The 69,519-nt window shown below is 45.6% G+C and overlaps 1 protein-coding gene across 1 annotated transcript; it reads left to right on the top strand.

Moving 5' to 3' along the window:
- Positions 1-40,477: 40,477 nt before the first annotated feature.
- On the top strand, positions 40,478-68,713 carry LOC122920181 (cathepsin D-like). The gene is made up of 9 exons (XM_044269447.1): positions 40,478-40,634; positions 50,793-50,949; positions 51,084-51,207; positions 51,660-51,778; positions 53,304-53,503; positions 57,778-57,900; positions 61,502-61,646; positions 63,773-63,871; positions 64,375-68,713. Exons 1-9 carry the CDS (start codon positions 40,531-40,533, stop codon positions 64,534-64,536), a joined length of 1,233 nt encoding a protein of 410 aa, XP_044125382.1. The 5' UTR covers positions 40,478-40,530; the 3' UTR covers positions 64,537-68,713.
- Positions 68,714-69,519: the final 806 nt, after the last annotated feature.

Raw genomic sequence — 69,519 nt, 5'->3', positions numbered from 1 at the left:
ACATATTCCACAGCGCCTTACAGGCATTTTACAGACTCTTACAGACACACAAGGGTATGTCTTTGGAGTATGGGAGGAAACTCACACAAATGCTGGGAGAACATACAAACTCTATGCAGATGTCGTCCTTGGTCGGATTCGAACCTAGGGGGTGCTAACCACTGGACTGACTGTGGGCATAACTATTAGGGTGGCAGGCATGGCAGCTGCTATGGGACTCAACAACTAAAGGGATAAAGAATATTGAGGGTGATGTGTAAAACTGTGTTACTGTGCACAATATACTACTGTGACATCATTCTGAGCATTATTCCCATACTGCCACATCACCATCAGTATTATCCTGTACACAGTGATGTCACTATGGGCATTATTCCTGTACTATGATATCACTGTGTGCATTATTCCTGCACAATAATATCACTGTGTGCATTATTCCTGTACTATGATATCACTGTGTGCGTTATTCCTGTACTATGATATCACTGTGTGCGTTATTCCTATACTATGATATCACTGTGTGCGTTATTCCTGTACTATGATATCACTGTGTGCTTTATTCCTGTACTATGATATCACTGTGTGCTTTATTCCTGTACTATGATATCACTGTGTGCATTATTCCTGTACTATGATATCACTGTGTGCATTATTCCTGTACTATGATATCACTGTGTGCGTTATTCCTGTACTATGATATCACTGTGTGCGTTATTCCTGTTCTATAATATCACCGTGTGCATTATTCCTGTACTATGGCATGAATGTGCGCATTATTCCTGTACAATGATATCACTGTGTGCGTTATTCCTGTACTATGATATCACTGTGTGCGTTATCCTATACTGTGACATCACAGTGTGCATTATTCCTGTACCATGATATCACTGTGGGCATTATTCATGCACTATGATATTACTGTGCGCATTATTCCTGTACTATGATATTACTGTGTGCATTATTCCTGTACCATGATATCACTGTGCGCATTATTCCTTTACTATGATATCACTGTGCGCATTATTCCTTTACTATGATATCACTGTGCGCATTGTTCCTTTACTATGATATCACTGTGTGCATCATTCCTGTACTATGATATTACTGTGTGAATTATTCCTGTACTATGATATCACTGTGTGCATTATTCCTGTACTATGATATCACTGTGGGCATTATTCCTGTACTATGATATCACTGTGCACATTATTCCTGTTCTATGATATTACTGTGTGCATCATTCCTGTACTATGATATCACTGTGTGCATCATTCCTGTACTATGATATTACTGTGTGCATTATTCCTGTACTATGATATCACTGTGTGCATTATTCCTGTACTATGATATCACGATGTGCGTTATTCCTGTACAATATTATCACTGTGTGCATTATTCCTGTTCTATGATATCACTGTGTGCGTTATTCCTGTACTATGATATCACTGTGTGCATTATTCCTGTACTATGGCATCAATGTGCGCATTATTCCTGTACAATGATATCACTGTGTGCATTATTCCTGTACTATGATATCACTGTGCACATTATTCCTTTACTATGATATCACTGTGTGCATCATTCCTGTACTATGATATTACTGTGTGCATTACCCTGTACTGTGACATCACAGTGTGCATTATTCCTGTACCATGATATCACTGTGGGCATTATTCATGTACTATGATATTACTGTGCACATTATTCCTGTACTATGATATTACTGTGTGCATTATTCCTGTACCATGATATCACTGTGCGCATTATTCCTTTACTATGATATTACTGTGCGCATTATTCCTTTACTATGATATCACTGTGTGCATTATTCCTGTACTATGATATCACTGTGGGCATTATTCCTGTACTATGATATCACTGTGGGGATTATTCCTGTACTATGACATCACTGAGCACATTATTCCTGTACTATGATATTACTGTGTGCATCATTCCTGTACTATGATATCACTGTGTGCGTTATTCCTGTACTATGACATCACTGTGTGCATTATTCCTGTACTATGATATCATTGTGTGCATTATTCCTGTACTATGATATCACTGTGTGCATTATTCCTGTTCTATGATATCACTGTGTGCGTTATTCCTGTACTATGGCATCAATGTGCGCATTATTCCTGTACAATGATATCACTGTGTGCGTTATTCCTGTACTATGATATCACTGTGTGCATTACCCTGTACTGTGACATCACAGTGTGCATTATTCCTGTACCATGATATCACTGTGGGCATTATTCATGTACTATGATATTACTGTGCACATTATTCCTGTACTATGATATTACTGTGTGCATTATTCCTGTACCATGATATCACTGTGCGCATTATTCCTTTACTATGATATTACTGTGCGCATTATTCCTTTACTATGATATCACTGTGTGCATCATTCCTGTACTATGATATTACTGTGTGCATTATTGCTGTACTATGATATCACTGTGCACATTATTCCTGTACTATGATATTACTGTGTGCATTATTCCTGTACTATGATATTACTGTGTGCATCATTCCTGTACTATGATATTACTGTGTGCATGATTCCTGTACTATGATATCATTGTGTGCATTATTTCTGTACTATGATATTACTGTGTGCATTATTCCTGTACTATGATATCATTGTGTGCATTATTCCTGTACTATGATATCACGGCGTGCGTTATTCCTGTACTATGATATCACTGTGTGCATTATTCCTGTACTATGATATCACTGTGGGCGTTATTCCTGTACTATGATATCACTGTGTGCATTATTCCTGTACTATGATGTCACTGTGGGCGTTATTCCTGTACTATGATTTCACTGTGCACGTTATTCCTGTACTATGATATCACTGTGTGCGTTATTCCTGTACTATGATATCACTGTGTGCATTATTCCTGTACTATGATATCACTGTGGGCGTTATTCCTGTACTATGATATCACTGTGTGCATTATTCCTGTACTATGATGTCACTGTGGGCGTTATTCCTGTACTATGATTTCACTGTGCACGTTATTCCTGTACTATGATGTCACTGTGGGCGTTATTCCTGTACTATGATATCACTGTGTGCATTATCTCTGTGCATTAGGAATGTCAAAATAATCATTAAACTTTCCATATTTTGAAGTTGCTGACAAGGTGGCCATGGTGGAATGGGCTCCATTCATCGTTCTATGGAACACCATGGTTACTTGTTATGCCCTCCTACGTGACCAATAAATGTGATATCACTGGCCTAGGAAGAGCACTGCTGCCCCTTCAAACAGCTGATGAGTGGGGGGTACCGGGAGTCGGACCCCCACCGATCAGATATTGATAACCTGCCCTGAGGATAGATCATCAACATTGAGCTCCTGGAAAACCAAGGATACACTGCCCATCTGTCCACAATGGGATTGCAGGGACACATCTGGTTAACCACTTCAGGGTCCACAACCTGGAGAATATAACATATTGTCTGGTTTAACCTTTGAAGAACAGAAACAATTAAAGGGATTAAAACAAAAGAGATCCATTTGGAACCAACGTTCCAGTTCCAGAGCATGCTTCCTTCTCTTCCGCTTGTGGACCCTGCTGGATCAAAAGTGAGAAGTGCCGGCTACACGCACGTCATTGGCTGCCAGCCGATCAATGGCCTCAAGTTTGCAAGTCCCCGTCAGAGACAACACTGTCACACTTCAGAGGGGACCGGAGGCAGAGGAAAAGGGTGCTTGATGCTGGAACCTGAGCACCGGTAACAGGCGAGTCTTTAGACTTCTCCCTGCAACCTGCCTGGCCACATGAAAAAGGGTCTCGTCTTGGAGAACGCTTTTCAGTTTTTCAAATACAGTTGACTGCAGTGTGTCCTCGGCCAACACATAAGGTATTATGTATTCCGCCTGTGACTATAGCCTCATGCCCACGACCGTTGTTGTGTTCCGTTCCGCAAAATGGGGTTCCGCTGTTCCGTGATCAGTTTCAGTTTTTGTTTCCGTGTGTCTTCCTTTATTTTTGGAGGATCACCAGACATAAAGGAATGTAAAAAAAAAAGTCTAAGACAGGTTTGCCATGCAAATGATAGGAAAAAAACGGACGCGGAGACACGGATGACAAATCTTGTGTGCCTCCACGTTTTTTCACAGACCCATTGACTTGAATGGGTCCACAAACCGTTTTCCGTGAAAAAAATAGGACAGGTTATATTTTTTGGACGGACTGAAACCACGGATCACTGACGCGGATGACAAACGTTGCATTAGCCGAGTTTTCAACGGACCCATTGAAAGTCAATGGGTCCGCAGAAAATCACGAAAAACGGAACAACAGACACGGAACACAAAAACAGTCGTGTGCATGAGGCCTTAGTCTGATCAGCACGGTATTCTCTTTTATAGTCTGTAGTCCACCTGCGTAGAACTGGTATCTGACGTCACTGTATGGCGGTATTATTGGTCATATTAGACCCTGTATCGCTGAGCCTACACCTGTGTATCCGCCTGCTGTTATTTGGCGATGTGGGCAGATGACATTTGATGTGGGCTGGTGGGGTTTGTTTGTTTGTTAGGGCTGCTTTTTCATCCCGGTCTGGCCCTGATCAGGATCATGATGTAAAGCGAGCGTTGCTGTTACATACATCATTTACCTTGTCAGACCAAACCCAAAATGTATATTTGAACAGCTCAGCTCGCTATAAAAATAGTAAAGGTGCGTCAATTTACCCTTTCTCACCAGGGGATTATTCTCGTTCCCTTTCATCTCCTATAGACACGCTCAGCTGTGTTCGACGCAACCATAATTAGAACATTATCAATCATTCCCTTTATCCAGGGGTCAGAATTTGCTCTTGGTCACTACGGCATTATTCTAAACAGGGCCAGATGAAGGGTTCCAGGAGTGCAGAGCAGTCCATTCATAATGCAGTGTCCCCACTGTAAGGGTCCATTCACATATCACAAATTGCGGATCCGCAAAACACGGACACCTGCAATGTGCGATCCGCAATTTGCGGACCGCACATCACAGACACTATAAGGGTCCATTCACACTTCCGTAATTTTGGTCCGCATTCGTTCCGCAATTTGCCGACCCATTCACTTTCAATGGGGCTGGAACGGATGCAAATCCACATTTCCTGGATCCGCATCCGCATTTTCTGGATCCGCATCCGTTTTTTCAGGATCCGTTTTTTCGGGATCCGCAATTTCGTTCCTGAAAAAAATAGAACATGTCCTATTCTTGTCCGCAAATGCGGACCAGAAAAGGCATTTTCTATTAGGGTCCATTCACACGTCCGTTGTTTCTTTCCTGATCTGTTCCGTTTTTTGCGGAACAGATCTGGACCAGATCTGGACCCATTCATTTTCAATGGGTCCTGAAAAAAAAATCTGACTTACGGACATGTGAATGGACCCTAATAGAAAATGCCTTTTCTGGTCCGCATTTGCGGACAAGAATAGGACATGTTCTATTTTTTTCAGGAACGAAATTGCGGATCCCGAAAAAACGGATCCTGAAAAAACGGATGCGGACCCAAATTACGGACGTGTGAATGGACCCTTAGGCCCAGTTCACACAGGGTTTTTTGGTACTGATTTTGGTGCCTCAAAATAGTCTTCCATTCATTTCAATGGGAATCAGCACTTGCATTTAACTTCCACATGGAAAAAAGGAGCAGCGTCTTAGGGCGGAATCCGTACTGAATCTCCCATTAAAATGAATGGGTGTCCGTGTGTCTCTAGTTTTTTTGCATGTTTTCTGTGCGGTTTGTTTTTTCACACCAAAAACCATGAGCTGAAATTGCAGTTTTGTGCTGAAGTGAACACTCATTGGGGGACATTTACTAAGCATGTTGCGCCAAAACGGATCAGTTTGCCTTCGTTCTGTCTCCATTCCGCTTTGGAGGAAAACACCAAAACGCTGCCTGCAGCGTTTTGGTGTCCGTCTGACGAAACTGAGCTAAACGGATCCGTTCTGACACACAATGTAAGTCAATAGGGACGGCTCAGTTTTCTATGACACAATCTGGCACAATAGAAAACGGAACCGTCCTCTATTGACTTTCAATGGTGTTCAAGACGGATCCGTCTTGGCTATGTTAAAGATAATACAAACGGATCCGTTCTGAACAGATGCAGACGGTTGTATTATCTGAACGGATACGTCTGTGCAGATCCATGACGGATCTGCACCAAATGCGAGTGTGAAAGTAGCCTAATATAAATTAGCTAAATAGTTCAAAGCAGATCTTGCAACGCTCAGAGTAGTCGACTTGTGGCGGATCCTGCATCCAGGTGTCAAGGACTACAGTTTCAATTCCCTGGCCCACAATAGCTATGGGCCAGTATCTCCCATAGCCTCTTAGACCTAAACCCACGATGCTCGATGGACACCATGATTTGGTCAGACCATGCTCCAGTATATGGCCTAATATCCCCTAAGGCTACTTTCACACTAGCGTTCGGCTAGCGTTCGATCGGATCCGTTCTGAACGGATCCGATCATAATAATGCAGACGGAGGCTCCGTTCAGTACGGATCCGTCTGCATTATTTTAGCAAAAAAAAGCTAAGTGTGAAAATAGCCTAGTACGGATCCGTCCAGACTTTCAATGTAAAGTCAATGGGGGACGGATCCGCTTGAAGATTGAGCCACATTGTGGCATCTTCAAACGGATCCGTCCCCATTGACTTACATTGAAAGTCTGGACGGATCCGCACGGATCCGCACGCCTCCGAACGGCCAGGCGGACACCCGAACGCTGCAAGCAGCGTTCAGCTGTCCGCCTGTCCGTGCGGAGGCGAGCGGAGCGGAGGCTGAACGCCGCCAGACTGATGCAGTCTGAGCGGATCCGCCTCCATTCAGACTGCATCAGGGCTGGACGGCTGCGTTCGGGTCCGCTCGTGAGCTCCTTCAAACGGAGCTCACGAACGGAAACCCGAACGCTAGTGTGAAAGTAGCCTAACTCAGTGAATTCCCGCTCATTCTCCTGGAGATTGAATGACAATCTCTTAAACGACTTAGGCCTCTTTCACACTTGCGTTGTCCGGATCCGGCGTGTACTCCACTTGCCGGAGGTACACGCCAGATTCGGAAAAACGCAAGTGTACTGAAAGCATTTGAAGACGGATCCGTCTTCAAAATGCTTTCAGTGTTACTATGGCAGCCAGGACGCTATTAAAGTCCTGGTTGCCATAGTAGGAGCGGGGAGCGGGGGAGCGGCATACTTACCATCCATGCGGCTCCCGGGGCGCTCCAGAGTGACGTCAGAGCGCCCCATGCGCCTGGATGACGTGCCATGCGATCACGTCATCCATGCGCCTGGGGCGCCCTGACGTCACTCTGGAGCGCCCCGGGAGCCGCACGGACGGTAAGTATGCTGCTCCCCCGCTCCCCACTACACTTTACCATGGCTGCCAGGACTTTAGCGTCCCGACAGCCATGGTAACCATTGAGAAATAGCTAAACGTCGGATCCGGCAATGCGCCGGAACGACGTTTAGCTTAAGGCCGGATCCGGATCAATGCCTTTCAATGGGCATTAATTCCGGATCCGGCCTTGCGGCAAGTGTTCAGGATTTTTGGCAGGAGCAAAAAGCGCAGCATGCTGCGGTATTTTCTCCGGCCAAAAAACGTTCCGTTCCGGAACTGAAGACATCCTGATGCATCCTGAACGGATTTCACTCCATTCAGAATGCATTAGGATAAAACTGATCAGGATTCTTCCGGCATAGAGCCCCGACGACGGAACTCTATGCCGGAAGACAAGAACGCAAGTGTGAAAGAGCCCTTAGCTTGCACCACAGACATAAGAACTGCCATTAATGACTTTGTTACCATCCACAGAACAGACACAACGGCACTCCCCTGTGAAATGGGAAGCCCTCAAATGTGTACTTAGAGGCATATTTCTGTCACATGGAACTCGAAGGACCGTGCACATAAACTTTCCACTCTCCAGAGGGACCTTGACCGCTTGGAGGTCTTAAACAAGACTTTCCCTTCAGATCAACTCAAAGCTGATCTCTCTTCTTTACGTCAACAAATCCTAAAAATACTAGCTCAAAGGTCTCTACGCGTCAGGGATAAAATCAAACACGGATTCTTTGGGTATGGAGATAAAAGTGGCAAATGGCTCGCAAGAGCCCTTCATCCTCGTATCCCACAAACCCATATACCATCCCTTAACACAGTCTCGAAAGGTTTAGTCCACGCCCCTTCGGAGATCACTCATGAATTCCAGTCCTATTATGCAGACTTATATGACCGTGATAAAAGACATACCGCCACTCCTAAACCATCGGTTGCTGACATACAAATCTACCTATCCCAACATTGCCCCACCGGCCTCCCAACCGACTCCTCTGCTAGTTTGGAGACTGACTTCTCTGCCCCAGAACTCTCAGCCATCATTAAGGAACTTAAGAATGGGAAGAGTTCTGGACCAGATGGACTGACATTCCACTTCTATAAGTTTTTCGGTGAGGAATTGGCTCCTACACTCTTAGAGGCATTCAATTCTATTTCCAGGGATTGCCCCTTCCCCGGTCAGTTCTTGCAGGCACACATCACGGTTATCCCCAAACCTGGCAAAGACTGTGTTCAAATTATCGGCCCATTTCACTCCTTAATGTGGACCTAAAGATTTTTGCTAAACTCCTGGACCTAAGACTGCACCCCCATATTCCCAGCTGTATACATAGAGAACTAGTAGGCTTCATTCCCGGGAGAGACGCTCTGAGAGCTAATAAGTCAATTAAAGTAATCCAAATATGTAATTCTGAACATAAATTGTCGTTATTCGCTTATGATCTCCTCCCATACTTATCTTCACAGAGAATAGGGTTACCTTCGGTCCTAAAGGAATTTGGGATCTTTGGTGGCCTATCTAACGTCAAAGTAAACGTTCAGAAGTCTGAAATCCTGAATATTACCCTCCCCCTTGGGGAAGTCTCACATCTTAAAGACACCTTCTCATTTAGGTGGATCCTGCCACTTATTTGTACTTAACTACCTACCCATGGTAAAATCTATTGAGCGCAATCTCCAGAAATGGTCGTCTCTCCAAATCTCGTGGTTTGGTAAGATTAATATCTTAAAGATGGATGTCCTGCCTAGACTTCTTTACTTGTTTCAGACCATTCCCTGTCATGTACCCCTAACATATTTTGCTTGTCTCAGGAGACTTGCCATTCAATTTGTGTGGAAAAGAGCAAGAGCTAGACTGAGCTACAACTTGCTGTCTGAAGCAAATAATTTGGGAGGAGCGGGATTACCCAATTTCCTCAATTACTATAAAGCAGCAATAACAAACTGTCAATCCTTGACCTTATACATAATACGGCCACGAAAATCTGGGTAAAGATAGAACATGACTTGGTTCCTACCCTAATTCCAGGCATTTTCTGACTTCCAAAAGAAATGTTAAACCAGTTACTCCAACCTCAGCTTTCCCCAATTTTGTCCTCTCTAGCAAAAATCTGGAGTGGGTTCGCAGCTAAACTTAAATTGTTCACAGTACCTGGTCCCCTCATGGTCCTGTCGGGGCACTCTAAGCTACCCTCTTCTCTCAAAACTCTCACAGCCCTTGGGCCTCTGGCTAATCCACCGATTAAAGTCAAAGACATATATAATGAGAGGGAGCTGCTAGCCCTTAACGACCTAGCCCACCTTTTTCCCCCGATACCCCAGGTCGTTGGTTTCTGTATTTCCAACTACGCAATTTCCTTAAGTCCTTGGCACCTGGATTGCAGATAAGCACACCCTTGGCAGTCTTTGAGAAACTTTGTGTGGTGGCCTCAGCCCCAGGACATGCTATATCTCTTATATACAACATGTTGAATGATGGCGAGACCGAGGACAAGGATGATGAGATATCCACACAGGCTAGGAAACTCACACACATATGAATTGGGGAGCACTCTCACGTTAGCACAATGGAAGAAGTCCCTACTATTCAACCATAAGTCTTCTATATCTTGTAGGATAGAAGAGCTCAACTACAAAATATGGACCAGGTGGTATAGAACTCCGGTAAAATTGCACAAATTTTATCCTTCAGTGCCCGATACCTGTTGGCGTTGTCAAGCTGCAGTAGGCACTATGCTACACATATGGTGGAATTGCTCTGGAGTGGCCACCTTATGGTGTGACATATTCTGACTTTATGGGCACCTTTACCGGTCCACTATACCCCCTTCACCCTTAATAGGACTTTTGTCCGTCTTCCCTGGAAGGATTCAGCAGATTAAGAAACGTACTCTCAGATTTTTCATACGAGCCATGAGACAAATAAATCCACGCAACTGGCGTTCAACTAAGAGTCTTCAGAGAATTACCTGGGTGACAGCTCTAGATCAGCTGGTTCGCATGGAAGAACTAGGCGCGGAGGACCACGGTACAGGATCTATTCACACAAAAATATGGGAGCCTTGGCGGCGGTTCCGCACATCCTCTAATTTCTCAGATTGGTTATCCAATGGAGTGGTCACGTGATTTTATAATCTACCGGTCAAGTCTTTTGGTCCACAGATGGGCTCCCCATGCCTTCCCTATTCTTACACTCCCTCATCCTCTCCCACAAGCCTATTGGGTCTGTCTTGTCTCTCATGTACAGTATGTCCACCAGCTTATTGATTATTAGGATAATATATCATCAATCATTCATCTCACTGAATCTTAATGATAAAACATGAAACTTTTCAAGCTATGTTGTAAAACTTTAATATGCAATTGTTTCAATAAACAAAGATTGAACCATAAATGAGCTAAATTACAGGGTTTTGTCAGTAAATTGACATTCAACAAAAACAATAACGTCCAGAGTCTGACAAAAGTCACAATTTACCAGTGGAAATGTCGCAAATATGCTCCAAAAGTCACAAATATGTTTTAAAAGTCTCAAGTGTGATCGGGCAGGGGTCGCTGAAATGGCGCATTAAAATGTCGCAAATAGAGAGAAATAGGCAGATAAAGTTAATATTTTTAAAAATTCACCTTTTAAAAGTGCTTAATGTTAGTATTTTTTGGCTCACATTAGGCCATTATGAATTATTAGAATTTGTAGATGGATTTTCAAAATCCGTTGTGTGAACATACCCTTAATGTGATTGTATTTTATGCACTGTGCGTCTCGTAGGCTGTATATGAGGGAGCAGTGAGTCCCTAGCTAATGTTGCTAGGCAAGACTGGCACCACCTCTTCCTCTCTAGAAGGAAGTGCCTTAGTCTAGTTTGAGCTTTGGATGGGTAAACAGCTAAGGAGCTGACCTGTGCAAAGTGATAGAATATGTGCCAGCCCCCAGGTAAAGAGAGTTACTGGATTCGTAAGAGAGTATAAGGGTGCTGGCACACGTCGCAGCTGTTCTGCGTTTGTGGTGTGATGAAAAAACACACCCGTTTTTGCAACAATGCACCTGCATTTATGTTAGCGCTCTATGTTAAAAATGCCTATTCTTGTCCGTTTTGTTCTATTTTTTTTGTGGGGCCACGGAACGGACATGCAGATGTGGACAACACATGATGTACTGTCCACAACTTTTGCAGCCCTATTAAATAAAAGGGTCTGCATCTCATCCTCAAAATGCGTATTGGATGCGGACCAAAAATACGATTGTGCAAATGGACCCTGAGGCCCCTTTCACGCGAGCGAGTTTTCCGCGCGGGTGCAATGTGTGACGTGAACGCATAGCACCCGCACTGAATCCTGACCCATTTATTTCAATGGGTCGTGTACATAAGCGTTTGTTTTTTTGACACATCAGTTCTGCATTGTGTGGAAATCGCAGCATGTTCTCGATTCAGCGTTTTTCACGCAGCCCTGGCCCCATAGAAGTGAATGGGGCTTCAGTGAAAAACCCATAGCATCCAGAAACAAGTGCGGATGCAATGCATTTTTCACTGATGGTTGCTAAGAGATGTTGTTTGTAAACCTTCCGTTTTTTAAAAATGCATCAAAACGCATTGCACCCGTGCGTAAAAAACTGAACAACTGAACGCAATCACAGACAAAACTGACTAAACTTGCTTGCAAAATGGTGCAAGTTTCACTGAACGCATCCGCATCACTCGTGTGAAAGAGGCCTAAGGGGCTCATTTATTAACACCAGCGATTTACACGCCGGACTTAATTGTCTCTGTGCTGGAGGAAGCGCCAAAGTTATGTGGAGGAGCAGGCCTTTACAGGACGTGCGACATTCTTAAATCTACACTAGTCACCTTGCTGCCGTAGATTTAAGTAATATTGTACGCCAAAATCTGGTGTAAAAATTATGACTGAGACAGGCCTGCCAGCCTTCTACGCCGTGCCCCCTTTCTAGACCTGTCAGAAAAGTGAAGTGAGCGTTAAAAAGTCGTTGAAAAAATGGCTTGCGACAAAATCTGCGACTGATATATGCCACAAAAGTGGGCCCCTAAGTCTTCAAACTCCTGACAGTAAAATGCGATGAAGTATTTGCCCCTCTATTATAAATATTCTAAAATGTAATGTTACATAGGGAAGGGAACACACATTTTAACTTCTTTCTCACGCAAATAATCAGGCAACTAATAGGGTCCCCATGTCATTACCCATTTATTTGCTGCATTTGTGGGCACTGTGGGTACCTCCGGCAATGCCACCATCAGGATCAGGCTGTCACACTGACAGCTTGTCCCTATACTATGAGAGGGAACTGAAGTACAGTAATCATTTCCTGCACTAAAAAAACTGGATTTCTCCACTAAAATCCAGGAACACAGGGCTTGTTTTGAGCACTTTATCTTCAAAAGCCAGGGGCGTTGCTAGGGTCTTAAAAGATAAATGGCTAAAACCACAAATCTTGTGCCTGGCCTCTCATAAACAAAAATGACGTATACAGAATACACACTTCAACATTAAAACTGCAACACTAAGAAGGAGTCGTAAGCCGTAAGGTTATACAAATCGAGAAAGTAGCAGATGTCCCTAAGATCTGCAGATGATCAAATTTTCAAGCACCTAGCTCCAATCTGTGGCCTGTGGGAGGGGAAGATTAAAAGCCAGATTGGAAGCAAAGACTTTTAACCACATGAAGCCTCAAAATTCAGATCAAGTTGTGAGGGATGATTGTGCGATGCCTCCTGTTCGTCGACGTCGCAATTATCGCCGCTTGTTGCAGACTAAGAGGGACATAATCCTTGAGCTAAGAGACCTTGGTTTATCACTCCGGTAGATCGATACGCTCCTAGGCCACGATGTCAGCGCTGTTCAATGTTGTCCCGGTGGTTGGGAGAACAACGATAAACTAGAATGACAACAAGAGCTGCACAGAGGCGAACTTCTGTGTAGACAAATCATCTTATTAGAAGAGTGTCGCAAAGGGATCCATTCTGTACTGCAAGTGAAATTGAACATGACTTCCCAAGCCTAGGGCGGCAAACAGTATCTACACAAACCATCAGAAGGCCTTTGCATGACATTGCAGTACATGCCAGACATCCAGCTACAGTTGATTGTCCTTATACCACCGCTCCCAAAGGCTATCATGGTGCACAACAAGATGGCAATGGAGGTCTATCCTCTTCAGCTATGAGCCTCACATTTGTCTCGAATACAATGATAGCCAGAGATAGGCCTGGAGACAATGTGGGCAACACTATGAAGAGGCTTTCACAAGGGAATGTCACACCTGTCCTACTCCTGGAATTACGCTGTTGAGTAAGAGTAATAGTGAATAGTCTTCCTTTCAGGTACACCAACCACTCACGATTACATTGATTTGGTCTGACGAAGAAGGAGGTCCACCTTCTAATCGCATTACACAAGAATTTTAATTTGCTTTAACTCCTAAGAGACAGCATCCCGATCCACCCAGCTTTTCTAGTGTATTACTGCATGTGGGGATCTCATCTGGATCACCAGCGGGAAGGGAGTACTGATTCATGTCGGACTGTACAGAGATTATACTTTCCTACATGCCCATGTTATTTTATATCTGGTAAGCAGCTATTCATCTTGCTCCAGGGCCTTTTCAGAAACGGTTTTACACTATGGAGCGCCTTGTGGTTTTCTTATCATTATTTATATATACACTCACCTAAAGAATTATTAGGAACACCATACTAATACGGTGTTGGACCCCCTTTTGCCTTCAGAACTGCCTTAATTCTATGTGGCATTGATTCAACAAGGTGCTGATAGCATTCTTAAGAAAATGTTGGCCCATATTGATAGGATAGCATCTTGCAGTTGATGGAGATTTCAGGGATGCAAATCCAGGGCACGAAGCTCCCGTTCCACCATATCCCAAAGATGCTCTATTGGGTTGAGATCTGGTGACTGTGGGGGCCATTTTAGTACAGTGAACTCATTGTCATGTTCAAGAAACCAATTTGAAATGATTCGAGCTTTGTAACATGGTGCATTATCCTGCTGGAAGTAGCCATCAGAGGATGGGTACATGGTGGTCATGAAGGGATAGACATTGTCAGAAACAATGCACGATGGCCAATTGGCACTAAGGGGCCTAAAGTGTGCCCAGAAAACATCCCCCACACCATTACATCACCACCACCAGCCTGCACAGTGGTAACAAGGCATGATGGATACATGTTCTCATTCTGTTTACGCCAAATTCGGACTCTACCATTTGAATGTTTCAACAGAAATCGAGACTCATCAGACCAGGCAACATTTTTTCAGTCTTCAACAGTCCAATTTTGGTGAGCTTGTGCAAATTGTAGCCTCTTTTTCCTATTTGTAGTGGAGATGAGTGGTACCCGGTGGGGTCTTCTGCTGTTGTAGCCCATTGTGGCTTCACAAATGCTTTGCTGCATACCTCGGTTGTAACGAGTGGTTATTTCAGTCAACGTTGCTCCTCTATCAGCTTGAATCAGTCGGCCCATTCTCCTCTGACCTCTAGCATCAACAAGGCATTTTCGCCCACAGGACTGCCGCATACTGGATGTTTTTCCCTTTTCACACCATTCTTTGTAAACCCTAGAAATGGTTGTGCGTGAAAATCCCAGTAACTGAGCAGATTGAGAAATACTCAGACCGGCCCGTCTGGCACCAACAACCATGACACGCTCATAATTGCTTAAATCACCTTTCTTTCCCATTCTGACATTCAGTTTGGAGTTCAGGAGATTGTCTTGACCAGGACCACAACCCTACATGCATTGAAGCAACTGCCATGTGATTGGTTGACTAGATAATCGCATTAATGAGAAATAGAACAGGTGTTCCTAATAATTCTTTAGGTGAGTGTATATGTGATATCTGTCACTGTAATCCTGCCTGTTATGATAATGAGATGACCTCAGAAAAGTGATCTGTACAGAACAAGAAATGGCAACAATTATTAGGGCTAGTGTCCGGTGCGAAAACGGAAGGATTTGAGGATTTATTAACAATATGCAGTGTGCTGGACTGCAGGGGAGGCACGGTGAATGCTTGACACTGGAGAGGATGTGACAGTGGCCATGATGGTGGTTGTAGCGCTCATGGTGGCTAATCCCTCTCCCTCTAGAACTTTCTGGGCCATGTGTGCAGTAACTCACGAAGTGCAACCATTCTTTCCCTCAGGGCACTCCCTGGTATTGGTAGCTCCTGTCTGATGTTGGCTGGGGTGCCCTCGGTGTTAGATCTGTGTGGTGATGGGGTGTAAGGCAGGAGGCATGGGCCAGAAGACAGCTGATGGTGGAGCGAGACAGTAAACAGGCGGTATTTGGGGGGTAACAAGTCCAAGGCACTTTACTGAGGTAGTTTTGGCAGTTCATAAAACAAAGTCACTGGTAGCAATAAGTCCAGTTTTTCTACACGGTGCATACATAATCTCTCCAAGGCTGAATATTGGATGGCAGGCTGTAAAATGGCTGACTCTGAGTCTCTTACATCCAAATAACTTCCTAAATTGACCAAAGGGGTTCAAAATGTCTCTCACAACATGTACTGTAGCACGGTACAGATTTTTACATGGATGGTCAATCCGTTAAAGAATTGTGGTGGGCGCTGAAGCAATATACCCTCTCAACAAGCAGTAAGGTTTATTGCTATAAACGAGCGATTACCTTTACTTGTTTCTGTCCTTGTCCCAGTCCTTTACGATGGTCCTCTAGAGTCTGTCAATTCTTTATTTCTATCTTTCTCAGAGGTTTGGCACTTGTCCTCATGTTTAGCTCTTGGAATCACATAAATGTCCTAGAAAAGTACATTAACCCAGTGAATTAACTCTTTAGCAGTGATCCACCGGGTTACTGGCACTGCAAATACAGAGAGTGACATGGAAACTTAAAAATAACATTACATAAAGGTATTTTAAAATGTTAAGTATATAAAAACTTGATTTAAACAATAGTTAATTTTCTGATGACACATTACATTTAAGAGGGGGGGGGGGAGGTGATATATATAACATAACTAATATCTTAGATCTGATGAGTTTTCCCGAGCAGTAATTCTAATCAAACACTGACATTTTGAACAAGAGGAAGTCTGATTTGACAAAAAATGCACTTTCTATGTGTGAATGTAATAATGATATATGCAAGTGATTACAATATTAGAGCAAAAGGAGACGTTTATTGGGGAAAACTGTAAATTGGAAAGGAAGCTGTAGGCCCCTGTTAGACCACCTCTATCCTGGATACAAGATGAGAGGCATACAGGTTACATGTGGTCAGTGATGGTCAGTTCGCAGTGTTCGCCAGCGAACACATGCGGGCTGCCATCTTTAGTAAGGTTAGACTCACCCGTCCGGCGATGCACAGGTAAGCCCTTACCTGTGCCTGTGCTGCGAGCCGGTCTGAAATGAAATGCGCTCACCAGGAGCAGGCAGTTCCGAGAACAGCCGCCGGGGGCCTTCATCGGGCTGTTCTCGGAACTGCCTGCTCCCGGTGAGCGCACTTGATTTCAGATTGGCTCGCAGCACAGGCACAGGTAAGGGCTTACCTGTGCATCGCCGGACGGGTGAGTCTAACCTTACTAAATATGGCAGCCCGCATGTGTTCGCTGGCGAACACTGCGAACTGACCAATACTGCATGTGGTGTCCTGTGGCAATTTACCCACAGATGTTGCAGCTGGGCCTGTAGATCCTGCACACTCGTAGGTTGCGGAAGCTGGAGTCCCATCTGGTCCCATAAATGCTTGATTGATGATCAATCTGGCGACCAGGCAGCCAACAAAGTGTTGTAATCTGGCGGACACATTCCTGGGAAACCCTTGCTGTGTTGGCGAGCATTATCCTTCTGAAAAATGCCAGTTGGAAGCCCTGCCATGAGAGGAGCACATGTGGCCTGCAGATATCTCTGAGCTGTTAGTGTCCCTCATATCACTACTAGGGGTGACATACTGTCGTATGCGATGGCTCCCCAGATCGTCACACCAGCAGTTGGAGCAGTGTGTAGCTCCACAGCAAAAGCAGGAATGATAGAGTCACCATGAGGCCTCCATACTTGAATCCAACCATCGTCTGATCCTAAACAGAACCTGGATTTGCCACTAAAGATGATACAATTCCAGTCCGTGAAAGTCCAGTTTTCTCTTGCAAATAAAAGTGACGGTGGCCGTCTGTCAATAGCATGAATGTCAGGAAATGTAATGGGCACCATGACACCAAATTTCCTTCTGCTAAGCACCTGGAAATGTTTCGAGCAAAGACTGGGGTGTGTAATGAAGGTGCCACCTGTGTCTGGATGGTGGACAACAAAATTGTGCGAGCTGCATGTGTTAGTCAAAGATCAAACAATTGTTTATACTGGTGGTCTATATGGGCTGTGCAGAGCCTGTAGCAGTGTGTGCGTGTCCCCATGTAACCCCTACTCCCAACACCTCTGAACAGCTAAGTCAGAAGGGCCTAGATGGTGGGCAGTTCATCGAAATGACCATCCTGCTTCTCTCAGCGTAATGATGCTCCCCCGCTCAAAGGCTGTTAACCGGGCAAAATGTCTTAGAGGCATGTTTAGTAGTCAGCAATCATTCACCAAGAGGTACACTACCCCAAAGTAGCCTCTGAAAGTGTTGTTATAAGGCAACGGAGGAAGCCCTTCTTGTGGCAGGACGTAGTAGTTTTTCATCAGACCACTCCTATAATCATTTACATATCCAATATTTCTATCTGGGTGCATTCTTAAAAAGTGTTTATGGTCTTAATGCTTAGCTGTCTGCGAGTGTGGTCACCTTAGCAACTTTAGCCCTTCAGCCCTTTAGCTAAAAGACAATGAAAGAAAATAGCTTTGCAAATGAGCAAATTGTAGCGTAACTGGCTTTTCAGGCTATGTACTATTGTAAGTTCCATGGGATATAGTAACGCTATATAAGTGCATAAAATAAATAAATAAATATCTAAAAAATCTGGTCGGGCTATGATTTAACAAACTAAGAGACTGGAAAACACTAATTAAATCATAGACCTATTTCAGATTCAGTTTTGAAATGGAATACATTGGGTTAACCAGAGAAAATTGTCCTTAACTTCCACCACCCAGCCAGTGGTGTAAGAGTTAAAGATTACAATATGCCCTTTTTTCTGTAATTCACATATAGATACTATATGTTCTATATATTTAACTTAAATATACTTGTATTACACTGATCCTGAGATACAGTCTGTTTTATAGCCCAGAGCTGTATTCGCAGTTCTGCTGATTAATAATCATGCTTTCAGGTAAATTCTTGAAATAGTTTAGGGATTTTTCATGTGTTGTAGACCCCCCGCCAATGAGCTGATTGCACTTTGCTGAGGTGGTCGCACATGCTCAAGCTAAATCCTTCAACTCCCACCTGGGGGTATCTACAATTGTTCTTTGTAATATAATGTTATTTAGATTTTATATTGTAATGTTATATATATATCAGCAATGATAGAGTCACCATGAGGCCTCTATACTTGAACCCAACCATCGTCTAAACAGAACCTGGATTGGCATTAAAAGGGTTGTCCCATGACTAACGTAAAAAATGAAAATCAGACATCGTATATTACATGACGATCTCTTTCTAACAAAGCTAGAACCAGCCCTGTACCTCCCATGGGTCCAGAGATCTCCACATTCATTGCTCTGCTAGATTTATATCAAGCTGCAGCTCAAGGGGCGTGTCTTTTCTGCAGCAGCTCAGGGGGCGTGTCCATGCTCTCCCTATCATAATTCAGGAGGTAGCTGAAGGATCAAATTGAGCATGTGCGGCCATCTCAGTGAGCAGGACAAAGAAATAAGAAAAAAACATACAGCAGGTGGCGCTATACAGATATTCAATAAAGTCTAACTGAGTGGCTATGCAAATTTTTTATTACATGCAGATACAAAAGAATTCAGGTGCTGGTTTGAAAACCGTACAGTATTTTTTGTGAGACAACCCCTTTAGGTAGGGGGACTTCCCATCTTATCCGTCTCCTTTTGAAGGGAGTGGGATGGTCTGACTTCCTGCCAGGAGGGGAAGCTCTAGAGAGTTCCAGAGAGTGCTAGCTAGGCTACTGATGAGTAAGGAAGCACAAACTTCAGCTCCCACTCCAAGCATCTTTAGGGCCACAGAATTAACTCAACTGTGAAGAACACTGCTCCAGATAGACTGAAGGTCCAAGGCTATGGATATTCTTTGGAGCTATGGCGCTACAATCAGCAGGATGACCAGCAAGTACCACATCATAGATCCTGCTGCCAGTGAGGGAGAACACATTAAGACACCCATTACCATAGCCCAGTGGCGTTGCTAGGGCTGGTGTCACCCCGAGTCACATAGGGGACGTGCATCAAGCTCCGCCCTGCCGCCGCTGATGTGGGGGGGAGGCTAAGCAGACAGATCGTCAACGGGGGGGTAAGGGATGGGATTTAAGAACAGGTTCCCTACTCAACAGCGGACACGCGGCGTCACGGCGGACACGCGGCGCCCTCCCCCCGCATTTTACTGTACTTGCTATACAGCAGCACGTACCTCTCACATCCAGGGCCTCCAGGCGACGTCTCCTCTGATGTACAGGGTAGGCCATTTATATGGATATACCTTAATAAAATGGGAATGGTTGGTGATATTAACTTCCTGTTTGTGGCACATTAGTATATGTGAGGGGGGAACTTTTCAAGATGGGGGGTGACCATGGCGGCCATTTTGAAGTCTGCCGTTTTGAATCCAACTTTTGTTTTTTCAATAGGAAGAGGGTCATGTGACACATCAAACTTATTAGGAATTTCACAAGAAAAACAATGGTGTGCTTGGTTTTAACGTAACTTTATTATTTCATGAGTTATTTACAAGTTTCTGACCACTTATAAAATGTGTTCAATGTGCTGCCCATTGTGTTGGATTGTCAATGCAACCCTCCTCTCCCACTCTTCACACACTGATAGCAACACCGCAGGAGAAATGCTAGCACAGGCTTCCAGTATCCGTAGTTTGAGGTGCTGCATATCTCGTATCTTCACGGCATAGACAATTGCCTTCAGATGACCCCAAAGATAAAAGTCTAAGGGGGAACTTGGGTCCAGCGGGTCACACCCCATCACCCCATCGAGCTGCACCCCCCTCGCAACGCCACTGATAGCCTAGACCAGGTAAGCTCAAAAGCCTGTGTTTATTCAAGAGGACACCTACAGCTATAAGTGCCAGTATATAGCTGTAGCAAAGGAAAATCAGGAGAGAGATAAAGACTACCCTGTGCTACTGTTTGCCATTTTGCCTGCCACCATACCTCATCATCTGGGCGTGCACCTCATCATAAATTAAGCGCAACCTTTGGCAGCACAGAGAAAATCAAGACCGGCGCAGAAAGCACAAGTCTTGGGAAATCTCTTCCACTTTTGATGATATCTGTAAATGTTTCTACATGAAATAAGGAAAACACATAGGTTTTCCTAAATGAATACCGTTTTCTATTCTGAATTTGTGCCTCCCAGTGGACTAATGCATTCCAATTCTAATAGTATCCTCCACATTCCTAATATAATTTATATGACCTGCTGCGAGGAGTGGGAGAAGGGAAGTGACAACTGGGTATTTCTGGTTCAGAAAAGTAGTTGTCGACTTGGGTTAGAACTAGGTAGTTACTACATTATTTTCCATTCTGGATAATATGTTGGATCAGTACTTAAACACATAAAGAATTTCTTACTGAAGTTATTAATATATAGATATCTAATTACACAGCAAAAGCAATTCAAAGAAATACAAGTGAAACTGAAAAATTAGAATATTGTGCAAAAGTCCATTTATTTCAGTAATGCAAATTAAAAGGAATTGCATTAATGCAGCTTAAAATTAGAATTTTGTGAAAAGTTTCAATATTCTAGGCTCAAAGTGTCACACTAGTCAGCTAATTAATCCGTACCCCCAGAGCAAAGGGGACCTCAAAAACTTTTGGGGTTTCATAAGCGGTAAGCCATAATCATCCAAATTATACCAAATAAAGGCTTGAAATATCTCGCTTTGCCTGTAATGAGTCTCATATGTTAGTTTCACCTTTTAGGTTGCATTACTGAAATAAATGAACTTTGCACGATATTCTAATTTTCACCTGTATAAGCCGTGTGTACACAAACTCCTAATCTGGAAAAGATGTTGTTTTGATAATCTTCTTACCTACCCTCGTGCTACGTCTGGCTGTTACTCACCCGCACAGGCTAAATCTTCTTTTCCTAGTCTGGCTGCATGTGCATCCTGTTCAAATCCCATCATTTGTCTACTATGTATGTAATATGTGGTTGGGCTGAGATCCCTGGGCCAGATAATTACCTTCTAGTCAACCAAAACAATCACTGCAAATGTCAGGACATACAGTATATCTATCTGTCTGTAATGGACAGTGGTTGTGGAAGCAATGTGCCAACTGACCTACAATGCCTGTCCCTCCCAAAAATAAGTCACCACCTGGATTTAATTAAGCAAATAGTTATGAGCCTCCTATTGGATAATTACTGCCGGGCGATTATCTTTCAGCTGGCAATAAGTTATTTAACCCCAACTGGTGCAATGAGTTGCTTCTCATTTCTTAAACAGCCATGTCGAAAGACCCATCTCGTGGTCGTGGAAAAGATGTTAGTCTGTTTGAGAAGGGTCAAATCATTGGCATGCATCAAGCAGAGAAAACATCTAAGGAGATTGCAGAAACTACTAAAATTGGGTTAAGAACTGTCCAATGCATTATTAAAAAATGGAAGGATAGTGAGGACCCATCGTATTCGAGGAAAAAATGCGGCCGGAAAAAAATCCTGAATGATCGGGATCGGCGATCACTTAAACGTTTGGTGAAATCAAATTGAAGAAAAACAACAGTAGAACTCAGGGCTATGTTTAATAGTGAACGTAAGAGCATTTCCACACGTGCAATGCGAAGGGAACTCAAGGGATTGGGACTGAACAGCTGTGTAGCATTAAGAAAACCACTAATCAGTGAGGCAAACCAGAAAAAAAAGGTTTCAATTTGCTAGGGAGCATAAAGATTGGACTCTGGAGCAATGGAAGAAGGTCATGTGGTCTAATGAGTCCAGATTTACCCTGTTCCTGAGTGATGGGCGCATCAGGGTAAGAAGAGAGGCAGATGAAGTGATGCACCCATCATGCCTAGTGCCTACTGTACAAGCCTGTGGGGGCAGTGCCATGATCTGGGGTTGCTGCAGTTGGTCAGGTCTAGGTTCAGCAACAGTATGTGCTCCAAGAATGAGGTCAGCTGACGACCTGAACATACTGAATAACCAGGTTATTCCATCAATGGATTTTTTCTTCCCTGATGGCACGGGCATTTTCCAAGATGACAATGCCAGGATTCATCGGGCTCAAAATGTGAAAGAATGGTTCAGGGAGCACGATACATCATTTTCACACATGGATTGGCCACCACAGAGTCCAGACCTTAACCCCATTGAGAATCTTTGGGATGTGCTGGAGAAGGCTTTGAGCAGCAGTCAGACTCTACCATCATCAATGAAAGATCTTGGTGAAAAAATAATGCAACACTGGATGGAAATAAATCTTGTGACATTGCAGAAGCTTATCGAAACAATGCCACAGCGAATGCGTGCCGTAATCAAAGCAAAAGTTGTTTTTTTTGGTGGCGACTTTTTTTTTGGACAGGCAGTGTATTTGGTTTTTCCTAAAGGATTTGTTCTGGCAGTCCCCTGGTTTTCACCCTTTAACCCCATACAGGAATGTGGCATTCACTGCAGGGAGACCACTAGGTCACTACCTCTTGGAATAGCCTCAGTGTAATTGTCAGCTGACCCATAGGGATCAAAGACACCACTGCAAAGCACCAAGGGTGTCAGGCAATACTCGTAGTCAGGATACAGGCTGAGGTCAGGGCAGTTGAACATCAATACAGTAATCAGGCAGTAGTCAGGATAGGCAGCGGGTGGTCAGAATCGGTAAACAGGCAGAGTTCGTTACATGGCAGTAGAGTCGGAATAAGCATGCCTTAACTAGGACTAGTAAAGTACTGTAGGAACCTAAAGTCACCAGGATCGTCTTTCCTACTGACACTAGACCCTGGAGTTTCCAGCATTGATGGGGCAGGTACAGACATAGTGTCTCCTAGTTTCTCAATACAAACATGGTTGTTGGAGCGCCTGCGCGGTTGCTCTTCTTCAGTCAGCCTGACTTTTGCCACATGCATGGGTTCAGGAATAGAAGTAGCATAAGAGGAAGGAGGAGGAGCAATGGCGTGCCTAGGGGTGGGGGGGTCCTCCCTGGTGTCGGCTTTCAGGGGGGTGCAATGAGCGCTTTCATCAATACAGAGGGAAGCTCTCATTGCTAGAGAGCTGACTCGCCCACATATTGCCGCGGGGCATGGGAGCGCATCGTTCCCTTCCCTGCCACCGATCACCGCCATAGGCTTCAGGCCTAGTAGGCAGTCATCAAGCATGTGTCACATTGGGGAGTGGGGAAAAACCCCCACCGTACAATGTCAGGTTTAAAGGGAAAGCAGCTAGACCAGGATGCCGGAATCAGGGAGCAGGTTACCTCCTAAAGCGTCCCTAATCCTCACCCTAACTCCTTACCGTATGAGCGGACCAGGATACCTTTGGCCCTGAGTTGCCCTGATAATCCCTCACATAGGAGCAGGGGAAAGACGACCTGTTCTTCCCAGACACAGATGAACAGGAGTCTCAAATGGCCTAGCAGCAGCGAAGGGGAAGTGCACACACCAGCCAACACGCAAGACGTTACCACCGGCAACAGCATGCGTGGCAACCATGTCACGGAGCACACAGCAAAAGCCGAGACACTGCCACCACATGCCATAACAGCAACATGTTACCACCGGCAACAGCATGCGTGGCAACCATGTCACGGAGCACACAGCAAAAGCCGAGACACTGCCACCACATGCCATAACAGCAACACGTTGCCCAGGGCAACTGCCAGCGTGGCAAAAGTGTCACGGCGCACACAGCAAAGGCTGTGACAGAGCGCCTGTGTCGGGACTCAGCACCACAGTGAAGTGTGTGCGCCTTCCTCTGCGAGCAAGCGCAGGTGAGTATTTAGCTTTTAGTTTTTTCATTTTTTTTCTTTTTATGTGCCAACTTTGGGGGACATGGGGGGAACACACAGGAGGACATGTGGGGGAAAAATATCACGGTGGGACACTGTATAGGGGCAAATTATTATGGGAGGGATTACTATGTGGAGAAAAATTATTATCGGAAGGAATTACTATGTGGGGGTCAAATTACTAAATGGGGAAATGTGGGAGAAACTACTGTGGGGGCAAAATACTATATGGGGCAGTGTGGGGGAAACTACTGTGTGGGGATAATTACTGTGTGGGGGCAGTGTGGAGGAAATTACTGTGTGGGGGGAATTACTGTATGGGGGCAGTGTAGAGGAAATTAATATATGGGGCAGTGTGGTGGAAATTACTATATGGGGCAGTGTGGTGGAAATTACTATATGGGGCAGTGTGGTGGAAATTACTATATGGGGCAGTGTGGTGGAAATTACTATATGGGGGCAGTGTGGGGGAAATTACTGTGTGGGGGAAACTACTATGTGGGGGCAGTGTGGGGGAAATTACTGTGTGGGGGGAATTACTGTATGGGGGCAATGTGGAGGAAATTACTATATGGGGGCAGTGTGGTGGAAATTACTATATGGGGGCAGTGTGGGGGAAATTACTATATGGGGGCAGTGTGGGGGAAATTACTATGTGGGGGCAGTGTGGGGGAAATTACTATATGGGGGCAGTGTGGGGGAAATTACTATATGGGGGCAGTGTGGGGGAAATTACTATATGGGGGCAGTGTGGGGGAAATTACTGTGTGGGGACAATTACTGTGTGGGGGCAGTGTGGGAGAAATTACTGTGTGGGGACAATTACTGTGTGGGGGCAGTGTGGGAGAAATTACTGTGTGGGGGAAACTACTGTGTGGGGGCAGTGTGGGGGAAATTACTGTGGGAGCCAAATTACTATATGGGGCAGTGTGGGGGAAATTACTGTGTGGGGGCAGTGTGGGGGAAACTACTGTGTGGGGGAAACTACTGTGTGGGGGCAGTGTGGAGGAAATTACTGTGGGAGCCAAATTACTATATGGGGGCAGTGTGGGGAAAATTACTGTATGGGGCAGTGTGGGGGAAATTACTGTGTGGGGGGAATTACTGTATGGGGGCAGTGTGTTGGAAATTACTATATGGGGGCAGTGAGGTGGAAATTACTGGGTGGGGGCAGTGTGGGGGAAATTACTGTATGGGGCAGTGTGGGGGGAAATTACTGTATGGGGCAGTGTGGGGGAAATTACTGTGTGGGGCAAATTACTATATGGGGGCAGCATGGGGGGCGTTGCTATTGGGGAGGCACTGTAGGGGCAATTCTATTATTTCTGGGGACACTATACAGGGATTATTACCTGGAGCACAATATAGGGTGTTATTATTACTTGGGGCACTATATGGGACATAATAGCTGCAGTGGACACTATAGGGATATGTGGGGTAATTTATCAAACTGGTGTAAAGTAGAACTGGCTTAGTTGCCCATAGCAGCCAATCAGATTCCACCTTTCATATTTGACAGCTATTTTGGAAATCCAGTTCTACTTTACACTAGATTGATAAATGACCCCAATTATGTCTATATGGGTCACTATTTTTTCAGCAGTATAGTACCTGGGGCATTGGGGGACACAAGGGGCACAGTATTGGGGGTGGCAGCAGGATGACACTGTGGGGACACCAAGTTGATGGAAAAAAACTGAAAAATCTAACGTGTCTGTATTACAAACTCTGTAGAGATGAGATGCGGCTGAAAGAATTTGTCATGACGGTCTAACGGAGGAGAAGAGGAAAGAGAAGGTCTTCATGCCAGGAGATGTCCCTGGCTGGATGTAAGAGGTATGTGGTCAAGTATTGGGGGGGTGCCAAAGAAAGGACTCGGCCCCGGGTGCCAAACACCCTAGGCACGCTACTGAGGAGGAGCCAGCGGTCTTAGGAATGTAGGTGCCAAGAAAACATGTCTTCCCTCACTGGCAACTTCTTCAGCATTTTCCCTAAATCACAGATCAATATGGGTGGCCAAAGATATTAAGACCTCCAATGTGTATGGTACGTCACGACATGCCAGTTTGTCCACTAGATCTTCATTATTCCAAGCATGATCTGAGGCCAGGGTACAAAACTGGATGGTGTACTGTGGGATTGCCCTGATGTAGTTGCAGTATAGAGGAGGCAGCAGAAGAAGTTCGCCTAGGTTCTTTAAAGACTCTATGGAATGTTTCCAGGAACTTTTGCAGATTACTGGTAACTGAATCGCCCTTCTTCCATAACAGGTTAGTCCTGACTAACCAGACAGATGTGTTGCAGCAAGGAAGAAAAAATGGAGGTGGAAAAAAATTATTATTTTAGGAAGCGCCAAGGAGCCTACTGAGGGTAGAAGACCGTGATTGAATGGTTGGGTAGGTATAGGGTGATAGGGATACCGTTATCAAGGCTGCACCCAAAGCAGTATACAAAAGTGTACTGCAAAGTATGTGCAAAATTGAGAAAAAAGGAGAAAATTTGCGTATAGTTTCCTTAAGAGCTCATGTGGAATCAGAGGGGGGAAGATCAAAGATACGCAGGGGCGCCAGGAAAGCGGTGTAGGCAAACAAATAAGTTACATTGAGTCATAATGGTGTCAATTGGAACAAATCAACCACCAGCAGAATTATGAAGATTAGTGATCAAACACAATACATTAGGGTTATAGATTGATAATGGTGTGGCAAAGGGGTAAAATCATATAAAACAGATACAAATTAAAATAAAATGAGAAATTGTTGTATCAAGTGGGGGACTTACTTCACCAGGGAGGGAGGTATAGAATAAGCATAATACACCTATACCTTCTCCCCTGCCCCGCCGAGATCACCAGACAGACAGATGTGATAATAAGTATGACACCTTAGTACGGCTGGTGGGAAACTTGGTGGGACAGCAACATGAAGCATGTAGTCACCATCATAGCATGGAGGAGGTGATAGATGAAGACCTGAACCTCCTGTGGGTGTAGCTTGAGGCGGTAGTCCGGATGTTGCTGTGGTTGCTGCTGATAGTTGCGGTACTGCTGCAATCGTTGTCAGGGCATTAAAGGGGTTTTGCAGGCTTATCAGGATAGGTCATTAAAATATAATTGGTGAGGGTCCGACATTTTGCACCTCCACCGATTAACTTTTCCATGCAGCCTCTGGAGCTGGAACTAGCACTTTGAATGGAGCAGGAAGCACAGCTCTGTCCAAAGTGTAATGACCATGCTGGGTTACAGCAGATCAGCTCCCAACATGACCAGTTCCAGAGCTAGTTCCAATACCAGAGGCTGCAGGGAATAGCTAATCAGTGGGGGTACAGAATATCAGACCTTCACCAAATATTATTGACCTATCCTGAGGATAGCTGATCAATATCAGGAGCCCGCAAAACCACTGTAAGTGGGAACCATATTGAGCATTTGAGATTAGCTGAGCTTTTGTCCCTTTGGGAAAGTAGATTTGTCAGTAGGAAAGTGTGGAGAGGAGATCGCAGCCTAGAAGCAATTGAGAGGTCGTGTAGACTACTTAATGTTAGGGTTTCTCGTTTTGTGCGTTCTTTGGGTGGCATTTCTCTGAAGCTTAGGTTGTTGGAAGGTGATAATGTACACCTGCCGTTATCACATGGCGTGCACTTGAATTCTATCGGCCTGGACATTTTTCTATCAGTTTTGCAGGATGGTGTGGAGGCTGCATTAGGCTTCTGGGTGAAGGCGATTGGCGAGCTTGAAAAAGTTCTCACTCTCCCCCTTGGCAAGGGAGTTGGGATCTACATGCTCACTGTAATAGAGCACCATGGGGTGCAATGAGGAAGAGTGACAAGGCAGCCTTCAGGGCGGGTTTATTTGTTGAAAATGTACGATTTAATAAAAGCTGCGGCCACCACAGTTTTCTCCAACAAATGTTTTTTGTGTATTATTTGGGAAGAGCGTATGCCTTAGGTAGAGAAGAAGCTTGTCCCTGCAATCTGGGTTATGAGTAGAAGGAGAGCAACCAAAGTAAAGAATTGTGACACCTAGTGTCCAGCATTAGAAACGCGGCATGAGCATGTTCTGGTCAAGGCATGCCATCCCCCATTTTAGACTATTAGGCCAGGTCCACATGTGACTGATTAGCAGCAGATTTGCCATAGTGGATTTTCGTGTGGCAAATCAGCAGTGTTAAACAGTATCAGCAAAGTGAATGACCATTTCTGATACAGATACATTTTATTGAATAACTCAGTAGCTATAATACATTTTTAATTACCGTATGCGCAATTACTAAAAGTATTCAGATCCAGGCAATGGTTTGAAAATCGCTGAATATTTTTAATGGGCCAACCCTTTAAATTCCCCATTATGGTCTTATTTTAATCTAACATTTTTGCATTCATAGTAAACTGAGCTCCTTAACCCGTCGAGAGTATCTGTCAGCTCTCCTGATATTGCCCATGATATAATAACTCTATGTTATAATAAATGTGTAATAATAAATTGATATTTGGATGTTACCAGTTGAGGTGTGTCCCGGTACACTCACTGACAGTGCCAGGCTGTGAAGGGACACCCCCCTATGACAAGTGGAATGGAGCACCCAGTTGTCAGTTTATTTATATATTTGTCCAGGAGGAATAACAGAGGATTGGTCACGAATGGCTCCAAATTTATTCTGCAGCAGGACAACAACTCCAAACATGCAGCCCATGTCATGAAGAACCATCTTCAGTGTAAAGAAGAAAGAAGGGTCCTGGAAATGATGATATGGCCCTCACAGGCTGTCGGGGATTACATGAAGAGACAGAAAGATTTCAGCAAGCCTACATCCACAGAAGATCTGTGGTTAGTTCTCCAAGATGTCTGGAACAACCTCTCTGCCCAGGTCATTCAAAAACTGTGCGCATGTGTACCTTGATTAATATAAAGCTATCAATGCAGCGAGCCGCAGTGGTTATGGCCCTGAGATGGGTAGTAGTACTGGCAGTCTCCCTGGGCCGTGCACAGTGGACAGAGGGGGCACCTTTTCTACCCTCTGAGTACCCCCTGAATTTTCGGGGCTCCTCCCTGAGGGTAGTTGGGGTGCCCTTGATATTTGGTGGTTGACATGATGCAGGGCAGGAGTGCGGAGGCAGGGACAGCGGATGGATGATAATCAGGCCCGTTGCTTACAATAAATAAAGTATTTTACTAAATCAATTATGGGAGTAGTAGTACATATAGAAGAAAAGGCACAGTTTAACAGTATATCACAGTATAGTTTCCTCCCAATAGATGTATATGGGTAGCAGCGATGATGGTAGCAGTAGTAGTGTTCCCTGACTCTCTTTTTAAGGCCACTTTACAATTTCCCAAATAACCACAGGAGTGCTATTCTGTTCTTGTTAACCCTTTCTGCAGTTCTCGGGCTGAGGGATATAGAATTTAGATCTGGGTGACCAGTCCCTCTCAAAGTGTGGTGGGTGCTGGAGGCAGTTTACCCTTTCCACAGCAGTAAAGTCTTTCAGCCATAAACGAGCGAATACCTTGATGTCATCAAGCACAGCCTTTATGACTATGAACTTTCTAAGATGGCTGGTCCCTTTCCTTCTGGGGTAATCTGATGAGTAAGCTGCTTCTTTGGCAGCTCTAGTCTCAGGCCAGGGCAGCAGTAAAGGCCGGCCATTAGTGTTCACCAGGAACACTGCTAGGTGAAAGCCTCTGCCTAGCAGTGTAAAAATATAAACAAAACAGCCCTTGCCCTGCGCAATACAGCTCCACTCAGAGGGGCGAAAAAGGGCATATGTCCAGGTTCAGAGCCTAAAGGGGTTTTCCAAGATTTTAATGCTGATGACCTATCCTCAGGATAGGTCATCAATATCTGATCGGTGGGGGTCTGACACCCAGGACTCCCACTGATCAGCATTTTGAGAGGGCACCGGTGCTCCTGTAAGCGCCGAGGCCTTTTCCGTGTTTACCAAGCTCAGCGCCGTACATTGTATCCTGCACCTCCAGCCTGTCTAGCTGCTGTCCGTGCTGCACACGGTTGTTACTCTGGATATTAGCCGATGGTCATAATGGTGGGACTCAAATGTGTATATATATATACAGTATATATACATTGAGCTTTTCTTCTGCTATAATATGCTGCCTGCAGATCCGAAACAATGTTCAACTTGAAAAGTTCTCTTTGTCAAAAAAACAAAAAGTGCCTGGTCATTGTATATTTCTGTGCAGTGACTTCCTGTCTTTTTGAAAAGTCATAATTGGAAATTTGAGGTCTGTGGATTGATTGAGTCATTAGTGAGAGTTAGGCCTCTTGCACACAAACATATGCATTTTGCGGTCCGCAAAAAATACAGACGACATCCGTGTGCATTCCGTATTTTGCGGAACGGAGCAGCTGGGCCCTGATAGAACAGTCCTATCCTTGTCCATAATGCGGACAATAATAGGACATGTTCTATTTTTTGGCGAAACGGAATGCACACGGAGTAACTTCAGTTTTTTTTTGCAGACCCATTGAAATGAATGGTTCCGTATACGGACACGGAAAGAATATACGTTTGTGTGCATGAGGCCTAATTATGTTGTGTCAAAATAAGTCACCTTAGGGCACCAAACGAGGACAACCCAGCCGAAGTGTATAAAATACTGCCATCCATGCCCGCACATCATGCGTATAGCCTCATAAATGCTCGTACATCTACTTACTGTAATATGTGTAGTGGCACTGAAAGGGTGTTTATGTGGAGACGTATAATCTGAAGTCTTATCTTTCATTGCTTGGGAGAAAAGTATGTTACTGCTTGAAAGTGAAGTGTAGCACTTGTGAACTAGTGATGCATTGACCATGTTTTTCAGCTCCAAAAGTTCAGGAATTCTACCTCACTTATCTGAAGCACTGCTGGAGGGAAGCAGTCAGGGCCGGCCTGGCCCCAAAATCAGCCCATTCTCCTCTTTTATATTCTTGTACTTAAAGAGGGTTTTCCAATGAATAAGATATTGATGGCCTATCCAGCACCACCGCATCAGCTGTTTGAAGAGGCCAAGACTCGCTGCAGTCTTCTCGTGGCACATTGGGTTGTGGCTGTGCTTGGTGTTGCGGCCCTGACCCATTCACTTGAATGGGACTGCGCCTAGGTCATGTGACCGATGAACATGCCGTCGCTGGCCGAGGAAAAGGTCAAAGCACTGACTGGAACACCACGGGCTCTTCAAACAGCTGATCGATGGTGGTGCCAGGATTGGAGGACATCAATATTCTAGTCCCAGAATACCCCTTTAAGTAGTTTTAGCAGTGGACCTGCGTCAAGTGGAGGTCCAAGCAGAACAGCAATAATGAAGAAAGAGAAGCGGTCACCCCTCCGGATATGTCTGTTGCAGTAACTACTTGTATTCTCATCCAATAACAATTTTGGAGAATCCTTTCTTACAACTATATGTTGTGACATTCTTCTGTTATTCCTGTTAGAAATTTATGAATAAAGGTACAGCAGGTAATTTATAGTTGGGAGCGTGTCCCTGCCTAATCTAACACTGGTGTTCCGTTAGATTTTCCTACCTCGTGAGATTTCCCTACCCTCGTCATTTCAGGCCGCACCGGACATGACGTGAGGAGGTGTGCCGCGCCGCGCAGGCGCACAACGACGGGGTGGGGAAATTTCACAGCAAATTAAGCTGGACACCGGCCGACACTGTGCATGCGCCGGGAGCCTCACCAGCGGTTAGGGTAGGGAAAAATTACGGGCCAGTGTCCAGCTAACTCTGCTGTAAAATTTCCCTACCCCGTCATTGTGCGCCTGCGTGGCGCGGCACACCTCCTCGGGTCATGTCCGGTGCGGCCCGAAGTGACGAGGGTAGGGAAATCTCACGAGGTAGGGAAATCTAACGGAACACCGGCAACACTGATTGGACAGTATAAGACTGTGCAGCAACACTCCAACCGGTACACCCAGTTGTACCTTTATTCATAACTTCTAGGAGGAATAATAAATGATCATAAGAGTGCAGGACAGTAGTCCCGCAGGCGGCCCGATGCGCACAGTATCATAGTAACATATGATGCTGTGCTCTCCCGTGCGCACGATGTATGTCGCTCCGGGACATATGGCCCGCTCACGGACCGTATGTCTCGGAGGGCATACGGTCGTGTGCATGAGCCCTAACTTTATTCACGCCAGAGCCCAAAATAAGTTAAAAACCGCAGTCTCCCAAGGTTATTCGGATGCCCAGAGATGACCCCTAAAATTATTTCAGTCCCCAGACCACACACTCAAATTGAATCAGATCCCAGCTGTAATCAGCTCAGTGCTGGCATGATAAGGGGGGGCTACTGGCACATGATAAGGAGGGGCTACTGGCACATGATAAGGGGGGGCTACTGCCACATGATAAGGGGGGGCTACTGCCACATGATAAGGGGGGCTACTATCACATAAGGGGGACTACTGGCACATCATGGGGGGGCTACTGGCACATGATAAGGGGTGCTACTGGCACATGATAAGGGGTGCTACTGGCACATGATATGGGAGCTACTGGCACATAAGGGGGGCTACTGGCACATAAGTGGGGCTACTGGCACATGATAAGGGGTGGCTACTGGCACATAAGGGGGACTACTGGCACATAATAAGGGAGGGTTACTGGCACATAGTAAGGGGGGCTACTGGCACATGATAGGGGGCACTCTGGCTACTGGCACATGATATGGGGGGGCTCTGGCTGCTGGCACATGATGGTGGGGGGGCTCTTATTACTGGCACATGATAGGGGGAATCTTACTGGCACATGATAGGGGGCACATCTTACTGGCACATGATTGGGGGCATCTATTGGGGAACTTATTACTGGCAGATAATTGGGTGGCACTAAATGTTTTTATTATGGGGGCTCTGTATAGGGGCATTTTATACTAGGACACATTATGGTGGGTACTATGGGGAATGGGGGGGGGGGAGCACTATGGGGTCATCTACGGGGGCACTGAGAAGGGGTATTTTATATTGGCACATTATGGGAACATTAGCTCAACTGGGGGCATTACAAAGGGGTATGTTTGTCACATTATAAGGAGAATTATTACTACTGGGGGGACATTATGGTGGGCGTTATTACTCCCACATGGTATGACCCCCTAGTAGCAGCACCAGCCTCTTCCTGCTCTGCTATCCCTCTGCCCCTTCTACAAATCCTTATTATGAAATCTTTCTCATTAGGATAAAACACAACATCAGCTCCACCGAGCCCCCGGCCAAAGTGTTGAAGTGGCGTCCGAGATCCCCAAGGGCCAAGCCAAGTAACTTGTAAGTTTTCATGTGAAATATGCTTGTTTGTAGTTGATCTTTATTATCAATTTTACATTGCAGATTTTTTATTTTTTTTGCAGCATATGGGTGAGATTTTATAAATATTTGTATTATTTGGTCGAAAGGCTCATTGGGGGGAGGGGGGATTGTAACAGGACTGCCGTTGAATATCTAAAATAGCTGGTCAAGTAAAATGTCCCATGCAACAATCATTAAATAGGTGGCCAACAAAAAAGGGGCGGGTCAAAGGGCGTGGTAAAACACTGTCTGAGCATGCTGAGAGTTGTAGTTTTGCAACAGTTGGAGGCATCCTGGTTGGGAAAACACTGTGATAATATGAACAATGGGCCTTCTACAAAAGAGCTATCGTGGGGCAAAGTTCATATTCGTGTTTACACACGTGTTTTAAAATGAATGCTTTCTCCTATTATAAACAGGTAAATAATGACGCAATGCTGTGGGGCAGGTGTGCAACTTTTTCCAGGGTTGGTTTTTATCCCCAGTCCGGCCCTGGTACTGGATGTGGCATCCTGCCATGAATAGTACCAGCCAGGGACGGAGGACGGGAGGGGGGTGTAAGGCAACCCTCCTAATGTTGTCTACTGTGAGCGGCCTGTTCTGCAGGAGACAGGGATAGGCAAGGAGGTCTTACTTTGTTGGGTATCATTCCAACCGGCACTGGTCAGGACTGGCAGATTGCAAGTCCGTGCCAGTAGGCATCTGGCACCTGACAGTAAACTAGTTTTGCCCTATTGATTCCAATTTGTGCTACTGAGCATGTGAGATCCACAATTTTGTGAAAAAGATGCAGAATTTCCTGAGAACAATCGCAGCAATAATCGCAATTCATATTATTGCAGAATTTGTAGCCTGGAACCACGTCATAGGACAGCTATAGTCCAGCACTTTACTGCGTTTACTGCACATACGTGTTGTGTAAATGTGCAGCTGTAGAGCGGTTACTTTCACACGATCATGCTAAATGCACACCATCAGGATTGCGTGCGGAAAGTCCGCACCGTAGATCATCGTGCACATTGTATTCTATGAGAATGTGAAATTCTCATGTACACAATGCAGATTTTCTCCATTCACTCTAATGGAGAGAGTAAAATCCGCATGCGAAAATCCCACACCAAATTCACATGTAAATCTGCACCAATTGATGCAAATTGTCCGCAGAGATTTCCCTGCGAACATCTTCTGAGTTATGAACGTGTGCATTTACCCTCGGCGTCTTGTGCCTCTGACAAGTCCCTTCCAGAAACAATGTGATACAATGTCGACACTGGGATAATGTAACCCAAAATATTTAAGATTGCAATTTTGTTACATTCCATCATCCAGATTATTGTTAGTGCTACAGAATCCAGAGGAATTTTCTGCCCTATGATATCATTTTGTGACACAGAATTCAGTTAGAGGGTTCCATGAGTTCAATGATGTCGTCCTTTCTTCAGGATAGGTCATCAGTATCTGATCGGTAAGGGTCTGACTCCAGGCACGCCTTCCAATCAGCTGTTTGAAGTGGCCTTCAGTAAGAAGTCTATACTGGTATTCTCATTTATTTTTCATTCCAACCCCCCAATCCACCCCCCACCCCCTAAAAAAAAAAAAAAAAAGGTTGCTGAAACCCTCATATATTTGGCCCAGATGCCTCTACTAACTTTAAATCCATGTAGATCGGAGCTCATTTACCTCTGCCACACATGCCTTGTGGAGGATGACTATACGGTGGTATGGTCATATGGCTACTGCTTTTAGATCTGCACTATCCTGACACAGCACAGCCTGCGCGTGAACAGACGAAAGTCTCCAAATTACACAAGACGGATTCAAAATCAGGATCCCGAAAGAGGAAGCAGCGAGAATGTAGTAATCAGTCTAAACTGACACCACGTATTGGCTAACGCCGTATCTGACTGAAGTTCATACAGCGGTTCGATATAAGCCAGGGATGATAGCACCCGTCTGTAATAAGGCAACAGCTGATCGATGGGGGTGCAAGGTGTCTGACCCTCACTGATCGGACATTCATCACCTATCCTCAGGATAGTTCATCAATATCAGGAGCCTTGAAAATGGTCTTCATCACGCCATTCACAAATCTTCAAATGGTGTCTTTTTTTCAGAGCAATACCAAACTTCAACCAAATTTATCGAGACCGAATCAAATTGGACCTGAAACAAATTTTGGGAAATTTGCTCATCTCTAGAGAGATGGTTTCTATCTGTGCATATTTAGTAGTGATAAGCCCTTATTGTAGTTTATGCATGAATGTGTAGTGCCCTGGAGCACAGGGACTATGGACTATGGACGTTCAAGAACATTTTACCTTATTGCTACAATGCAAAACCATCAACTCACTACCTTATTGCACTTTGAAGGGTTAACTTTCACTGTGATTTATGCTGTTGTGTGCATTATACTGTTGAACTGCATTGATAGGTTTATTGGCATATATCCTGTTTATTTGCACTGTTCTTACACTATATCTGCACTGCACTGTGGAAAGGGTTAATGAACAGCTAGCTAATTATACCGAGAGACTTTATGACTTTCTACCTATGCAAAGTTTTGGGGGGAGAAAACAGACAAACTCACCTTTTGACTGTCTGGTTTAGCTCTGGTGTTTATGTTTGAAGACTTGTTTATATGTTCGGAAAAAATGCTTAGGCTACTTTCACACTTGCGGCAGGACGGATCCGACAGGCTGTTCACCATGTTGGATCCGTCCTGCTGCTATTTCGCCGTGCCGCCGGACCGCCGCTCCGTCCCCAGCATGTCCGACTTTTTAGTCCGGCGGCTTTCGCCGTCCCTATTATAGTCAATGGGGACGGAGCGGCGGTCTGGCGGCACAGCGAAATAGCGGAAGGACGGATCCGACAGGGTGAACAGCCTGTCGGATCCGTCCTGCCGCAAGTGTGAAAGTACGCTTATTCATTCCCATTGTCACAGCCTTTGGTGTGTACTGTGACACTTACTTATGCCACGCTTGCGGTTGCCTGTGGCAACGTGTTGCTGTTTCAGCATGCGGGGGCAGTGTCACGGCCTTTGTGGTCTGTGCCGTGACATGGTTGCCTTGCATGTTGTTGCCTGCGGCAACGTGTAGCTTTTTATGCTGGTGTGTGCACTTCCCCTTTCAGTTGTTTCCTGCTGGAGGGGTTAACCACCTTGTTGGGCGTGGTCACTAGGTGCTTCATCTTACCTGTGTCTAGAGGCCAGGAGTCAGTGGTCTCCAGCCATGGTGTGTGCTGGAGTTATGCTCCTAGTCTTCATATTCCATCTCCCAGAATGAGGGCCTCCTAGTGGGACATACTGTCACAGTGGGGAGTGGGGAAAACCCCCCACCGTACGATGACTGGGGGATAATGAAAGCAACTAGGCCTGAACACAAGGATAAGGGAGCAGGTCACCTCGTAACACATCCCTATACCTAGCCCTAACTCCTCACCGTATGAGCGGACCTGGATGGTAGGACGGCTCATACTCTGGATACCTAAGGCCCTGAGTGCCCTGAGAATCCCTCACAAAGGAGCTGAGGAGAGGCTCCCTGTTCTTCCAGGACACGGAAGAACAGGAGTCTCAAAAGGTCTAGAAGCAGGGTAAAGCAAAAAAACATATGCAGCAACTGGATTGGCAGGTAAGAAAACAAGACGACACACTTACCTGCCGCTGCCACCACGACTGGAACCTGTGAATACGTACCGGAGCCCTAACACCAAACAGGACACCGTACCAGCAACTCACACAGGTATCTAGCACACCAGACTCCGCCAGGACCCCCATGCCTCAAGGTGCATGGCAGCCCCAGGTGGCACTGCATACAGGCTAGGAAGTCTAGCAACCATGCTGGAATATATCACCAATCATACCAGACAAGGAACACCACACTAGACATTGCAACACACCAAATCATAACCCCACACCAAACATACACCACATGTAAGGGAGAGAAGACATTGCTGGAGACCTCGATGTCCCACTAGGAGGCCCTCACTCTGGGAGATGGAATATGAAGACCAGGAGCATAACTCCAGCACACACCATAGCTGGAGGACCACTGACTCCTGGCCTCCAGCCACAGGTAAGATGAAGCACCTAGTGACCTGGCCCAACAAGGTGGTTAACCCCTCCAGCACCGGACAGAGGAGGAAACAACTGACAGGGGAAGTGACCACACACCAGCATAAAAAGCTACACGTTGCCGCAGGCAACAACATGCAAGGCAACCATGTCACGGCACACACCACAAAGGCCGTGACACTGCCCCCGCATGCTGAGCCCCTAGTTGTCTGCAGATAGGGACCAGTGCTTAGTAAGAGAGACTCTGCCAGGCTGCATGAGTGGCCAGAAGAAGACGCTGAGATGGGGATACTCTGCCACAGACCAGGGTTACCAGCCTATTGGCCAGGGCTCCAGCTCGACGACTGAGCCACAGACCCTGGGCCACCAGCCTTTGCCCAGGGTACAACCCTTATAAAAGAGAGAGCAACACCTAGCTCAGGCCTTTCCTCAGCATGAAACCTTCTTCTTCCCGGGAGGAGACTGGAGAAGCCGGCCCTGTGCCTCGCCTGTATTGTTTTGCACTTGAATTCCTCCAGTAAAGAAGCACCCTGGTTACTGCAGACCATGACTCTCTGGACTTATTTTCCATTGGGGTGCACCGCGCCTTACCATCCCTTCCGGAGAGTAGCGACATGTGGTGACACCTCAACGGTGTACGGGGGACCCAGCGTAGCATTGGGGCCACCCTAAACCTGGTCATTGCACATGGAAGCATGTATGGATGCCAGTTCTTCTGTTCACATAAGGCTACTTTTACACTGGCGTTTTGGCTTTCCGTTTGTGAAATCCGTTCAGGGCTCTCACAAGCGGTCCAAAACGGATCAGTTTTGTCCTAATGCATTCTGAATGGAAAAGGATCCGCTCAGAATGCATCCGTCTCCTTTCCGCTTTGAAGGAGGACACCAAAACGCTGCTTGCACCGTTTTCTATGACACAATCTGGCACAATAGAAAACGGATCCGTCCTCCATTGACTTTCAATGGGGTTCAAGACGGATCCGTCTTGGCAGTGTTAAAGATAATACAAACGGATCCGTTCTGAACAGATGCAGACGGTTGTATTACCTGAACGGATCCGTCTGTGCAGATCCATGACGGATCCGCACCAAACGCGAGTGTGAAAGTAGCCTTATTGTAGTAAAGGCACTTAACATTATAGAGAAGTCAGGAAATGATCATTTATACGGATTGTTTGTTTCCAGATCAGAAACTAAATAACTTTAGGGCTTCATTATCAGGAAGGGAATAACATGAGGATCTCAAGGGAACGTAACCCAAAGCAATGCTGCTCATAAACAAAGGAAGCATAGCTCTGCGGAGCGATAGACGAGGATGAAACACCATGTTGGTGAATTATATCTCTCGTATTACAGGGTCATATGTTATCACTTCACTGGATTTTCCCTTTAGGCCAATATCTACGGTCAGGGGTGCACCTAGCCGTTCTGCTGCCTGAGGTGAAAATTAAAACGGCGCCCAACCCCTCCAGCCCAACTGCTTAAGACATACTGTGATACAGTTGCATATAGAGAGATATTCCCACAGCGCTGCCACTGCCTCAAATTGTCTCTAGGTCTTGCCGCCTGAAGCAATCGCCTCACCTGGCCTCATTGGTGGTGCACCCCTGTCTACGGTGGGTTCTGAGGGCACCAGAATGTATTAGAAGTCATACAGGGGGATAGTAGAGTAGTCTATATTCAATACTTACTTAGGATGCTCAGCCATAACAATAAGACCACTGACCGATGATGTGAGTAACACTGACTGTTACATGGCAATGGCACCTGTTAAAGGGGTTTATCCCATGATTGATGTAAAAATGAAAATCAGACATCCTATAGTACAGGCATGGCCAACCTGCGGCTCTCCAGCTGTTGTAAAACTACAACTCCCACCATGCCTTGCTGTAGGCTGATACCTGTAGACTGTCCGGGCATGATGGGAGTTGTAGTTTTGCAACAGCTGGAGAGCCTCAGGTTGGCCACCCCTGCTATAGTACATGAAATTCTCTTTATAACAAAGCTAGAACCAGCCCTGTATCTCACATGGATCCAGAGATCTGCCCATTCATTACTCTGCTAGATTTATACCAAGCTGTCAGCTCAGGGGGTGCGCACTTTCTCTGAGGGCATGTCCTTTCTGCTGCAGCAGGTGGCGGCTGAAGGATGGAACTGAGCGTGTGCGACCACCTCAGTGAGCTGGACAGAGAAATTAGAAAAAGAACTAACAGCAGGTGGCGCTGTACAGCTAGATTTCAGTGAAAAACTCAGTGGCTATAAAAGATTTTTAATTACACAGAATTATAAAAGTATTCAGATCCAGGTGCTGGTTTGAAAAATGTAGAATATTTTTCGGGGGACAACTTTTTTTTTAACGTGTGGGAAACAGGCTGAACAAGAACAGTTCTTCAAGTAACTACTGTAAATGGAGGAAATGGTGTAAAATAACAAAAGAACCGATACTGATAAATCTGCTGCTGATACGGTGGTCCCTGCAGGTCATTGCAGCAGTAAGGACAAACGTCAACTTGGGATAATGTCACACTGACAGGGAAGGACCGTGCTGACACCCACATCAGTGCAGGCGGGTGGCATGGTGAGTGCAGAACACACAGCAGTGCCAGGAGGATCAGCACGCCTTGTGCCCCCCTCCTCCTCCTGTCACATGACTGCTGGGTCAGCTGACACCTCTCATGAGATAAGTGAGACTGCTGGGTCATTGCTGACAACAGAGGAAACCCAGCGGACAGAAGTGTATATGTACAGAGGGAAGAGGACAGCGCGCCGCGCCACCATGGACCTGTCTGCAGCGTGGGCTCTGCTGCTGTGTGTCCTGCTCCAGCATGGATCAGCACTCATCAGGTGAGGACAGCAGACGGATGGATTATTCTTCACATATGTGTGTGTGTGGCACATTGTAATAATATAGTATCTTATCTATCATTTATCCAATCTATCTATCTATCTATCTATCTACAAACCAAAGTAAGGAAATAGCAGGACTCCACAGGGGGCCAGGTGCAAAATCCTTGTAGAATTCCGGACGACAAAATCCTCAAATAACAGTATCTTGGTGAAAAAAAAATTCTATCTATCTATCCCTCTATCCTATCTATCTATCCTTTTCTGTATTTATCCTTCTATCTATTTATCGATCTATCTATTATCTATCCTTCTATCATCTTTCTGCCTTTTATCTATCTATCTATATATCTATTATCTAAAACAAGACTGAAATTGCTGGATTTATGCTGGATTTGAATTGCTGCTTTGTTTCTCTGGGTAGTAAGAGGCGTCTGGCAGCAGTTCATACCCTTCCCTTCACTAAACATGCAAAGTCTGCTGATACAAGCATGTGGATGTATGCGGGTGCCAACGAAGACCCTACGTGCTTGTCCAGTTCGACACCTCTACCAAAAAAAAGGAAAACACCTTAAAAAGGAAACAAAGACATATCACAAATATTTTATAGAAAATATTTGGTCTATTACAATTAAGGGTACTTTCGCAGTAGCGCTTTTCTTTTTCGGCACTGAGTTCCGTCAGAAGGGCTCAATGCCAGAAAAGAACTGATCAGGCATATCCCCATGCATTCTGAATGGTCAGCATTCTGTTCAGGATGCATCAGGAGGTCTTCAGTTCAGTAATTTTGACTGATCAGGCAAAAGATAAAACCGCAGCATGGTACGAAGACTTGCCTGAATGACGGATCCGGCATTTTTTTCCATAGGAATTTATTAGTGCTGAATCCGGCAATCCAAAGGATTAAACTTTGTGTAATATTTTTAATATTTTTAATCCAAAGGATTAAACTTTGGACTCCGTTTCACCTCCTTTCTGTTCATTTCCATATTTTTTTTTTTTTTTTTTGCCAGACAGAATAACATAGAGGGGGGATTTATCAAAGACCGCGTAAAGCCACCAAAAAAAGAAAAAAGAAGAAGAAAAGACACTGGTCTTTGATATCCTCTTTGCTGCTGCAGGATGTGCCTAATTTATGATAAGGCTCCAGCCTCGCCATAACTTAGGCATGTCTATCTATCTATCTATCTATCTATCTCTGTATTTATCCTTCTATCATTCTATCTATCTATCTATCTATCCTCTCTCTAACCTATCTAGCTCACATATCTGATTGTGTCTAGCGCTCTGCGATCTCACTACCATTGCTACAGGCATATATTCACCTCCCCGCGCCCATGCAGGCTGGTATGCAGTTGAATAGAATAATGGATATCTGCTGCCCATAGAACATGAAGTAAATAAACGACCGCCTCCGGGGCAGAAACAATCCCCAGATCAGGAGACTCAACATTCCTATATTGGGACCTGCCTGTCCATTTAATTACTCCCAGTTTTCCCTGCTGCAGAATATCGCACACTAGAATTCCACATGGGTGAGGGAGCGTACTCCAGCATTAGTAAATATGCATCGCTGTTAGGACAGAACCTGCCGTAGATGTACAAACAAAGTCAGTGTCATGGAACCATGAACCAGACGTACAACAAGAGATGAGTGGAAATAAGAAGGCTTTATTGAAAATAAAGCTGTAAGGCAAAAGTCCAAACGGATGGCTAAACCGAAGCAGGGTCTTGCGAAACCAGAGATCAGGAACCAGAAGGGTAGTCAGATGAAGCCTGGATCAGGAACCAGCAGGGTAGTCAGACGAAGCCAGGATCAGGAACCAGCAGGGTAGTCAGACGAAGCCAGGATCAGGAACCAGCAGGGTAGTCAGACGAAGCCAGGATCAAGAACCAGAAGCAGCAGCAGTCTTAGAAGCATGTGAGCACAGGAGGACCAAGCAAGGAACTGAAGCCACAGACCTCCTATATATATGAGCCAGGCATCCAGCTCCTCCCAGTGGGAAGGAGGAGCCGCAGGGTGGGAGGCTACAAGAAACCCAGAAACCAAGATGGCCGCCAGCACATGTCAAACGAAGGAGAACAGCAAGGAGGTAAGACCATGACAGTACCTCCCCCTCAAGGGCCCCTCCTCCGCGGAGTAAGGAACGGTTTCTGAGGGAAGCGTGCGTGGAAGGCTCGGAGCAAGGCAGGAGCATGGACATCTGCAGAGGGAACCCAGGAACGCTCCTCTGGACCATAACCACGCCAATGGACCAAAAACTGCACCCGGCCGCGGACCAGGCGTGAGTCCAGGATATTGCTCACCTCATACTCCTCACGATTGCCCACTTGGACCGGACGAGGCCGAGGAATCGAGGAAGTGAAACGATTACACACCAGTGGCTTCAACAGGGAGACATGAAACACGTTGGAGATCCGCATGCCAGGAGGAAGCGCAAGGGCATAGGCTACCGGGTTTACCCTGCGAAGCACTCGGAAGGGACCAACAAAGCGAGGCGCCAGCTTGGGAGTGGGCACTCGAAGGTTGAGGTTGCGGGTGGACAACCATACGCGGTCTCCGACCTGGTAGGAAGGAGCGGGCGCTCGTCTGCGATCAGCCTGGAGTCTCTGGCGCTGCGCAGAGACCTCGAGGGACCTCTGGATCTGTACCCAAGAAGCACGTAGGACGGAAAGGTGATCCTCCACAGCCGGAATATCCTGGGGAGAGAATACCTCCGGTAACACGGCAGGTTGGAACCCATAATTGGCCATGAAGGGAGACGTCCCAGAGGAAGAGTTCACCGCCGTGTTCCTGGCAAACTCAGCCCAAGGCAGGAGGTCAACCCAATTGTCTTGGTGATCGGAGACATAGCAACGAAGGAATTGCTCCAAGGCCTGATTTGATCGTTCTGCGGCCCCATTGGACTGAGGGTGGTAGGCCGAGGAGAAAGAGAGATGAATCCCCAACTGGGAGCAAAAGGCGCGCCAGAACCTGGACACAAACTGACTCCCCCGATCCGACACAATCTCCTTGGGCAAACCGTGCAACCGGAAGACCTTCCTGGCAAAAATCGAGGCCAACTCTTGTGCAGAGGGTAGCTTCTTGAGAGGAACACAGTGGCACATTTTGGAAAACCGATCCACTATCATGAGAATGACCGTATGGCCTCGGGATGCAGGGAGGTCCACAATGAAATCCATCCCCAGGTGTGACCATGGACGCTCCCCGGTGGCTATGGGTTGCAAAAGGCCCAACGGAAGGTGCCGAGGGGACTTACTCTGGGCACAAACGGAGCATGCCGCTACATATGCGGCGATGTCGGAACGTAGAGAAGGCCACCAGAACAGACGTGAAACAGCCCAGGACAGCTGATTCTTTCCAGGATGCCCCGCGGTCTTGGAGTTATGGTAGGTTCGCAACAACCGAGTGCGCAACTCCTCAGGCACAAAACACCTGCCGTTGGGTCTCCCAGAGGGAGCACCAGATTGAGCCGCCAAAATCTGCTCACCCAGGGGAGAGGTCAGGCTGGTGCGAATGGCGGCCAGGATCTGATTCGGAGGTATGACCGAAGTCGGAATCGACTCCTCCCCGGACAGCTCGGAGTACTGCCGTGATAAGGCATCCGCTCTGATGTTCTTGGAACTGGGTAGGTAGGAGACCACGTAATTAAAACGTGACAAGAACAGAGCCCATCTGGCCTGACGTGGTGTCAATCTCTTGGCCTCAGAGAGGTAGGTCAGATTCTTGTGGTCCGTCAGGATGAGAACCGGAACCACCGAGCCCTCGAGCAAGTGCCTCCATTCTTTAAGGGCCTGCACGATGGCCAATAACTCCCTGTCACCAATCTGATAGTTGCACTCCGCGGAAGACAGTTTCCGGGAGTAAAACCCACAAGGAAGCAGAGAACCCTCTGGTGTTCTACGCTGAGACAGTAGGGCGCCTACTCCCGTCTCAGACGCGTCCACCTCGAGGACAAACGGCAACCCAGGGTTGGGATGCGACAGAATCGGAGCCGACACAAAGGCGGACTTTAGAGCCTCAAAAGCTCGGATGGCCTCGGGCGGCCAGACCTGGGGATTACTGCCCTTCCTGGTCAGATCCGTGAGAGGCTTGGCTAGCATGGAAAAGTCCCTGATGAACTTCCGATAATAATTGGCAAAGCCCAAAAAGCGCTGCAGGGCCCGAAGACCACTGGGCTGGGGCCACTGTAAGACAGCCGAAACCTTCTCAGGATCCATGGAGAACCCCTCAGCGGAAATGATGTAACCTAAGAAGGTTACCTGGGATCGGTGAAATTCGCATTTCTCAAGCTTACCGAACAGCTTGTTCTCTCGTAACCGTTGCAACACTCGTCTGACATCCAGAATGTGGGCCTCCATGGATTCAGAATATACCAAGATGTCATCCAAATAGACCACCACACACTGCTGCAACAGGTCACGGAAAACATCGTTGATGAATTCCTGGAAGACTGCGGGCGCATTGCACAACCCAAAGGATTTGCGAATGTGTCCGCGTGAAAGCGCCTCCCTCATGTACTCCTCCATGGCCTCATTCTCCGCTACCGACAGTGGATAGACTTTGCCACGAGGAGGAACGGCACCAGATTGTAACTCTATGGCACAATCGTATGGGCGGTGCGGAGGTAGGGCAACCGCACGCACCTTATCGAATACATCCCGGTACTCCTCGTATTCAGGAGGCAACAGAGAGTCCGAGGAAGTACACAGCAACTTGACAGGCCCATGGATGCAACTAGCCCCACACTGCGGTGACCACGAGAGGATCTCGGCCGATTTCCAATCGAAAGTCGGATTATGCTTCTGGAGCCAGGGGTACCCCAAGACCACCGAGTAGTGTGGAGACGAAATAACCTGGAGACAGACCGACTCTCTGTGAACGGCACCAATGGCCATCCCAACTGGAAGGGTCTCATGAGTCACGTGTGGCGGCAGAAGGGGTCTGCCGTCTATCGCCTCAAGAGCCAGTGGGGAACCTCGAGACTGCAGAGGAATGGAATTGGCGGCAGCGAACACACTATCAATGAACAAACCACCAGCACCAGAGTCCACCAACGCCTGGGTCGTCACCGAGCCCCCGACCCAGGAGAGGACAACAGTAATCAGTGGTTTGTCAACACGGGAAACCGGGGACGAGGAGACTCCACCCAAGATCTGCCCCCGACAGGATCTCAGGTGCGAGCGTTTCCCGGACGGTTCGGGCATGCCAACCGAAAATGCCCACTGAGACCACAGTACATGCATCGGCCCTCGCGTCTCCGGAGTACCCTCTCCCCCTCGGACAGGCGAACAAACCCCAGCTGCATGGGTTCACCCCCAGACAAGTCATCCCCAGGAGGCGTGGGAGGAGAGGGAGGCACGGGTGGGACAGCAAACGTAGGCGCCAATCTGTTAGAAGGCCTCCGCAGGCTCTCCTTAAAGGAAGGTCTCTCCCTGAGTCTGGTGTCAATCAAAATCAGGAAAGAAATAAGAGACTCGAGCTCCACTGGTAGGTCCTTAGCTGCAACCTCATCCTTCAAGGCATCCGAGAGACCATGAGAGAAAGCAGCGACCAGAGCCTCATTATTCCAGCCCACCTCTGCTGCCAGGGTACGAAACTCAATGGCGTATTCAGCTACGGATCGTGAACCCTGTCTGATGGACATAAGGAGCTTCGCAGCAGAGGCAGCACGAGCCGGCACATCGAATACCTTCCGAAGAGAAGCAACAAAACCGGAAAACTCGGCAACCACCGGATTGTTGTTCTCCCATAAAGGGCTGGCCCAGGCCAAGGCCTTGTCCGAGAGCAGCGAGATCAAGAAGCCCACCTTTGATCTCTCAGTAGGAAAGGCATGTGGCAGCAACTCGAAGTAAATGCCCACCTGGTTAAGGAAACCTCGGCACTGAGTTGGCTCTCCCCCAAAGCGCTGTGGAAGGGGGGCAGAACCGGTCATACCCCGAAACACCGCAGGCGCAGCAACAGGTGTCGGGGTAGACTCTGGCGCAACAACCGGAGCGGCAGTAGGAGCGGGCCCAGGAGCGACAACCGACCCATCGGCAACGGAAGCTAAATGAGCCGTGCGTTCAAGCAGGGTTTGCAACGCCACAGCGAACCGACCCAACAGGTGATCCTGCTGATCAAGTCTGGCAACCAGCGTAGGTAGCGAGGATGGCCCTGTACCGTCAGAATTCATGGCTTGGTCCTAATGTCATGGAACCATGAACCAGACGTACAACAAGAGATGAGTGGAAATAAGAAGGCTTTATTGAAAATAAAGCTGTAAGGCAAAAGTCCAAACGGATGGCTAAACCGAAGCAGGGTCTTGCGAAACCAGAGATCAGGAACCAGAAGGGTAGTCAGATGAAGCCTGGATCAGGAACCAGCAGGGTAGTCAGACGAAGCCAGGATCAGGAACCAGCAGGGTAGTCAGACGAAGCCAGGATCAGGAACCAGCAGGGTAGTCAGACGAAGCCAGGATCAAGAACCAGAAGCAGCAGCAGTCTTAGAAGCATGTGAGCACAGGAGGACCAAGCAAGGAACTGAAGCCACAGACCTCCTATATATATGAGCCAGGCATCCAGCTCCTCCCAGTGGGAAGGAGGAGCCGCAGGGTGGGAGGCTACAAGAAACCCAGAAACCAAGATGGCCGCCAGCACATGTCAAACGAAGGAGAACAGCAAGGAGGTAAGACCATGACAGTCAGATTGCAGTGCTCCCCCGGCTGTTCAAAATCCAAGGGGGGGCGCGGATAGACGTCAGGAACCAAGCGCCAAATGCAAAAAATCGAACAGAGGAAAAATCCAGCTTCCCAAGAAAAGTGATAATCTTTAATACATACGTGCCTTAAAAGCCGACATACAATAGATGCATGTCTACGCGTTTCGGATCACAAAAATGTGGACCCTTACTCATGATTTTCTGCTGTAGATGTCATCCGGTATTTGGGATTTGTTGAGAAAACTTATGTATCTCTGACCAGAAGTGCAAATCTTATACAGCATCGGGCCAAAAGAATCTGATATAAGGGTATGATCTTATGCTGAATGCCTGTACGTGCGCCAATCTGTAATGAACGGGGCAGATTTACTGATCCTGTAGATGGCGTACACTCACATAGGCGGTCCAGACCTGCACCCGATTTATCACAGGGGCTCATGTGGTAGCCTGGGGAGCTTATCATTCCCCCTACACTAGTTTTACACTTGGTGTAAAAAAGTCGCAAACCCTGTGGTTGTGACTTTATAAACACCATTGTGCCTTAATCTAGGTGGCAGCGGCATTTCTCGCCGCCCTCGACACTTTCTGAGAAGGCGTGAATGAGGCGACCAGCAGGCCCAGCACATTTATCTTCTTTTACACCAGTTTTTGGGCATAAAACAAGACTGAAAAGAAGACTGAGGGGGTCATTTACTATCCAGAAATACGCCTATATTAGGTTATTCGCGCCGCAATCTGCAACTTTTTCCCGCTCACGCCAGGTCTAAAAAAGAGGGTTTGGCGTCGAAGAGGATAGGACAGCGGACCCGTCTCATTCATCATTTTCTACGCCTGTTTTAGGGGTAGAAAATGGTCTAAATGTAAATCAGCAAGGAAGCTGGCTTACCTTTAGAACTGGCACTGCATGCGCCGAAGTTATGGCCTCTTCATAACTTTGGTGGATTCACTGCCCGTTTAGGGGTTATTAAGATGAGCGTCTAAAACTCTGGTCTTAGTAAATGACCCCCTAAGATTTCTGTCTGGACTGCAAGAAGACATGCCGAAGTTATGGCGAGGCTGGAGCCTTATCATAAATTAGGCACATCCTGCAGCAACACAGAGGATATCAAAGACCAGTGTCTTTTCTTCTTCTTTTTTCTTTTTTTGGTGGCTTTACGCGGTCTTTGATAAATCCCCCCTCTATGTTATTCTGTCTGGCCAAAAAAATAAAAAATATGGAAATGAACAGAAAGGAGGTGAAACGGAGTCCAAAGTTTAATCCTTTGGATTAAAAATATTACACAAAATGTAATCCTTTGGATTAAACTTTCACCAAACATTCACCCAAAAATTATTTGTGAAATCCACCTTTACGGTACTTTCACACTTGCGGCAGAGTGATCCGGCAAGCAGTTCCGTCGCCGGAACTGCCTGCTGGATCCGGCAAAACGTATGCCAACTGATGGCATTTGTAAGACTGATCAGGATCTTAATCAGTCTTAAAAATGCATTGAAATGCTGGATCCGTCTTTCTGGTGTAATCTGGCAAAACGGATCCGGCATTTATTTTCTTCACCTTTTTTTCGGTCTGCGCATGCGCAGACCGGAAGGACGGATCCGGCATTCTGAATGCCGGATTCAGCACTAATAAATTCCTATGGAAAAAAATGCCGGATCCGTCATTCAGGCAAGTCTTCAGTTTTTTTGGGACGGAGATAAAACCGTACCATGCTGCGGTTTTATCTTTTGCCTGATCAGTCAAAATTACTGAACTGAAGACATCCAGATGCATCGTGAACAGAATGCTGACCATTCAGAATGCTTGGGGATATGCCTGATCAGTTCTTTTCCGGCATTGAGCCCTTCTGACGGAACTCAGTGACAGAAAAGTAAAGCGCTAGTGCGAAAGTACCCTTAAAGGGGTTCTGCACCTTCATTTAACTGATGATCTATCCTCTGGATAGATCATCAGCTTCTGATCGGCGGGGGTCCGACACCCGGGACCCCCGCCGATCAGCTGTTTGAGAAGGCAGCAGCGCTCCAGCAGCGCCGCTGCCTTCTCACTATTTACCGCCGGGCTGCCCGCCCACTGACGTCACGACTTGTATCAACTAGAGTGGGCGCGGCTAAGCTCTGTTCACTTGAATGGAGCTTAGCCGCGCCCACTCTAGTTGATACAAGTTGTGACGTCAGTGGGCGGGCGGCCCGGCGGTAAATAGTGAGAAGGCAGCGGCGCTGCTGGAGCGCCGCTGCCTTCTCAAACAGCTGATCGGCGGGGGTCCCTGGTGTCGGACCCCGGCCGATCAGAAGCTGATGATCTATCCAGAGGATAGATCATCAGTTAAATGAAGGTGCAGAACCCCTTTAATTGTAATAGACCAAATATTTACTATAAAATATTTGTGATAAGTCTTTGTTTCCTTTTTAAGGTGTTTTCCTTTTTTTTTGGTAGAGGTGTCGAACTGGACAAGCACGTAGGGTCTACGTTGGCACCCGCATACATCCACATGCTTGTATCAGCAGACTTTGCATGTTTAGTGACGGGAGGGGTATGAACTGCTGCCAGACGCCTCTTACTACCCAGAGAAACAAAGCACCAATTCAAATCCAGCATAATCAATTCTTACTTTTCCCACTGTGAACAGCCAGTCTGGCCTTGTACACATTAGACTGTCTGTGGTTCCCGAGGAATACATTTATCTAATATTTAACCTTTAATGGCCAAAGCATTACACACATTTGCATTGAAGGTGTTGAACAGAGAAAGAGATTAAAGAGTTTTTTGGGGGGATTTTCATAGTGATTTTCATAAATATGAGATCAGCTGAGGTCTCACTCCTGATGTATGAGGAAGCCGCAGCACTCAGCGGAGCTCTGGTGAGCATGACACATTACACTAATCTTTATCCAGGCCCATCAAATGAATAATTGTTAGGAAGTACTAAGGTCCAGACCACAGCCAGTGTACCCTACAATTGCTACCAGCCTTCCAAAACCACTCCAGGTGGTAGGAAGCTATGGCTACTCCAAGGTTCTTCACCAGAGCCCACCGCTTGGCCAGATGAACTTTGCTGCTTGAAACCCAAGTTACCTCTGTGGAGCTGATAACAGAAAACCGGAGAAGGGCACACTAGTGGTAGACCTTCCAGAATGACCAGGTAGGTACAAAGGGAAATCAGCAAGCAGGCATGAGTGCCTGTTTTCTGGAGAGACAGACACAGTCAATGCAGTACACAAGGGTTTAATTCAGAGTCAGGCCGGGGTCAGTACCAGGAAAGTCAATTTAAGCAGGAACAGCGGCTACAGGGTGTTCTCTTCTGGAACAGCCTGCCGAAACTCCTGCCTGCAGTGTGAAAGAAGCCTGGCATGCATTACTGAATTATCATCCACCTTCCTGAACCTCAGGACAACCATATAATATCATAATGAGGACTTAAGCAAAGTCAATTATCAAAGCTAATACTTTTACCTCAACCCAGGATACCATTAACAAAGTTCACCTCCATCCGACGAACTTTATCTGAAGCTGCTGGGGAGGTGGATAAAATAATTGGAAGTGAAGGATACAAGAAGTATTACGATGGATTTCCACCAAATGGAGGTCCTACACCAGAGACACTGAAGAACTATTTAGATGTAAGTCACGTATGATTTGGTTTATTATCTAAAGCATTCATTGTTTATAATAGTAGTAGATACAGAAACATGTGGACTAGCTGCTTATATAAATGGCACTGACAACTGGACTTCACACCCTCCCCTCCCTCTAGGCTCAGTACTATGGAGAGATTGGCATCGGGACCCCTCCCCAGATATTTACTGTGGTGTTTGACACAGGATCTTCTAACCTCTGGGTCCCATCCATCCACTGCTCCCTCCTGGACATTGCTTGCAGTAAGTACCACCATAGTCCAATCTATGCATCTTTATAATGAAGAGTGTAGTCACCAGTTCTTATTGTAAGGGTATGTTCACACCTGCAGCATCCTGGATCCAGCAGGTTCTCTCGGATCGGCAGAGATGGATAGTGCCGCTCACCGACAGAAACCATTGACTAAATGGGGATCCAGCCGTTTTCCGGCATGAGTGCCTGTTTTCTGGCCTGACAAAAAATATTGCATTTCTACGGAAAGCGGCCAGATCCCCACCAGATCCCATTATAGTCTATGCGGTCCGGTGGTGCGGGGCACTCTCCATCCATGCCGGATCTGGAAAACTCTGGAAGGTTGTTCTCTGCCGGAACAGCCTGCTGGATCCAGTAGGCCACAGTAGCGGTTTCATCCAACTTTCTGTTGGGTGATAGTTCTGAGTTCAGTGCTGGATTACCAGACTCCACTTTTTTTCAGTGCTGCACCACAAGTATGATTCATCCAAATCCTCCACCTTTGTAAAGAACGGCACAGAGTTTTCCATCCAGTATGGCAGCGGCAGTCTGTCTGGGTACCTGAGTCAGGACACCGTGACGGTAAGCTCCTGAGAAGTCTTATGTTCTGAAAATAAACATTCAGTATGGGTGTCATCTTATGAGGAAAAGGTCCTACAATAATAATTTTAAATATTATTATTTATAAATATTATTATCATTATTATTAATCATAACAATAATAATGCTTAAAAAATGTAACAGTAGGTCATAACCCTCTTTTAGCCCAAACTTGCCTAGTTTAGTAAATTCCAGTGAATTCCACATCAAATAACAAAATATTTCTTAGGCCTGTTTCACATTTGCGTTAAACGGATCCGGCAGGCTGTTCAGGCTGGGAATGGCCTGCCGGATCTGTGCATACCGGGTGCTACTGTGTGCTGCTGAGATGCCGTCCAGCCCCTATCACTATAATGCGGACTGCCGCTACCCGACAAATATGCCGAGAAGCAGCTGGACAAAAACTGCTGCACGCGGCGGTATTTGTCCGTCCGCTCCTTGGCATATTTATAGTGAATGGGGCCGGACGGAACCCTGGCAGCGCCTGGTATTGATGGATCCGGCAGGCTGTTCCCGGCCGAAACAGTCTGCTTAAAGAGGACCTTTCACTAGAATAAAAAAATCTAAACTAACTATACAGACATGGAGAGCGGCGCCCAGGGATCCCCCTGCACTTACTGTTATACCTGGGCGCCGCTCCGTTCTCCCGGTATAGCCTCCGGTATCTTCATATGTTAGGCTCCACCCATTTGAACCTGCTGGCGTCTCCTTCTCCCATGCTGTAGTGCTGGCCAATCACAGCGCTCAGCTCATAGCCTGAGAGAGAAAAAAGCCCCTCAGGCTATGAGCTGAGCGCTGCGATTGGCCAGCGCTACAGCATGGGAGAAGGAGACGCCGGCAGGTTCCACTGGGTGGAACCATAACATATGAAGATACCGGAGGCTATACCGGGAGAATGGAGTGGCGCCCAGGTATAACAGTAAGTGCAGGGGGATACAGGAACGGCACAACATAGAGTCATAAGAATAGAAGCTCCAGAATTGTTATTACATGGGGAATGCAAGTAGTTACTAAAAGAGACATGTCAGGCGGGGGGACGGCTCCTCATTAACTATAATCTACACAAATAACCTAAAGCTGCAATTAGGTTTCTGGTGGCTGCTACTGGCTTAGGATTGGACAGTGTATGTCCAATTTGCACAAAAATTGACTATCCAATCACTGCTGCCAGTGTCAGACTGGTTTTAGCGACACGCCCCAACCGGTATCACCCAGATGGACCTTTATTGTAGACTGCTTGTAATTCATTTCTACATTTCTAGTAGGAAGAATAGAGTAATAGCACAACATAGAGGTATAAGAATAGATGTAATTACGTGGGAAATGCAAGTAGTTGCTAAAACCGACACGTCAGGAAAAGCGACAGGTCCTCTTTATGGCAATATGTCAGTAATATATGCAGGCTTCAAATAATATATGAGAAGTGCAGAATGCATTAAATCTGGATATTTAGAGCAGCAGTGATATTATCGATCTCAAGTATCGTCTGCCTTCTCTCTCTTCTCAGATTGGCAACCTGGCAGTGAAAGGACAACTTTTTGGGGAAGCCATCAAGCAGCCTGGAGTCACCTTTATTGCAGCCAAGTTTGATGGTATTTTGGGCATGGCTTACCCCCGGATCTCTGTGGACGGGGTCCCCCCTGTTTTTGACAACATGATGCAGCAGAAATTGTTGGAGAACAATGTTTTTTCCTTCTACCTGAACAGGTGAGGACAATATCCGGGAAGTGGCGAGGAGTCCTGTGATGAGATGTTGTGGCACAGTTATGGGGTCACTCCTCACCTTCTATGACCTCTAACCTGGTCACACTCAGAGCTCATCTAGAAAGCGACAGCAAGCTACATTCAGTGATAGAACTAGAATTTAGAAAGTACCCTTGATGCTAGGGAGGCTATTGACTGCTTTTCCCATCACCGTATGTTTTGATCCGCGCAACGGGGAGCTGCAGCGCCGCCCATGCAGGCATCTGGACCGATTCGGGTGCCGGGAAGTATGTTAGTATAATGTATATGAGGGGCATGGGTATTAGGGGGTCATTATAACCCCTTTACCAGTTCCTGACAGGGCCATTTACCCCCCCCCCCCCTCCCTCTTCCTGAAAAGGCACATATTCCGATTTTTTTAAGTACTTGCATCTTTCAAAGCCATAATATTTTTTTTTCCGTTCAGTTATGTAAATCATTTTTCTGCCTTTTTTTGGCGATACATGAGGCTTTATTAGTATTTTACTTTTTTGTTTTTATTTTTTATAACCAGGAACATGTAAAAAAAAAAAACATGTTTTTCAAATTTTTTTTTCCAATTTTCTTTTTTTGTTAATAGCACAACATGCAACTAAAATCTTTTATTTAAGGCTACTTTCACACTTGCGTTCGGAGCGGATCCGTCCTGGTATCTGCACAGACGGATCCGCTCCTATAATGCAAACGATGGGATCCGTTCAGAATATATTTCGGAAAAAAATCTAAGTCTAATTGTTAGTCAGACGGATCCGTCCTGACTTTACATTGAAAGTCAATGGGGGACGGATCCGTTTGGAATTGCACCATATTGTGTCAACATCAAATGTATCCGTCCCCATTGACTTACATTGTAATTCAGGACGGATCCGTTTGGCTCCGCACGGCCAGGCGGACACGAAAACGCTGCAAGCAGCGTTCGGGTGTCCACCTCCAGAGCGAAACGGAGCCAAACTGATGCATTCTGAGCGGATCCTTATCCACTCAGAATGCATTAGGGCTGGACGGATCCGTTCAGGGCCGCTTGTGAGAGCCTTCAAACGGAACTCACAAGCGGAACCCCGATTGCAAGTGTGAAAGTAGCCTTAATTTTGTCCCCTTTCCATCACAGTCATTTTTATACTGTGGGTTATGGTGTTGAGCTGGGGTGCAGGGCAAGGTGGTTTGTTTTTTTTACGATTTCTTATTTTTTATTTTTTTTTTGTCTTTATTTTGTATTCTTTTTATTTTACACTTTGTGTCACCCATGAGGTCATACAAGACCTTTAGGAGAAATTTACATAATTTTTTTATTTATTTATTGCTGATTTCTCCTGTAACTGGGGCTGACAAATTAGTCCCAGTTACACAGGGGATACTAACCTCAGAAAGGTTGTACAGCCTCACAGCAGCGCTGATCTGGGTCTGCTAAGACCCAGCAGCTCATGCAGACTCCTGAGAATCACCAGGCTCCTGGCAATCGCATGGATTCTGGGACTGGAGCAGGATGCCGCATTCTGGCTTTCTGACCTCTATACACAGCGTTCAACCGTCCCTGCTTTCTCTATGGGGAGCCCTGCTCTCACTGACACCGAGCTCCCCGCTCCTGCAGCTACACTTTAAAAAAAATTCCATGCAGAGATATATGTCACTGTACATAGTAAATTGGCGGTCAGCAAGCGGTTAAACCCTGTGATGCAGCTATAAGATTTACAAAGCTTGCAATTGCAACCAGGCTTCAAAGCATAGGGAGCCAAGAGGTCATCTGCTCCTCCCCAGACACAAGTAAATGGGCAGAACTGGTGTTGGACTGGGATTCCTTGGACCAGATGAAATGTCATTGCGCGCACAGGACATATCATCCCAAAGGTCCAATAGGTTATTTGTGACTCATCCCATAATAAAATGACAGGCTATAAATAGGTTTGCTCTCTGCCAGACCTTTAGGATCCATGTTTGTGTCAGAGGCTGGTCGCACCAGGAGATCCTCTGGCCACGTTGGCGGAAAACTCCGTCTGACAAATGCATTGAAATTCTGGATACGTCTCTCCGGTGTCATCCAGAAAAACGGATCCAGTATTTTTTTTTTTTGCATTTTTAAACCGGATCCGGTTTTCCGGAACACTTGGTACCGGATCCGACATTAATACATTTTAATGGGAATTAATGCCGGATCCGACATTCCGGCAAGTGTTCCAGAATTTTGGCCGGAGAAAATACCGCAGCATGCTGCAGTATTTTCTCTGGCCAAATACCGTAAAGGGACTGAACTGAAGACATCCTGATGCATCCTGAACGGATTGCTCTCCATTCAGAATGCATTAGGATAAAACTGAAGCGTTTTTTTTTTCCAGGCATTAAGCCCCTGTGACGGAACTCAATACCGTAAAAGAATAACACTAGTGTGAAAGTGCCCTAAGAGAATAAAGATACGTTCGCATCTGCGGCATGCCTGATCTGCCAAAACCCGGCATTTATGTTGGAAAGCGGATCGATTACCACCGGACTCTATTATGGTCAGAGGGGATCTGGCGGTGGATTGTAGAATCCTGCAATGCCAGATCCAGAGAAATCCAACAGGACTGCTCTCTGCCGGATCCGCTGCCGCAGAGGCGAACGTTCTCAATGTGTGACAGGCACTGGCGTTGAGCAATCAGACTCTTCCATTTAGGCACTGGGGGGCTACAAATATTATGGGAGTCGCTGCTGGGAAGCAAGAAGGCTGTGTCTGAAAGCAAGAGGAGCAGACGGAGATGGGGTTGGAAGGATTTGTAAAAATCTTATTCACACTGTGCAGAAATATTACCGATTGTAGAGACGTTTTACTCATCACTGAAATGAGTATAATCCATATGTTACACGTGGATATTGTACATATTTGGCCACAGACTTTATGAAAATGTCTACCACATCTTAATATATTCATATCTATATCTATCTATCTGTCATCTATTTCTCTATCTGTCTATCATTTATCTATCATTCATCTGTAGTCGTCGGGCGCACTACTTGGGGTCCCTTAAAGTACATGGTTGTCGTGACGCCAGTTGCAATGAAGCAACAAGGGCACAGGGCCTCTTTTAGTAATGTGGTGGTACCCAGGTGTAGGAATGCCAGAGTGGTGTAGGATGGTCTAAATGTCCCTTAATGGTGTTGCACGTGTCACGTTGCTCCTACCTGGATACGCTTGTCGCCAGGCGTTGCCCTCCAAAAGCAGAAAAAAGGGTAGTAGTAGTATGGGATGAAGAATAAATGGAATACAGACCTTGTGATGAAGTTGATAACAGCTTTACTTTCGATAAACGTTATTCCAAACAGTTTACAGGCTTTAACTTGGTTTCCAGCAGGCATTAGCTTTAACTGTGGCAGGCAAACTCCTCTCTGGCTACAGAACTCAGCTTCTTCTTTATGCTGTACTTCACTTTGTAATCTGGTCTGTCTCTAGATTTGTCCAGGGAACACTTTACTCCTGGTTTCTGAGGCTCTTTGCTTTGTCCTCCAGATCTAGCTGAGCTGAAGGTGCTCAAGCTGGTCTAGGCAAGGCTCGTCCAGAAGGGACGGGCTCCTGCTGCACACCCTCCCTTAGAGAAGGGGGGGGGGGGGGTAAAATAGACTAACTTCTAGCCTAAGCTACACCCTCCCTGCAGTAAGTGGGAAAACACCCACCACCCCACAGAGGAGGTTAGAATGGAAAGGAAAGCTCCATTCTCTCTAAAATTGCTCTGCCATTTATGCTGCCACCTGCTGGTGAACCAGGCATATTACATTATAACAGTTACTTAATAGGAACTATGAATACACATTCTGCAGGACCTGGAAATTAATATGTAGGAGGACACGTGGTTAACCATAGGAGATAGTGGCGAGGTGCAAAGGTGGTAAAGCTACTCTGGGGCGTTACACATCTGTATATCTATCTATCTATCATTTATCTGTATATCTATCCATCTACGTATCTATCTATCTTTTATCTATCTAATATCTATCTATCGATCTATCATCTATTTCTCAATCTATCATTTATCTGTATATCTATCCATCCATCTACATATCTATCTATTATTTATCTGTATATCTATCTATCCATTTACATATCTATCTATCTATCTTTTATCTATCTATGTATCTATCTATGTATCTATCTATCTACTGCACACACACACACACACACTTAATTCTGTAGGTGTATATGTGAGGGGGGATCTACTAGATGTCAGTATATAACTAATGCCATTTGCTAAAAAAGTTTATTTTTTTTCTAGAAACCCAGACACCCAGCCTGGTGGTGAGTTATTACTGGGCGGCACCGACCCCAAGTATTACACCGGAGACTTCAATTATGTGAATGTCACCCGTAAGGCATATTGGGAAATTCACATGGACCAGTAAGTAGTGGGCAGAGTGTGTTCTGTATTGTTCTCCTGTGAACGTCCAATCATTTGTATACGACCCAGTAGATTATATGAATATATTGCACAGCTTCTCATATGAAATGTAGAAAATCCCGAGTCCATGTGTCCTGTCACATCCTATTCAGGATCGCCTGCGTTTTCATGTATTCCTAACATGCACCGGGCCATCTTCCTCCCAGGTGTCCATCACCAGCCACAGGACAGCATACAGCACCCACCACACAACATTTCGGGCGGCGCCCCCATTGTCAAGGGTATTCTTGATAGGCTTGACAAAGCCCATGCACATGAGAAGCTATGCAGTATATTTATTACAAGTTTGCTATGTTAAATAAAAGACAAAAAGAGATATACCGTGTGATTGTCCTGAAAATACACTTCGCTGTGCTGTGATTATGTAGAAGTGGAGCTCCGTGTGTATTTGGACATTTTCTTCCGGTTCCAAGAAGTTCATATATATATATATATATATATATATATATATATATATACCAAGGAAAATATATAAATATATATATATAAAAACAAAAAAATCTTATATTCCAGTATGGGAAAATAAATGGCTGCAATTTTCTTTTTGGACAGTTGGTGGCACTGTAGAAGCCTTCATTGTCTCAAGAAACAAAGATTCACTGCTGTTAGATTTCTATAAGGGCCGTTCCTCAGCCGTGCCCATATTGCGGCCTGCAAACAGCGGGTCCCGAATATACGGGTGCGGAACAGAGGCATGGAACCCCACAGACTACTAAGGAGTGTCTCCGTGCCTCTGCACCGCAAAAAAATAGAACATGTTGCAGTGTGAACGGATCACGGACCCAATCAAGTTGAATGGATCTGGATCAGTCTGCGGAATCCATACGGATGTTGCCCGTGCAATGGGAACTGCAAATTGCAGTCCCCAATGCACGGACTGACCAAGCAACATCCGTGTGCATGCGCCCTAAGGGTGCATTTACACCACCAAGAAATACAGATGACATTCGTGTGACGTCCATGTGACATCTGTTTTTTTTTTGTTGAGGATCCATTGTAACAATGGCTATTCTTGTCTGAAGAATGGGACATGTTTTATCTTTTTTTTTGTGGGGCGAACATAGGGAAGCGGACAGCACACGGGTGCGCTGTCCGCATTTTTTGTGGCCCCCATTGAAATTGTGGATCAGATGCAGAGCAAAAATACGGTCATGTGAATGGGGCCTTGGGGGTATGTTCAGACAAAGCAGATTTGTTGCAGAAATTTCTGTGACTGAAAAACAGGTTCCATTCATCAGAATATGGTAAAGGCGTTCCGGTGAGCGCTGCGGCCTCTTCCTAGTCCAGTGACGGCAAGTTAATCGGTCACATGACCTTCAAGTGAATGGGCCTGGGCAGCAGTACCAAGCACAGCCACTATATGCTGTACGGCACTGTGCTTGGTGTGCCAAGGAGGCAGCAATGCTCACTGGGGCACCACAGCCTCTTCAAACAGCTGATGTGATGTCAGGTCTACCACAATCAGATACTGATGAACTATCATGGGGATTAATCATTAATATTCTACTCCTGGAAAATCCTTTTAATTAAACAGGAGCAGTGCTGCAGTACCACTCATGGCCACTACCCAGGGTATGGAGCTGTGCTGTTCTGGTACCTGTTCCAGAGCACAACAGCCGGTACAAACAGCTGGGACAGGAGGCCCCCACCAATCTATTACTGATGACCTATCGGAAGCATTGGTCTGTAAGCTGTGTACCAGGGTGGGCTCCCCAGGATACAGCAAAGTCACAAGCAAGGAAAAAAACTCCACCACCAGCTTTTGCCAAAAACAGAATTTTACTTAAACGTGGTAATGAACACAACCACAAGTGCTGCACAGCGCGGCTCCCTCTGATGGATGGAGGAGGAAAGCGTTGTAATTTACCTACTGGCGGGCACAACTAAACTGCCACACCTTACCTGTTATTACCCTAAAAAAACAAGAATAACTGTATGGGTGTGTGGTACGGGCTAGCCTGCGGTGCAGCACAACAGCTTACAATCTTACAAAGCTCTACAGGAATCCCCCTCCCATAACTGGTCCTGTAGCATGTGCCTGAGTATTCCTCCTGAGCAAAATGCCAGCCTGGCTTTAGTTTGTGGGAAGTTTCTCAGCTCTCCAGTGTGAAATGTCCCTTTAAGTTATGGAGTCCTTGCAATGAACAATAGCAACACTTGTGGCCTGACACAGAGACCCTAGCTAACTAACTACAGGACTGGTCTCAGTGTCTAGGCGCCAACACTGTAATGAGGTGCGTGCACGATCTTACCGACTGCTCTGCCTCCGCTTGTGACTCTGAACAGAACAAATGCCTCTCCAACAAGCATGTGGTGCCACAGTTTATGTAGCTTTGCTCCTCAGCTCTCATCAGCGTTCCTGGAAGCAATCCTCATTCCTCTGCTCAGGATCAGGGTCTTGGACACAATCAGCTTCATTTAGCTGCCGCTCTGGTCACGGATGTATGCTCTCACACCTCGATGCCATCAGATCCTCTGCTGACACAGTTCCTCAGTCTCAGCTCCCTCTAAGATGGCTGCTTCCATTTCCCTTCCTCTCCAGGCTCTGTGTAACTCCACCTCGCATTAATATGGAAATATATGCAGTCTGTAGCTGTGTTTAGGAAACAGCGGCATCTTGTGGCCAAACAGCAGAATATCAGTCCAGATCATTTAATTTAATCTACACAAACAGTGTTCAGACAAGGAGAGCTGTTTCCCCATCTCTCAATATTACAGTTCTTGAAAATCCCATTTAAAGACAACCGCTTGCAATTATTGGTTGAAAACAATAAGCCTAAAGCTATTACAGTTCTCCGCGCCGTGCAGGTGTATCAGCAATGCTTGTTCAGGGCAGGTTTTCACTTTGAAACATAAATGTAAATGTTTCCATTCACAAACAGCGACAAGAGATTTTTAAAACTGAGGAAAAAAAATTCTAAATATACTAGAAAGCTGTAGCAGGTCGCCACTGCAGCCAAAGACTGGCGGCAGCAGTCACATGCCGCTGTTTTGACTTGTTGTTGTTTTGACCAGTAAGTAGAGTGTGGTTCGGGGGATCCGTGAGGGGAGTATGGCTTTTTTGATTTTAAAGGGCATTTGTCAGCAGATTTGTACCTATGACACTGGCTGACCTGTTACATGTGCGCTCGGCAGCTGAAGGCATCTGTGTTGGTCCCATGTTCATATGTGCCCGCATTGCTGAGAAAAATGATGTTTTAATATATGCAAATGAGCCTCTAGGAGCAACGGGGGCGTTGTTGTTACACTAAGAGGCTCCACTTTCTCTGCAACTGCCACGCTCCTCATTTGCATATAATAAAACATAATTTTTCTCAGCAATGCGGCCACATATGAACATGGGACCAACACAGATGCCTTCAGCTGCCAAGCGCACATGTAACAGGTCAGCCAGTGTCATAGGTACAAATCTGCCGACAGATGCTCTTTAACAGCATTCTTAGCAGTTTTGAAATAATTTTGGGCTGGAAAACCCCTTTAATGGCGGCTATTTTTACCAAATGCATTTGTTTAATTGCTATGTCTTACCTGATCCCTATAGGATGAATGTCGGGGATCAACTCACACTATGCAAAGGTGGCTGTGCAGCCATTGTAGACACTGGGACCTCCCTGATCACCGGTCCAAAGGATGAAGTGGTCGCCCTGCAGAAAGCTATAGGAGCCGTCCCACTGATTCAAGGAGAGGTGAGGATTTTTTTAATTTTTTTTTTCCTGAAAAGCCTACTTAGATGAAGTATAAAAGGGTAAAACACTGCAGCTCCTCAGTTCTCATTAGCCAATACATAACACATTAAGCATATAAAGGGAAAAACTATCAAATAGCGATCACTGGGAGAGAGAATTTTCAATCAAGCTTACACGTTTCGAGTATTGCCGCTCTTAAACGGAGTCTGTCAGCAGTTCAGACCCTGCCAAACTGCTGAAACCACTTTTGCAGAGCTTTTATTATCAAGAGCAGTGAGAATATGAACTTTTGTTCTGCTAGGTTCAGTTCCTTAGGTGCACTGGAGGCGGAGTTTCACCGTAAAGTGCTCTCAGCTGCTTCACAGCTGCTACTTTCTGTTGTAAGTGACAGCTGTAGCATCGATACAGGAGACTACTACAGCTGGCATTAAGAGTAGAGGGAAGAGGGCATGAAGCAGCTCAAGCAGCTCAAAACCCATTGTATGCGGTTTTCCCATCACATACAATGGGGGCATATCGCTAGGATATGCCCCCATTGTCTGATAGGTGCAGGTCCCACCTCTGGGACCCGCACCCACAACGAGAACGGAGCGGAGAGAGCTGTTGCTGAAAGACCCCGGGGTCCGTCCACCACCAAGCGCTGCTCCCATAGAAGTGATTGGGAGCCAACGCGCGGCCCCTGCTCCCATTCATTTCTGTGCGGCAGACGGAAATAGCCGAGCCAGCGTTCGGCTATTTTCAGCGTCCCCATAGAAATGAATAGAGGGTGGCTGCGCATGCGCAGTGCACCCTCCGTTCATTTCCCTGCTGCGTTCTCATCGTAGGTGCGGGTCCCAGAGGTGGGACCCGCACCTATCAGACAACGCAGGCATATCCTATCGATATGCCCCCCTTGTCTGAGATGGCAAAACCCCTTTAAAGGGGTTATCACATGATTGATGTAAAAAATGAAAATCAGACATCATACAGTACATGACAATCTCTAACAAAGCTAGAACCAGCCGTGTACCTCACATGGATCCAGAGATCTCCCCATTCATTGCTCCAGTTGCTCTTCTAGATTATCTTTAGCCTGGCAGCTCAGGGGGCGTGTGCTTTCTGCTGCAGCGCTCTCCCTGTAACTGCCGCAGCTTCTTACAGAACACATGGCTGGTGGCAGTTGAAGATTTGAACTAAGCGCATTTAACCAGCTCAGTGAAAGAAAAAGAAAAAACAGCAGGTGGCGCTATACAGATGCATTTTATTGAATAACTCAGTGGCTATACTTCATTTTTAATTACATGCAATTAATCTGTGTGGCCATTCCGCAAATTAGAGAAGATGTCCTATTTTGGTCCACATTGTGGACAAAATTAGTCCTTTCTATTAATGAGAATGAATATGGAGAGAAAAGTATGGAAAGCTCTCAGAAGGTATACGCATTTTGCAGATCCCTGATTTGCCGACAAAAATACGGACACGGTCGTGTGTATGAGGCATTATACAGACAGCTTCTCCACTAACTTCATACACCTATTTTAAAATGAAGTACAATAGCGCTGCAGACTCCAAAAGGCCAAGGGAACCTTTGGAGAATTTTTTTATGATTGCATTTTTCACATTTTGAGCTAAAAATCATTTTTTTTAAACGTGTTTGTTAATAAAAAAAATTCTGCCATTTTTGAGACAGAGTTTTTTTTTTCAATTTGGTCTTGGCCATTTTTCTTATACAGGAATTAAAAAGCAGTCTGTGTGTAGAGTATCACTTCTCAGTCCTTCAGCTGACGGCTCATGTGAAACCTCATCTCTGATCTCCTGACCTCACAGACATTCATTATAGCTAAAATCTTCTCCCAAACTGATAAGAATATGGCTTCAATTTTATGAGGTCGGGAAATCAAAGAGAAGGCGTCACATGAGCTGTCAGCTGACAGCACTGAGAAGTGATACTCTGCAAACAGATTGATTTTTAATCCCTGTGTCTGAAAAATGTCCAAGACCAATTAAATTTATTTTTATTTTTATTTAGCTCAAAATGAGTAAAATGCAATGATAAAAAATTGCACCGAAGGTGTCGACAGTCTTTAAGTAATACTTTGTAATCTTAAAGAAATTGCAAGCTAAGGAAAAACCCCATTGTTTTGCAGTACATGGTACAGTGTGAGAAGGTCTCCTCATTACCTGTCATCTCTCTGAAGCTTGGAGGACTAGAATACACCCTGACAGGAGATCAGTACATACTGAAGGTAAGTTATTAGAGTTCCTGTTATTTGCTGGATGAGTTACTCCTGACCTACTGTAAGTGGTGCAGAGGTAGCACTGGGACCCTGGTGCCCAGGAGGTACAATAATTTCCACATTGACTTTGGCCACACCTTGAGCAGAGAACCCCAAAATCACAGTGGGTAGTAATGGAGAGTACTTCTCCACCATGGTTAATTTTTTGTCTTTTCTGATCCCCAATGATAAATGTATTGAAGTTGTGTGTGTGTGTACATATAAGGTACCGTAGATAGGTATTCAACGGAGCATTCAATGGGTAGTACAGAATGCACAGTTGTAACGTTACCATCTGAGGGTTAGGCCGGAGTTGGCAGACATAGACTGGAGCCAAATGGCTTTACATAGTGATGTGGATCCAGGGATCCTTCCAGAGCACCTGCTACTAGGAGTACCATATAGTCATACAATGCTACCTACCTACAAGTGTCCTGAGTATAGCTACCCTGACTCTTGTCCTATTCCAACAGGTGACACAAGGGAGCCATCAAATCTGTGTAAGTGGCTTCATGGGTCTCGATATTCCGCCTCCAGCTGGACCCCTCTGGATACTGGGAGACGTCTTCATTGGCCAATATTATACTGTATTTGACCGAGCTAATGACCGGGTTGGGTTTGCCAAAGCCAAGTGATGGAAGAACCACAAAGAATCCCAGAATTTCTGATCCTCAATGAACTTAATGCAACAACTACTGACGACCCGGCTTATGACAATGTACTTTGGTAATATTTCAGTGACAGCAATTGACTTGTTTTAGTTGCACCAAATTAGTCTTACATGGAAATTGCTTATCTCTAGTGATCAGGGGAAGAAAATCTAGTCAGTCGATGCCTTTGGACAGCTTATCCATCTGGTACCAGTAACACCTGGCAACAAAGGGTAAACTCCATTCTGGGGTGAAATGAAGTGAGATACTCTGATTGTTATGAGCAACGTTAATAGTTTTGTGGTTGTCTCTAGCCCTATGTTATAAGGATGTGTTCTTAATACATAAGAAGTAAAGATGGAGCTGTGTGTAACTTGGCTGTGATAGGACCTCACGAAAGCCAATGAAAGGTCACATACAAGGTTCTTGCAACTCTTTTTGTAACAAGTCAAGATAAGAATTTCTATGGTGTATGAGGAATAGATTGGCTAAACCTAAGAGTAGACTCATCTTGCATGTCCAATATGGCTTTATGTTAATAGAGCTACACGTGCATCTGCTGCCACCTTCATCCATGACAATCATGACTGGTCCAAAAAAAAGCTAAATTCCTCCTTGCCACCAAAATAAATAAATTCATTATTTGTAGGAAGATGGTTATCTACAGGGGCTCAAATGTCCCAAGAACAGATCGGCCTCCACTTGACCAGTTTCTTGTTCACATCTCCGTTGGAAGCTCCGTTCTGGGCCCCTGTTTCAGATTCCATCCAAAAGACCTGACAAAAAAGTCCTGCATGCAGGACTTTTTTGTCTGGTAAAAAAGGTTCCCAAACAGAAACTGAATTGACTCCATTATTGTCAGTGGGATCTGTTCAGCTCCATCATGTCAGCTTTGTGCCGAATCCGACACTTTGTTCTTTTCCATTATTAATGGAAATTACTAGCACCAATGTGAGCTCACTCTTACCTGAAATCAGCCATGTCATATAAATCAAATCAGTCAATGGTCTGATAGTTGAGGTCTCCAACAATTCTTGGCCTTTTTCCCAGTGGTGATGTGCCTGTTCTTGAAGGTTCTCCAACGCCCATTCATCTCAACGGAGAGCGACTCTTCTGCTCTTCACGGAGTGGAGACCACTTGCTCTCACAGGTGGTGAGGAGCTCACATCGGTCTGATATTTCTGACAAAAAGCAGAAATAATAATGAACATCTGTCCCATCCGATAACTGGCATAAGGCGTAACCACTCTGTAGAAACCATCCAAACTACTGGAAATAGGTCCTGTAGGAAACAGTAGCTTTCAGTTTCCTCACTTGTATGTCCTGTGTGCACTTCTCCGCTTGACCCATTTTAATCAGCATGTCATGTTGTATGTCCAAGTATATTATTCATTTTATATCACACTGGTTTGATCAATGATCACACTTTTAGTACCAACGTGGGTACAATTAGATTTGTAAGTACTACCGATCTGTGCATAAAACTATAACATACAATTGGTTTTGTCTTCTAGTCTGTGTGAGCCATAACTTATGTAGGTGAACAGTTAGTATTTATTTCCTATTAAGGGTAGGGTGGTCTGCGATTGGCGAAACTAAGATCAGACATGTTGAATTTAGAGTGCTTGATCTTTTCTAGTATCTATCCCTGTGGAAGTAAACACCCTAGCTTAGTCACTGCCAGCATGCATGTCTTATGTCTGGAACTGCTTTAGAAGGGCTGGAGGCTCTAGCCTGATCTTCTTTCCCACCAGTCCTTGTAGGACAAAAGAGGCACATTACCTTTTGGTTGCATTGCATTGTGGTGTAGGGTAGAAGATGAGGTCAAGAGCAGGTTCAGATATCTGGGGGAGAACTCAGTAGCCTCATTCTTGACTAGTAATTATTCATGCACCCCTTTAACACTCCAAGACCTTCATCTGTGGCTCTGATCCACTGGTTTAGAGTTCAAACTCCACAATTTGGGATTATGAACATGTTCAAGGACTTTAGGAGTAACTACATTCTACTGCTTTAATGTTCTTTTGCACTAGAAGTCATATGCACTTCCTCATCCTCAGCTCAGTGGGATAATGATTGATAGAGATGAGCAAATCAATCAATTTCTGTTGACAGCCACTTGCCATTAAAGGGGTATTTAGTAATATTGATGACCTATCGTCAGGATAGGTCATCAACATCAAATTGGTGGGGGGGGGGGGGTGACTCTCGATGCCCCCTGTCCGATGGGGCTACAGCGCTAGTCTACATTGTAGTTGGTGATGCAGGGTAATTATGGCTTCTTCTCCCATTCACTTCAATGGTGCGAACAGCTGTAATTACTCTGCACTACTACATTGTAGACGGGGTGCAGGTAAACAATGAAGAGGACGCAGCACTCACATGAGCGCTGCAGCCCCTTCAAACAGCTGATCAGCAGGGGTGCCAATAGTCCAACCTCAACTCTGAAATTGATGACCCTTCCTAAAAATATCCCCTTAAGTTATATTGGGTGACCTGACTTGCTGTGTTTGCTGTTGGCAAAATAAAGTAAAAAAATGTAAAAATTTTAAAAATTGGTTTGTCCTTGGCAGCAATTGCTTGCGTTGTTGGAAGCCATACTTATAGGCAGCTGGCAGCATTATCTTAAGTCTGTTAATGACATTATTGATACAAGGGTGAAGCCAAAGGTTCTTCATCCTAATGACTACTAGTTAAATGACAAACAATCGCAGCATCTCTTATAATACCATGAGCATCCGCAAATACTCTAAGAACTACTGTATTTTATTACTAACTTCTAATGAATTACTCAGAGGTGATCAAATCCATCAAATTAATTCAAGGGTTTAGCTATAGAAGGAGAAGAGGGAGCAGTTACATCCAGGTTCTGGTGCCTGAGGGGGTCCAAAGGTCCCTCTGATACATAAGAGGACACCAGGTTTTTACATGCAATATGGTGGGTCTCCATTACAGAATTTGCATTAGGGTCCAGGTCAAGACATGACTCTGATTCTGTACATTCATGGATCACACTTAGAACATTTAAAGGCTATGGACACCTTTGGGCAATTTTTATGATTACCATTTTGGGATTAAACTCCTTTTTTCAATTGGTGTTTATTAAAATTGTTCAGCCGTTTTTTAGATACATTCGGTTAAAAATCAGTCTGTTTGCAGAGTATCACTTCTCAGTCCCATCAGCTGACCACTCATGTGAAACCTTCTCTCTGATCTCCTGACTTCATACACAATCATGTAAGCCATTAGCTTATCAGTATGATAAGAGTTTACCTATAATGAGTTTGTTAGCTGTAGTTTATGAGCTAGGAGATCAGAGATAAGGCTGTACATGAGCCGTCAGCTGACGGAACTTACAAGGGACAGTCTGCAAATAGACTGATTTTTAACCGCATACATAACAATAACTGCTAAAAATTCTAATAAAGCCCAATTGAAAAAATTATTTTAACCCAAAATGGGTAAAATGTAATCATTAAAAAAGGTGTCTATAGCCTTTAAACATGTTCTACATGGATTCATAGGGTGTTCTGTATTGCCCAAGAAACTCCCGTTGAAGGCATCGTTTACATTGGTGATGGAGGCTCCGTCACAGATTCCGATAAAAAATCCAGACAAAACAGCACAGCATGCTACACCATCTTGTCCAGTAAAGTGCCAGGATCCCTGACCTGACAGAAACCCAACGGGCCCCATTGACTATGATGGTGCCCATTGGTGTCCATCATTCAGAGAATCCGGAGCTTCAGTTAATTTCCGTTGTTGCACTCCTATAGTGAAGCAGAAAGGAAAGAGTCAGCGCAGGTGTGAACAACGCCTATGATGGTGACCATGGTCCTGGTGTTACTGCAGCCTTCAGCAGATGACAGTAGACCACTGATCGTAGACTTTAGGTTCTTTTCAGCACCACAGACAGTTTTCATATTTTAATAATCTTTGATACGGCATTCAACCAAACCTGGATGTAGCCTCCAACAAATATTGTACTTGTTATGCCTGTTCTATGGCTACAATTTACAGATTTTAGATGTACCTTGAACGTTGATCACTCTAATGGGGGTTGATGGTGAAAGACAAGCTACATGGAGGTTCAGGTCTATTACAATATATTGAATATACTGATGTATACAAATGTCAGAAAATAAAGAACATCTTCCTATGATCTTAGTTGTCTGTGCCTTATTCACTGGTGTAATGAGGAAAATACCCCCCCCCCCCACCACCACCACCACCACTACTACCACCCAGAGGGACCTGACGAGGGAAGAATACCTACCTGTTCTCCGACACTTGGTTTCAGCTCCCTGGGTCCACCACTGTCTTTGCTGTGACTCAGTCCCTGCATGTAAGCCACAGCGGTAACATGTCACCGAGTGGTATGTCACTTCTGGATCTCCGGTGACAGGTTCCTGCAGCTCAACTTGTCTCACATCAATATCTAGAACCTGGACGACCCCTTTAACAGACACCTTCTGTATGCATGTCGCGATTTTCTCATTAGAAATGACTATTGTCTGCAAAACGGACAAGAACAAGACATAGTCTATAATTTGCGGAACGGCCTCACGGATGCGAACAGCACACTGATGGCATCTGTGCATGAAGTTCCTGCTGTGGACGGTTATTTGCGAGAGCATGCCGTTTGCGGATATGGACCCATTCACTTGAATGGACCCATATGTAAAAGTTTCCTGGGGTTTTTCGTGCTCAGTGCAGATCTGTCCATGTAATATGTTCCCCCAGTGTATCGGTGACAGATACACTTTAATGTAGTTGTTTGGTCACAAATGAACTTGTCTGGCTACAGGGGACAAGTAGTATGACATGGCGGTCATTCAGATGGATAAAAGTTAAATCCCTTTGATGTTCACTTTTACTTACCGTAGTTTACTGAGTTGACAATTTGGGAGCTTGAGAACTAATTACTAGTTTCCTGTAGCGTTGAGGTTTTAGTTTACAATTTAAAAA

The sequence above is a fragment of the Bufo gargarizans genome, chromosome 10, assembly GCF_014858855.1.
Source record: "Bufo gargarizans isolate SCDJY-AF-19 chromosome 10, ASM1485885v1, whole genome shotgun sequence".
Lineage (NCBI taxonomy): Eukaryota > Metazoa > Chordata > Amphibia > Anura > Bufonidae > Bufo > Bufo gargarizans.
This window is presented reverse-complemented; position numbering and strand designations above follow the sequence as displayed.

What these genes read in the sequence shown, in the direction of transcription:
- LOC122920181 (XM_044269447.1), top strand. Translation starts at nt 40,531, where the DNA reads ATGTACAGAGGGAAGAGGACAGCGCGCCGCGCCACCATGGACCTGTCT. An exon ending in TCCCACTGATTCAAGGAGAG is followed by an intron (nt 61,647 to 63,772) that starts GTGAGGATTTTT and finishes ATTGTTTTGCAG; the next exon opens with TACATGGTACAGTGTGAGAA. An exon ending in GAGATCAGTACATACTGAAG is followed by an intron (nt 63,872 to 64,374) that starts GTAAGTTATTAG and finishes CTATTCCAACAG; the next exon opens with GTGACACAAGGGAGCCATCA.